The sequence below is a fragment of the Lactuca serriola genome, chromosome 8, assembly GCF_051521515.1.
Source record: "Lactuca serriola cultivar US96UC23 chromosome 8, Lser_US96UC23_V15, whole genome shotgun sequence".
Taxonomy (NCBI): Eukaryota; Viridiplantae; Streptophyta; class Magnoliopsida; order Asterales; family Asteraceae; genus Lactuca; species Lactuca serriola.
In genome coordinates, this window is record NC_136415.1 from 76,233,642 (window position 1) to 76,305,730 (window position 72,089).

General features: G+C 35.6%; 3 protein-coding genes and 1 pseudogene across 14 annotated transcripts; 2 read left to right on the plus strand and 2 right to left on the minus strand.

Moving 5' to 3' along the window:
• Positions 1-2,322: 2,322 nt before the first annotated feature.
• LOC145066150 (uncharacterized) lies at positions 2,323-16,838 on the plus strand. Of its 12 annotated transcripts, none has more exons than XM_079013344.1 (9): positions 2,323-2,482; positions 4,204-4,242; positions 4,810-4,850; positions 5,085-5,169; positions 5,872-5,916; positions 7,272-7,391; positions 8,606-8,764; positions 10,673-10,737; positions 13,517-16,838. In XM_079013344.1, the coding sequence occupies exons 8-9, from the start codon at positions 10,683-10,685 to the stop codon at positions 16,633-16,635; spliced, it is 3,174 nt and encodes a 1,057-aa protein (XP_078869470.1). In that variant the 5' UTR covers positions 2,323-2,482; positions 4,204-4,242; positions 4,810-4,850; positions 5,085-5,169; positions 5,872-5,916; positions 7,272-7,391; positions 8,606-8,764; positions 10,673-10,682; the 3' UTR covers positions 16,636-16,838. The 12 variants fall into 12 exon arrangements, 10 of the variants coding, with proteins under 10 accessions (XP_078869470.1, XP_078869466.1, XP_078869468.1 ...); XM_079013340.1 differs by lacking the exon at positions 4,810-4,850 and adding an exon at positions 5,383-5,777; XM_079013342.1 differs by lacking the exon at positions 4,810-4,850 and adding an exon at positions 7,621-7,709 and having other exon boundaries at positions 8,594-8,764.
• Positions 16,839-19,478: 2,640 nt separating this feature from the next.
• LOC145067061 (vacuolar protein sorting-associated protein 60.2-like) lies at positions 19,479-28,840 on the plus strand (annotated as a pseudogene).
• A 27,649-nt stretch (positions 28,841-56,489) lies between these two features.
• Positions 56,490-66,052, minus strand: LOC145066382 (disease resistance protein Roq1-like). The gene is made up of 6 exons (XM_079013613.1): positions 65,345-66,052; positions 65,056-65,262; positions 58,759-59,615; positions 58,240-58,672; positions 56,996-57,071; positions 56,490-56,910 (listed from the first exon to the last, which is right to left on the minus strand). The coding sequence occupies exons 1-3, from the start codon at positions 65,870-65,872 to the stop codon at positions 58,929-58,931; spliced, it is 1,422 nt and encodes a 473-aa protein (XP_078869739.1). The 5' UTR covers positions 65,873-66,052; the 3' UTR covers positions 56,490-56,910; positions 56,996-57,071; positions 58,240-58,672; positions 58,759-58,928.
• On the minus strand, positions 66,049-70,200 carry LOC145066383 (TMV resistance protein N-like). Its single transcript, XM_079013614.1, has 3 exons — positions 70,035-70,200; positions 66,833-67,387; positions 66,049-66,433 (listed from the first exon to the last, which is right to left on the minus strand). The coding sequence occupies exons 2-3, from the start codon at positions 67,321-67,323 to the stop codon at positions 66,049-66,051; spliced, it is 876 nt and encodes a 291-aa protein (XP_078869740.1). The 5' UTR covers positions 67,324-67,387; positions 70,035-70,200.
• Between the last annotated feature and the right edge of the window lie 1,889 nt (positions 70,201-72,089).

Sequence of the window (72,089 nt, forward strand, 5' to 3'; positions counted from 1 at the left end):
ACCCTATGACTCGTCGAGTTCCCATACTCAGACTTCACTCCATCCGCGACCTAACTCGCCGAGTCACCCCAAGACTCGCCGAGTCCAACAACTCAGAGACCACTCGCACACAACTCACCGAGTCATCCCTTGACTCACCGATTCTCGACTCAACCAAAGAATATCGGAACTCTTCGACAAGACTCGCCGAGTCCAAGAACAGACTCGCCGAGTCCAAGGCTATCTTCATCCGACTCGCCGAGTTGTTCTTCCAACTCGTCGAGTCCCAGCTCATCTTCAAGCAACTCGTCGAGTTCACCCATGTGACTCGCCGAGTACCACCAATCTGAATCCATTCAGAAGCATTCCAGGCCATGCAAATGATCCAAAACATAGATCCAACCTCCTACAACTCATCCATCACGTAAAGTGGCAATCTTTACGTGAATCCATAGAGATCTAGGCCATATTCACTCATAACTAGGGTTTGGGACTTGCAAGCCTCACTAAACACTCCAACACAGGGACTTTCATGCTCTCTGATTCTCCTCCCTTCCAGATCTGAGGTAGCAACCTCAGATCTACCCTCTAGACATCCATTTACACCCTTAAACATGATCCCACAAACCCCAAAATGAAGAAACAACATACAATCGGACCAAGAACGAGATATTACCTCCAATGGACGCCCCCAACTGAAATGAAGTTGATTCCAAGCAAAGCCCCTTGCCCCAAGCCTTCAATTCCCACAAATTCCTTCAAAGATTACTTCTCCAAGCTTCAATCCACTCAACAATGGATCTCCTCTGCGATTTAGGGTTTCTAGCACTCAAGAGGGAAGTAAAGAGGCTGGGGAAGGAACATAATGTTCCTTATATAGGGCTCAACCCCGAGAATTAGGGTTTTCTCCACCCAGCGCCTACTCGCCGAGTCCAACTCATCGACTCGCCGAGTCGGCTACTTAACACGCGGTCAAGCCGCGACTCTACTCGCCGAGTCCATCCATGGACTCGCCGAGTCACTCTTTCCCAATTAACACTTTTGGCCCTTCAACTCTACTCTCGCTATTTCGGGATGTTACACTAGGGTTATTGCTTTGGTATTCAATTTGCATGTGTCAATTAGTGAAAAACTTAGATCCAAAGCAATTAGGGTTGCGTGATCACATAAGATTGTAGATATACTCATAACCCATCAGCCCCATGATTAAGAAATTGCTTAGATTGATTATTGGAGAGAGATAAATGATTTATTAATATACTAATTAGAAATAGTTATAATTAATTTGGAATTAATAGCGGGTTAATTAGAATTAATTAAAGGTTGAAGGACTAAAGTTGTAATTGTTCAAAAGTTAAATAGAGAAGAGGTTCCAAAACCTTCATCCTATGGACGGTGTTGGAGACCCTAAAAGGGTTTCCGATAGCCTCCATTTAGATAATTAAGGAACTAGATAACCGTCTTATTTGAGATAATATTATTTTATATTCAAAGAAGGGTTTCTAGATGTCTCCTACTCAGCTATAAATAGCGTCTTATACTTTGGAATTTTCAATTACTCTATTTCTAGATACCAGATCCGAAAATTGATCCTCTCTTCCCTCTCTCCTCTCTCCTGATCTTTTTAGGGTTCTTATGTTGTGGGAATGAATTATTAGAGGTTCGTACACAATTAAAGCTTGTTTTCAAATAGACTTTTGGATTGTTTTGATGGAATCAAAGATTTTTTTTACAATAACAAATAAGATATATGTAATTTTGTGAATTTAATTTCCGTAAGGGTTTAAAAGATTTGATGTTCAACAATATGTTGCTTCAATAGTGTTATGACATAGATCAAAGTAGGTTGCATGTACCCTTAACGCCTTGTTCATGATTTTTTTTTTTGTAAATTCAATAAAGGAAAGAGAAGGAAAATTTTGACAGAAAGGGAGGGGATGGAAAATATTCATTATTCTATGTTTTCGAGTTCAAAAGAAGTGTTTCCGAGTTCGAAGGAAATGAAAGAAAAATTTCTTCTCATTTCCACTTCTCTCCTTTAATGAAACTCGGGAACACCAATCTCTTTTATTTTCTTTTCATTTCCACTTATTTCCTTTTCTTTCTCTCGTTAAGTTGAACTCGGGAACGGGATGTAAAAGTATAACATCTAAACTGTTAGATTTAACAATGCAGGGACTACCGGTGTTAACAAAACCCTTCATAGGGATCACCCATGACAAAATGCGAATAGTAGGACCAAAATCGCTATTTTCGCAACACCATAGGGACCAAACATGTATTTTACTCTAAAATGGATTAAATATATATTAAATAACGGAAATATGACCAGATCTCGTATCAGATGAAAACGAGGAAGTTCGAGTAAAGCGAAAGACGAAAGACGGAGAATTCGTGAACTCAATCAGTGAATTGAAAATCATAGTATAGTCGATTTAAGCATATGACTTGTAATATTGAGGAGAAATCATTCTGGGTTGAACTGGGAGCCGATTTAGTCAAGGTATGTTGATTATATTTGTAAAGTTTGCTTAAGTTGTGTTAAATTAATGGTTGTAAGATGTTTAGTTGTTGGGATGTTAGCTAAATCAAGACATAGAACTAACTTAGAAGAAAGTTGAGTTGAGATTGTGTTTCCTGACCTAATTTTGTCAATTTCTCGATTAAAATGAGTAATGATGATTTGAGTGAATTAGGCAATGTTAAGTAATGAAATTGAGAATATTATATATATATATATATGCTAAAACTATAGGATGATGTCAAATTAAGTAAAAAGAATCAACTAAATGATGAGCAAGTTGTGTGGGGGCTGGAAATGTTAGTGTCATTTGCTCTGAGCAAGAGAAAGTTGCTCTTCTCAAGTTCAAACTTAGTGTTGATGATCATTATGGAATCCAGTGTGATGGTGTCACTGGAAATGTTCAAGGCCTTCATCTCAAAGGAGATTACTTCTATGACTACTTAGTTGGTAAAAAGGTGAGCACTTCTTTGGCAGAGTTGAGGCATCTCAAATACCTCGACTTGAGTAGGAATCGTTTTTTTTTTTTTTTTTTTTTTTTTGAAGGAAGTCATATACCAGAGTTCATTGGATCCTTGAAACACCGGAGCTACCTCAATCTCTCTTATGCTGGTTTTGGTGGTATTATTCCTCCTCACATTGGAAATCTTTTCTAATTTAAAGGTTCTTGATCTCAGTTCAAACTATTATGAAAACTTTCTGAAGGCAGATGATATGGCGTGGGCCTTTACCCTTTCGTCACTCCAGCTTCTCTACTTGAGTGCAGTGGATCTTAGTCGAGCACAGAACTGGGACATGGTGCTTCACATGATTCCCTCGTTAAAATACCTCCATCTTCGCTACAATTCTTTTAAAGGTCCACTCCCTGGCCTTTTTCAAAACATGACATCTCTAACTTTCCAAAGCTACTATAAGCGTGATCCCTTCTTTGTCAGAGCTGCATTTGTCTGGTTGTGGGCTTGATAAAACGCATCTATCTTCCCATCATCTTAATTTTAGTACACTTTCTAACATCCAACACCTAGATCTTAGCTGCAATCCACTTGGAGGCATATTTCCATCTGTATTGAGAAACATGAGTTTCCTAAGAGTCCTTGACCTTTCAGATTCCATGCTGAATTCATCGATTCCTTTTATGCTTATCCTAATACAATACTTTTTGTATTTTGAATTTGTATGACTTGTAATACGGGTGTTGTTTAGAGGTGCCAATTTACAAATCTATACTGAATTGGGTATTTAGACATGATCAAGTTGTAGATTATACTACTATGGAATGCAAGTAGTTCTCAAATATATATATATATATATATATATATATATATATATATATATATATATGTTATCAGCTTTCATCTACATTTGTCCTAGTAAGTAAGAACCAGGTAATCTACTCATTATTTATTTCTTCATTTGTAAATTTTCTAGTTTTTCATGTATAGAAGGAAGATGTGTGGGTGAAAGGTGGAAATTTTTTGTTGGATTTGGTATTTGGATAAGATTATGGTCTGCTTGTATGAATATGCAATGGTAGTGGTCTTGTTTGATTATTTGGTTATGATATTAGATTAAGGTTAATCAGTATGTAAAATGTCATCCTTATTTTGTTTCTATGTATCTATCATTCTATCTGTAATTTCTGATTTTTAACATCATTGTAATATTTTACCTGTTTTTTTGTCCTGCATGATTGATACAAACAGGTGGGAGTTTGTGCATGAACAATTCTTACCAAAGAAGAGGTAGATTTTAGAACATTTAGTCGAATATATTTCCTCAAATATCCTTGGACATTTCCTTAGTGAAAACATACCATAACATATTGTATTGCTTGAGTTTTTTTATTTGCATCACCTATTTTTTTTTTGGTTTGACCAAGATAGTTGTGTTATTACTAGTTATTTCCTCGGGTGTTCAAGCCCTTGATATGTATTTGAGCAATTTCTTGATGTTCCTTGTCAATTTGCACAGATATCAATGATGAATATTTGATTGAAAGCTTGTTTTATTAGAGAATGGACATTTAGTTTGTCAATGTACACAGACTTCATATCCTTTGTGTTGATTTCTTTTAGATTTTAGGGATGAGTCATCGAAGCATGCATGGTCTTTTGCTTAATAGAGTTATTGTTCATCTCTACAATCTTGCTTCCTTGTTTTCTTTAGAAGCATCTCATCATTTTGCTCAGTTTTCTCACCATGTATGGTACATATTCATCATCTTTTGAGGCATCAACCAAGTTACTTTTGAATGCTACCCTTCAATTATCCTTCTTCCTTGTAAGCAATTTCTATTCAAAATTTTACAGAGATAACTGCTTCTTCAATAGCACCGAATTTGTACTATCTGGTAAAGACCTACTGTCTCCTTTCAACAAACAGATCCATGGATAAATTTGTTGGTCCTTAATCTGATGTTCTATAACAATTTTGGACCTGTTCCAAGTAAAATTACAATCTTATCCCTTATCCAAAAATATTGTATGTTTTTATTGGAATGTCTTTGAGCATTCTTTTTGTTATAATTAAGTAGGTTATATTATAAAACAGAGCAACAAATTAAATTTGTCAATTCATATATCAGGTGAAAACGTTGCAAATAGGCATCTGGCGAATGTCAAAGATTTGGTGATAGCTTCAAGAATGCAAAATCCATTTTAATTGGAAAGGTAATTTCTTGCAAGATATTATTATTCTTTTTAAATCTGCTGACTAGTGGGCTTTCAAAAGTTCTACATGTTGTTAATTACTTACTTTACTGTAGGGTATACAAACATTTTAGCTATCCAAAACATTCTCATTTTGTAGGTTCTTTTTTTTATCATTATAGAGCATGAAAAAGCTCTTATGTATTCATTATCCAAAACATTCTCATTTTGTAGGTTCTTTCTTTAGTTTTGTTGGAACAAAAGCTACACACATGGGTGCCAAAACACAACACAAATCTGCTATCCTAAAGTGAAAAACGAAACAGGGAAAAAAAGAGGGTGTTTTGGACTCATTTTCTGTGTATTCCTCATACTAAAATAGATTAGAAAGAGAGCTATATATAGCCAAACAAACAAACGAAAAATACTACAAAACTTACAGGCATGTGCTTCCTATCAAAGTGGCAACTAAGCCCCCATTATTCTCCTTCATACTTGGTCAACATATGATCACATCAGCAACTAAATGAATCTGCCTAAAACCAACCCGTGACCCATCACTAAAACCCAATTAACCCGACTTGAACCATCAAAGATTAACCCAACAAGTTTTAGTTTTTTCTTGCAGGGTAACCCCTTTTTAAATTTATTATGTGTTTTGAGGGTTTTATATATAGATAACGACTAACCTTGCCCTTTACTTTATTCGATTTGTTTCTTTAGGTCATTGAAGATGCATCATATATTATCCTCCAAACCATGTTACAGGTCAGTTTTTTCTAACTCAAGTGGGTGAGTTTTTCTATGTGAATCTCATAATAGTTGAAAAACACAATATCTCGGATACACCACAGTACACTTTAATAAAATAATTAAATAAACCAAGTGTCGAAAAATAATGATAAAACATAAACTTTTGGGGGATCCTTTGTGGACTTTAAGAATCATATATATGTGAGGTCCACCATGAAACTATTTAGACCTATCATGTTACCATTGGCCTGCTAACCTATTCACAAGTTCGTGTATCATTTCCCACTTAAATATATTGAAATAATAATGTAGTTTTTTAAATTCACATGTTCCTGTATCATTCCTGACTTTAATACATAAAAATAACAATATAGGATTAAAATAATGTGATTCAGGAGATTGTAAGTATTAGATTACACTTTGAATAAGTTTTAAAATAAAAAATATATATATATATATATATATATATATATATATATATATATATATATATATTTTAGGTATTTCTGTAAATCATTAAATTTCAAAATCAAGTTTATAATCTTTAATTATGATAAGTCTTAAAACCATCATATATATTGTTTTTGTGGGCAAATGCATTTACGTGTGACATGGGGAATTGATTTAGCCAAAAATCACTTTCTTTGATTGAGAAAATTAAAAAAAAAAATAGCCCATGACCAAATCAATACAATTTTGTGGATACAAATCAACAATTGATTTCCATGTCTTGTTTTGGTCAAAGGAAAAGTAAATATAGATAGACTATAAGCATGCAGTCTTGTCTTGTGGATACAAATTTTCAATTGACTTCCAAGTCTCCCATCACAATAACTTGTTTCATCACATCACATGCATGGGCAACTTAGTCATCATATTTGTAACTTGTAAATTTTTGGTTATAAGTTAGTTTTTTTTTTTTATTTTTTATTTTTATTTTCATATACACTCCACAAAATGCAATGTCAAGTCTTGTACCCTTCTCCAGCATACTGTTAGGAACAAGCTAAAAAATCAAAAATTAAAATACGTTTCCTTTCCTTGACACATTAACATTGTTACATCAAATAATACTAAAAACAACTTGTTCTGTTGTATCTAGGTTTTTAAATCGTTGAAACCAAAAATCATTTTTATAATATAGAACAATAATTTACAAAAATTTATAATCTATCTTTGATTTCTCAAAACTCCATCTTTACCTCCTAAAAATATAAAGCTAAACTAGTCTTGAACACGGGTGTTATAAAGGTCATGATTTCTGATCAATATACTTACACAACACTCATAGATGGGCTATCCAAAGCAAAAAGATTGGAAGATTCAAATATGGTTTTAGAAGATATGTATATTACTTTTTTTTGTGGCAGATTTTTGTGATGATTAGGAAATTTGTGAGGTAGTGCTGGTTGTGATCGTGGCAAAAAGAGCAATACGGTGGTGGTGTATGGCTACATGATGGGGATTTGGAGACCCTAAAAGCGTTTCAGGTAGCTTCTATTTAAATAATCAATGAACCAGATAACTGTCTTATTTGAAATAATATTATTTTATGTTCAAATCATGGTTTCTACATGTCTCCTACTCAACTATAAATAGAACCTTATACTTTGGAATTTTCAAGTACTCTTTTTTTAGATACTAGATCCAAAAATTGATCCTCTCTCGCCTCTCTCCTAATCTTTCTATGGTTCTTGTGTTGTGGGTGTGAACCATTAGAGGCTCGCACACAAATAGAGCTTGTTTTCAAAGATAATTCTAGATTGCTTTGTTGGAATCAAAGATTTGTTTACAATAACAAATAAAAGGTATGCAATTTTGTGAATTTTGCTTTCCATTAGGGTTTAGAAGATTTGATGTTCAATAATATGTTGCTTAAATAGTGTTATGACATAGATCAAAGTAGGTTGCACGTACCCTTAAGAATATAATGATTTTTCCGTATTATTACATGTAAAACCTATCAATATCTTATATAAGTTAACAATGACAAAAATATGATTAAAGTCACCAGATACATCCCTCGTTTGACATGGTCCTCAAACATAAGATTTCATGAATATAGCATATAATATCCTAAAAGGAAACCTATTATAACTTTTCAGATGGTAAAAGTAATATGATTATTTGTTACATGTTTTTTATTCATTTGGTGATGATATTACTAGCTTATTAAAAAAATCTATTATCACAATGTTTTTTCAATCTTATTCATACAACAAGGAACAATGCCCAAATTATTCATAAATAAATTTCATTAAAGTATATTTCTGGTATACCCGAAAATACCTAACCCGAATCATCAACCCGGATACCCGAACTATAAGACCCGAATTGTAAATAGTTTAGGTTTCGGTTCATATTATTTTATGAAAAAACTCGAATTACCCGAAGCTCGAAAATTACCCAATCAACAGACCTAATTAGCAGTAGTGATTAGTAGTAGATAATAAGCAATAAAGAAAAGATAAAACAAGGGAAAATTAGTCCTATGCTAAAAGCATAACATCTAAACGGTTAGATTTAACAATGCAGGGACCACAAGTGGTAACAAAACCCTCCATAGGGATCACCCATGACAAAAAGCGAATAGTAGGACCAAAAGCGCTATTTTGGCAAAACCATAGGGACCAAAAAAGTGTTTTACTCTAAAATGAATTATATATATATTAAATAACGGAAATATGACCAGATCTCGTATCAGATGAAAACGAGGAAGTTCGAGTAAAGCGAAAGACGGAAGAAGGAGAATTCATGAAGTAAATCTATGAATTGAAAATCATAGTACAGTCGTTTTAAGCATATGGCTTGTAATATTGAGGAGAAGTCATTCTGGGTTGAACTGGGTGCCGATTTAGTCGAGGTATGTTGATTACATTTGTAAAGTTTGCTTAAGTTGTGTTAAATTAATGGTTGTAAGATGTTTAGTTGTTGGGATGTATGCTAAATCAAGACATAGAACTAACTTAGAAGAAAGTTGAGTTGAGATTGTGTTTCCTGACCTAATTTTGTCAATTTCTCGATTAAAATGGGTAATGGTGATTTGAGTGAATTAGGCAATGTTAAGTAATGAAATTTGAGAATATTATATATATGCTAAAACTATGGGTTGATGTCAACTTAAGTAAAAAAGAATCAACTAAATGATGAGGTCACGTATTGTGTTGCAGGTTTTCCGTATCTCAGTTACTTGCTACAATATAATTTCTTCCTTTAATTTGATAACATCAAAAAGATTAGGGTCCCACACTGACACAAGCTCACCAGATCTTTCAATTGCCTCAGCTACTGCATAATTGCAGGTTCTTTTTCCCCAGCAAAAGTAACCTGATTTTTAAGCACCATATTTCTAACCCAAGCTCTCTTAAAATCCTTCTCCACTCCATTTATATTGATAGATAAGCACTCTAACATTGTTTCTTTTTCATTTATATTGGATTCAGAGAGTTTTGATCCCCAGACACTTCAAATACTCTTTCTTTTACTTTCCCTGAAAACATCTCCTGCTTACACTTTTTTCCTTTGAGGTTGTGAATGTTCTTCACTTTGCTTTCCTTATTTTATAAATGTAGTAATGCTTTGTTGACAATCACTTTCTTCGAACCAAACACCACCACACTATGTGCTCTGGACCAATGGGATCACCCTCAAAATTTACAAACTTTTCTGTTTGGACCAACTTTATCTTTTTTTCTCATAATTACCATTTTAACCTCTCTTAAGTATTGGAAACCGAGATAATATAACAGCTTCGTAGCAGAACAAGTGTTGATATAGAACCATAAAGTGCCACTATATATGTTATTATGCTCAAAAGCGAAAGGGATAAATGCAAGAAGTAGCAACCTACTTTCATTTATTTGTTTATACTTTATAGCATCCTACTTTCATTTCTTTCAAAGAAACATACCAATGTTTGGACCATCCCCATCTGCTGCTAACTGAAAGTGCTTAATTATGCTTTTTCTAGAGCCAATTAGACAGCTTATTTTAACTACTTTAAAAACAAGTAAGAAAACATCAAATCACTATATACAACATAATCAACCGTTCAATGTTGTATTCCTATAACACTATTAGTTACCAAAATATAAGCATATCTGGAAAGTAAGACAAGAGAATAAAAGAATGGCATCAATTAGTAGAAATGCTATATATAGTTATAATGTTTTGCTGGAGATGAGATTGAATTCAATACCTAGACAATGCCTCTGTAGTATGTACATTAAGTTTCAATTTGGTTTAAGAAAGGGAGGGCTTGAATTGAGATACACTTTCAGATGGATTAGTCTTTAGTGGAATGTCTTTGAGCATTCTTTTTGTTATAATTGGTGATAGCTTCAAGAATGCAAAATCCATTTTAATTGGGAAGGTAATTTCTTGCAAGATATATCATGGTTATTAATTTTTAAATATGCCGACCACTGGGCTTTGAAATTCTACATGTTAATTACTTTACTGTAGGTTATACACACATTTTAGCTATCCAAAACATTCTAATTTTGTAGGGTTTTTTTATCATTATATTTATGTTGGTCCAACCTACAGAACGTGAAAAAGCTTTTATGTATTCATTATCTCTTGTGTTATGATGCTTTCCTTGTTTCTGTAATTTTAGTTTTTCCCTTGGTCCAACCCTTTTGTATTATGTGTTTTGAGGGATATATATATATATATATATATATATATATATATATATATATATATATATATATATATATATATATAATGACTAACCTTGCCCTTTACTTTATTTGATTTGTTTCTTTAGGTCATTGAAGATGCATCATTATATTCCAAACCATGTCACAGGTCATTTTTTTTTAACTCGAGTGGGTGAGTTTTTCTATGTGAACCTTGTAAAATTGAAAAACACCATGTCTTGTATACACCACACTTTAATAAAATAATCAAATAAACAAACTGAATGTTTCCTGTAATTTAGGGAACCCAAGTGTCAAGGATATAACATAAACTTTGGGGGCTACTTTGTGGACTTTAAGAATCATATGTGAGGTCTACCGTGAAACTATTTAGAACTATTATGTACTATTGGCCTGCTAACATGTTCACAAATTCGTGTATCATTTCCCACTTAAATATATTGAAATAATAATGTAGTTTTTTAAATTCACAAGTTCCTGTATCATTCCTGACTTTAATACATAAACATAACAATATAGTTTTAAAATAATGTGATTCAGGAGATTGTAAGTATTAGATTACACTTTGAATAAGTTTTAAAATAAAAAAATATATATATATTTTAGGTATTTCTGTAAATCATTAAATTTCAAAATCAAGTTTATAATCTTTAATTATGATAAGTCTTAAAACCATCATATATATTGTTTTTGTGGGCAAATGCATTTACGTGTGACATGGGGAATTGATTTAGCCAAAAATCACTTTCTTTGATTGAGAGAATTAAAAAGAAAAATAGCCCATGACCAAATCAATACAATTATGTGGATACAAATCAAACATTGACTTCCATGTCTTATTTTGGTCAATGGAAAAGTAAATATAAATAGACTATAAGCATGCAGTCTTGTCTTGTGGAAACAAATTTTCAATTGACTTCCAAGTCTCCCATCACAATAACTTGTTTCATCACATCACATGCATGGGCAACTTAGTCATCATATTTGTAACTTGTAAATTTTTGGTTATAAGTTAGTTTTTTTTTTTTTATTTTTTTTTTTTATTTTCATATACACTCCACAAAATGCAATGTCAAGTCTTGTACCCTTCTCCAGCATACTGTTAGGAACAAGCTAAAAAATCAAAAATTAAAATACGTTTCCTTTCCTTGACACATTAACATTGTTACATCAAATAATACTAAAAACAACTTGTTCTGTTGTATCTAGTTTTTTAAATCGTTGAAACCAAAAATCATTTTTATAATATAGAACAATAATTTACAAAAATTTATAATCTATCTTTGATTTCTCAAACACATAAATGCTTGTTTGTCAATATATATTGTGCTTTTTTCAATTCATAAATTGTTAAAGACTTGTGACCAAGTAATTACGTGTGCTATGGGGAATAAACTTGGACCAAAACCACTTATTTTGATTAACAGAAAATTAAAAGTGAACCTGGACCAAAAGAATACAAGTTTGTGGATACAAATTGTCCGTTGACTTCCATGTTGACTTCAAAGTCTTATGTATCATTTGCTTGTGAACAAATTCCCAAGTACATGTATCATTTCTGACTTAAATATATTAAAACAATAATATAGTTTTTAAATTCACAAGTTTGTGTATTTTAATTTATAAAAATAATAATATAGTTTTTTATAAATAATGTGATTCAAGAGATTGGAAGTATTAGCTCATGACCAAAAAAATACAATTTTGTGGATACAAATTAAACATTGATTTCCATGCCTATTTTGGGGAAAAGTAGATATAGACAAAGACCAAAAGCATGTGGATAAACTTGTTTCATCACATTTTCTAGAACACTTGAATACTGTAGTAATGAATGATATACTGCTTAGTTTGCAACTTATAATATTGTTGTGATGAATTAAAATTATTATTTTCATATAATAAAATAAGACAAATAAACAAACTGAATATTGCATGTAATTTAGGAGGCCAAGGTCTGATACCAGTATTTTCAAAAAATAATAATAAAACTAAATGAACTTTCTTATGTATCATAAAGTGTGAACATATTGATTAGTAATCTTAAACACTGTTTTTTTATTTAGACTTAATAATAATATCAAAATAATAACATGATTTCAAAATAATGTGATTTAGAAGCTTGTAAGCATTAGATTTCCACTCATTTGACATGCTCAACCCATCTAACAGTTTCATATTTAGTCACGGTTTTAAATTCCCAGCTTATAATTGTAACTATCACTTAAAAATATTTATAATGTATCTATGATTTATTGAAATGGAAATGCTTATTTGTCAAATACTGCATTTTATTCAATTCTAATTTGTTAAAAGATTGTGGTGAAATAGAATTGCATGTGCTGTGTGGAATAGTCTTGTCCCGTAAACCACTTTTAGTTATTGAGATAAAGAAAACTTGCATAAGCATATAAGTTTGTGGTTACAAATTTTTAGGGAAAATGACTTACGAGGGTAATTATCTTTATCGCTTTGTTTACATTTAGGTAACTTCTTTATTTTTGTACACATTTGACCATTTAACTTGTTATATGTGTTTACATATAGCAAGTTAAATGGTTAAATGTATACAAAAATAAAGAAATTACCTAAATGTAAACAAAGCGATTAAGATAATTATCCTCCTAAGTCATTTTCCCCAAAATTTTAATTGACTTCCAAGTCTTCCAATATTGCAACAAGTTATTCTTCATTAATTTATTCCTAAGTCATTTTCCCCAAATTTTTAATTGACTTCCAAGTCTTCCAATATTGCAACAAGTTATTCTTCATTAATTTATGGCTTTATAAATGTACTAGTTACTTCATCATAAGAACCCATCACTTCATCATCACAACTCATCTGCTTGCTTCAATTTTCTTCTAAACTAAAATTAAGTTAGGGTTGATAATGGGGAATTGGAGGGGTTTGGGTTTCCATCTCATTTTCGTATGTGTGTTTTTGTTTGCAGCCACATATTCTTGTTTGGGGGTTCGAAATGTTAGTGTCATTTGCTCTGAGCAAGAGCGAGTTGCTCTCCTCAAGTTCAAACAGAGTGTTGAAGATCCTTTTGGAATGTTGTCATCATGGGTTGGAAATGAGTGTTGCATGTGGGAACGAATCCAGTGTGATGGTGTCACTGGAAATGTTCAACGCCTTCATCTCAAAGCAGATGATTACTACTACATATATGGTAATAAGGTGAGCTCTTCTTTGGCAGAGTTGAGGCATCTCAAATACCTCGACTTGAGTCAGAATTATTTTCAAGGAAGTCGGATCCCTGAGTTCATTGGATCATTGAAACAGCTGACCTACCTCAATCTCTCTGATGCTGATTTTCAAGGTATTATTCCTCCTCACATTGGAAATCTTTCTAATTTAAAGGTTCTTGATCTTAGTTCAAATTATAATGAACTCAAGGCAGATGATATGGCATGGGCTTTTGGCCTTTCGTCACTGGAGCTTCTCAACTTGAGTTATGTGGATCTTAGTGGACCACAAAACTGGGACATGATGCTTCACATGATTCCCTCCTTAAAAGAGTTAAGTTTGTCACATTGTAGACTTTCCAATGTTAATCTTGGTCCTTTTCTTAATTCCAGTAGAATACTTCCTAATATAAAACACCTCGATCTTGGCTACAATTCTTTCAAAGGTCCACTCCCTGGCCTTCTTCAAAACATGACATCCCTAACATTCCTCAGTCTTTCTGGATTTAATCATAGTTTATTGGCATGGAACTTTCCAAAGCTACTAAGCATGATCCCTTCTTTGTCAGAGCTTCATTTGTCAGGTTGTGGGCTGGATAAGACGCATCTATCTTCTCCACATCTTAATTACAGTACACTTTCTAACATCCAGCACCTCGATCTTAGCAATAATCCACTTGGAGGTATATTTCCATCTGTATTGACAAACATGAGCTCCCTAGAAGTCCTTGACCTTTCAGATACCATGTTGAATTCATCTCTTCCTATTATGCCTAAACTTCTAGAGCTTCATCTTTCTGGTAACAAGTTTAAGCAGATTGAGGATGTTGGAATCTGGAGACAGTGCCACCTGAAACAATTGCGTGTGACAAATAATGTGTTCCGTATGGAAATGACTGACCCACCAAAAAACGCATCAGAATGCTCCCAATATTCTTTGGAGTTGCTGGAATTAAGTCGGAGTTTAAAAGGTAGAATTCCAGAAACACTTGGAGGACTGGCAAACTTAAGAGACCTTGATCTATCATACAACAAACTGACTGGTTTAATCCCTGAATCTGTAAGAGGATTAAGATTTTTACAAGTACTTGATCTATCTGAAAACCAGTTGACTGGTCCCATTCCAGAATTCCTTGGGAATCTTACCCAACTTGACCTTTCTTATAACCAATTGAATGGTTCAATTCCAGAATCCCTTGGAAAATTAGCAGCTTTAACAGATTTGGATCTAGGATCTAATTTCTTAGACGGGACTATTCCAGTTTCGATTGGGCAACTTGCCAAACTCCGTATTCTCTCTATCTCTAACAATTCTTTAGAAGGAGCGGTTACCGAAGCCCATTTTGCTAATCTTTCAGTGTTGAAGCTCTTGGAAATGAGTAAGCTGACATTCAATGTTTCACGTGGGTGGATACCTCCATTCCAGTTGATATATCTTAGTCTCAGCTCTTGTAATATCGGGAATGGATTTCCGCAGTGGCTTCGACATCAGAGGAAACTTCAATGGTTAGAGTTTTCCAATGCTACACTTTCGGGGCCGCTGCCCACATGGCTGCGGAAGATGCCCATCATTCCTTATTTAGATCTCTCTCACAACAAACTCAGCGGATCTTTGAAAAACCTTCCTAATGCAGGAAATGGTGATGCATATTGGCCTTCACCTGTATTACTTCTGGAATATAACCTTTTCAGTGGGTCAATTCCACGGTCATTATGCAGAAGAACAAATTTGGAAGTGCTTGATCTTTCAAGAAACATGTTAAGTGGGAAAATTCCCAACTGTGTGGGGAATCTGCAGGGTTTGACTGCCATGAGATTAAGCTCAAATCAGCTCTCTGGTGCCATTCCTAGTTCAATTGCTCTTATTTCATCATTACTTTGGTTAAATTTGAACAAAAATAACTTTACTGGTGAAGTTCCTCCAGAATTAGGGAATCTCCAAGGTTTGGGAGTCTTAGATTTGGGTGACAATAAATTATATGGAAATATACCCAATTGGATAGGGAAAAAACTTACATCTTTGGTAGTTTTGAGTTTACACAAAAACAACTTTACTGGTAGAATTCCTCCATCTCTTTGCAAAAGTTCAAATCTTCAAATTTTGGATCTTGCATACAACAACTTAACCGGAACCATCCCTCCGTGTGTAGGAAACTTAAATGGCATGGTTGTGAGTCACTCGATATCTGAGCATTTTTTAGATATCGATGATGATAAGAATGTGATTCAGGTCATGAAAGGTGTTGATCTTGAATATACAACAACTTGGGAAATAGTTTATAACATGGACCTTTCAAGCAATAAACTTGTGGGAGAAATACCTGTTGAGCTCACTGCACTTTCCATGTTGGTGGGTCTGAATCTGTCTAATAATCATCTGAGAGGGGGTATTCCAGACAGCATTGGAAAGATGATGAATTTGGAAACTCTTGATTTCTCAAAAAACGAGTTGAGCGGGAGGATCCCTTCAAGCATGGCGGCTTTGACTTTTTTGAGCCATTTGAATTTGTCACACAACAACTTGTCGGGTCAAATTCCAATAGGAAATCAACTGCAGACGCTTATTGATGATCCATCAATTTATGCTGGGAACAAACATCTATGTGGACCTCCATTGCAAAACACTTGCTCAAATCATCAAGATTCAACAACAACAACAAGCAAGAAGAAACACAAAGCAGCTGATGAGAAGATGGAGGTATGGTTGTTTTATGTGGATATAATGAGTGGTTTTGGAACAGGTTTTTGGGGTGTTATTGGAGTTCTGATGTTCAAGAAGCAGTGGAGACACAAACTTTTCATGTTTGCTGAGGAAACCATGGATAAGATATACGTTGCAGTTGTGGTAAGAGTTGCCAAGTTCAAGAGAGGAAGAGAATAGCTGTGTAGATCATGTGGAATGCAAGTAGTTCTTGAATGCATGTTATCAGTGATAGTTTTGCTTTTGAGATATGCTTATTCTAATGTATTACTATTTGGATTTTGTATTTGTATGGCCTTTGTGATATCAGTGTTGTTTAGAGGTGCTAATTTACAAAATTTCTTTTGGATTTGGTATTTATACATGATCAAGTTGTAGATTTAGATTACTATGTATTTGAGTTGTAGATTTTTTTTTTCTTTTTAATTCTCGACCTTCTGCTGCTGTTCTCACTCCCAACATGGTGTTGTATCCCCCGGTTTTCATCTACATTGGTCCAAGTAAGTAAGAAACATGTAATTGACTCATTATTTATTTTTTCATTTGTAAAATTTCTAGTTTTTTCATGTATAGAAAGAGGATGTTTGGGTGAAAGGTGGAGTTTTTTTTTTGTTGGATTTGGTTTTTAGATAAGACTATTGGTCTTGTATGAATCTGCAATGGCAGTGATCTTGGTTGATTGTTTGATTATATTCTCATGAGATTGCAAGTTATGAGATTAGATTAGGGTTAATCTCATATTTTTGTGTTTGTTTGTATGGTGTTCAGTCTATTCAGACAATCACTCTGACTAACATGAAGTTGTATTGTATGTATTTGTTGCATTAAACTGGTGGTCCATTTTACCCTTCCTGAAGAGTAAGATGGTTTTGGATAGGATTGGATATCTATGTTTTTCTCATCATCATCTATGTTATGTAATCCTCCACAAGGCATATCATCATTGACAATAGATGTAAAGAGGGTCATAAAGTCACTTCTGATACTATATTATTTCTAAGTTTATGATATTTTGTCAGTTTTTTTCATTTTGGATTTTTCTTGACCCATCCCCCTTTCTACTTATGTGTTTTAAGTTTTTTATATATTGTATCATGCGTAACCTTGTTCTTTACTTTATACATTTTGTTTCTTAATTTAGATCATTTTGAGTGCATCATCGCATGGCTCTTCATGATTGCTCCTCTCCTCCATTAAACCATGTTAATTACTGGTGAGTTTTGTTGTGTACTTTGAATTGCTTCAAGTGGATAAAATATTTTGCCTGAACCATATAATTTGAAAACACATTGTCTAATATATACCACAGCCTGATTAAATAATAAACACAAACAAATAAATAAAATGAATGTTGCATTCAGTTAAAGGAGCCCAATGTTTAAGGTTTAATACAGTGTGAAAAATAATAATAGAACAAATATGTGAACTTTGGGGGCTACTTTATCGACTTCAAATTCATATGTGAGGTCTACCGTGAAAGTAATTAGACTTCTTATGAATAGATTTGACTAGTTATCCTCAACAAAGCATTTTTGTTCCAAAACAATAAAAAAATTTGTTGCAATTTTGGTGGTTATTTTGATGTTTTATAGCAATTTTGGTCATGTTCCAAGTAAAGTTACCATCTTACCCTTTATCTAAAAATATTGTAAGTTTATATATATTAAAATGCCTTTGAACATTCTTTTTATTAAATTTGTTTGCAGTTTTGGTTATATTTTTAATGGAACAATAAATTATTGAATTTGTCTATTGTATCAGGTGAAAATTACCAATTGTGTTTGGAATCTGCCATGAGATTAAGCTCAAATCAGCTCTCTAGTATCATTCCATGTTCAATTGCTCATAATTCATTATTATATTTTGCTTAAACTAGGTGTGAGACCCGTGTATTACACGAGTTTATTAAAGATAAAAATTTAATATCAATATTTAATCATTAAATATTTTATAAAATAATACTTTTACATAACATAATATAATCTTTTGTAATATTTATAAAAGAAATCAAATATTCTTTAAAGCATTTATTAGACTTTATTATCAAATTAATAGAATCACTACTAGAAAAACAGCCTTTTACGACGCTCATTGCGCGTCGTAAAAGGCTCAGACGACGCGCAAATGCGCGTCAAGGAAGGCCATGTCATAAAGAGAGACGACACGCTTTTGCGCGTCGTCTATAGACGACGCGCATTTACGACGCTCATTTACGACGCGTGTTTACGACACGCAATGCGTATCAAGGAAGGCCCTGTCATAACGGAAGACGACACGCATTCACGTGTCATTACCTTACGACGCGCGTGTTAATGACACACACATTTTTGCGTATCATAATTTTAAATGTTTAAAAAAAACATTATTTATAGATTTACTTATTTTCAAATTAAATTTGTATTTAATGTTTCATAATAGAAAATAAAATATGATATACAAAAAATAGAATCCATTGCATAAATTTAATGTCATACAAAAAATAGAATCCATTGCATAAATTTAATGTCATACAAAAAATAGAATCCATAGAAAAAACCAATCAGTCCAACAACTATAGGTAAATTTCTAACTTCTAATGCAGTTCCACTTGGTTGATATTCAATTCCATCAACTACCCCTAGCCATAGCAAGCACAGAATCACAGTTGCCAATGTTACAACTCCAAAAGCTGCTCAATAAAACCTCTGGAATTAGTCCCTTTATCTCAGCCAAGGGTATAAAAAGAAAATTACTGAAGGATATAGAAATTAGAACCTGAAATATAAGAGAGTAAACTGAGGTTTCTCAGCCAAACTGTGGAAGCAATCCCTTCTCAGATCTTTAAATGCATCCTAATAGAATACAATAAAGTTACTATTCTAAGATTGCATCATTTACCTTAATCTATGACATTATTAATGTGAAAGAAAAACATTTTTGTTATAAAGAAAAGTCAAAAAGAATTTTTTTGTTGATAAATAACAGTCTATAGGAATAAAAGAGCATACTACACGGAAGGGTGTTGGTTCCTTTTATTGAACACCATGGGATTCACCACTTGTGCCCCAGTAGTGCAACCTGTTTTCACATTGGGAGTGAAACCAGGAAAAAAATCTGTAATCTTCTTATTTGTGACTGTTTTAGGGTTCTAAATCACAGATCTTTAGTTTACAGTCAGAATTAGCAAGAATGTTTTTGGGTTTTAAATCTCAATGAAACACATTTGCTGCACACATGACAAACAATCAAACACAAAAGTATGCGTATCTGATGCATATATTTGCACATTCATACAAGTATTTGTAGGTATCAGTCACAATACCACAAGAACATATATCTTATCAAAAGTATGGCCAATTGACGACATATCAACCACACAAAATTTATCAATCCTAAGGAATTTGAACAGAAATCAGATGAGAAGAAAAAATCTAGAAGAGATTGTTGAGAGAGTGTAAGAGGCAAAATTGTAAATTCTATTTTTCATGAGGCTGTGCAATTAAGCTTTTATCTTCATATCAAGTACAAAAAAAAAGTTAAAAAGATGTTATTTAGTGTGTTAAAGGAGTGTAAAAACACATATACCTCAACAAATGATAACCCTTCCAATATATTTGACTTGTATGGTCCAAAATACCCCTGACTTCTTATCACTTTACATATTTGGTTTCGAACAGATCTCCTAACATTACCAAAAACCAACTACCTTAGGCAACTTTCCACATCCTCTCCTAGCTTTTTCCTGCAAAAATAATAATTAGAGTTCATATAATAGAAATTTACAAGGAAAATGTTGAATACTTTATAACTTTATCAAGGAGTAAAAATTAATAAACAATAAAAGGACACAATTATGTTCTATCTTTTCATGTGCTTGAATACTTTAGACAGTCATTTATAATGGAGAAAAGAAGTTACCAACTCTTTCATGGTCTCCCAAATCAGAATAAAAATTAGCTGATATGGTCAAAACAAGACCCTTTCACTCTTATAAATATCCTTATAAATGTGAGAGTGTGTGACAGAAATGATAAGATAGTGATCACCTAAAACTCAAGACCCTTTCACTCTTCTATGGTCAAAACAAGAGCATGCAAGGACCTGATCATAGAGCAAAAAAGGTTGTTTTATTTGCCTATAAAGACTATGACTTGATCACCGATTATAAGTGTAAAAATAGAACATTAAAACTACAATAAAGTATTAAAGTACCTTGCCTTCAACCTCTCTAGGACTTTGATGGTTACAAGTTGTGAGGCCATGCAAGCATCGGGATTTACAAATACCAGACAGTTTCCACAGAAAGCATCACACGAAAGTGTATGTATGTATCTCTCACCTGTGACTTCTTTATGAACATGTGTCCTTTTTTAGTGTTGGACCAAATTCTTCGATGAGGTGTGTAGAAATAATTACTTGAACAGTGAATGCGGTATCCCAAAGTTGACTGCCATTGTAACCCTGTATTATATAACGAAAAATCATATATATATATATATATATATATATATATATATATATATATATATATATATATATATATATATATATATATATATATATACACTCTGATACTAATATGTGCACACAAAAGAATCATATTTAATGAAAGAAAGATGGGAAAGTGTCATCTTAAAACCTGCATTTCATTCCATATTCAGCAAACCAAAGATAATCATGTATCTTTGGGAGGTGTAGCTTGAAAGCCTCTGAGTTTGGATCTTCTGCCTAACAGCAGAGCATATTTAACACCTGAAGAAAAGGTTTTGGTTTAGACTATAGAAAGGGAAGGTTTCAGGAACTTTTCCATTTTCCAATATAAGGATTAGATAGATTATAATGGTATTGTTTACCTTGTTTACAAGCCCTATGCATATATAGCGAGTATTATCATCCTCATAATGGATGTGTTCCATGGCAGTGCTAAGAGCCTTCTCTCTCTACTTCTTCCTGGGCAATCTCATCAGTATAAGAGTAATAAAAAAAACTAAAAATATAATTTAAGAACTAACATTAACCCCCCATTGAAGTATGGCCTTTTCTGTTGGTGATCCAGAAACCTCAATTTCTTAGCCTCCCTATTAAACACCAGCCATAATCAGGTATCATTTAATGATAATTATTATAAAAAAAAGATTTACTATATTTGAAAATACCTACCTCATGTAAAAAGACATTGCCAGTTGCATTTTGAGCTACGTACACTTCACTAATAAGATACATCATCTCTCCTTCTTCCTTAACTACCCTTTCAGCAGCCTCTTTACTAACAACCAAAACTATCCCAATTCCCATATTAAAAGTCCTCTTCATTTCACCATCTTCAACCCTTCTAGCCTAAAAAGGGGCAAAACTGGAAACATCATTAGAAAAAAACAAATAACCAACTTTTTATTAGTGCTATAATGAACTTCTAAGCTCAAAAGTATACCATTTGTGAATAGGATCACATAATTTACAGAAGAATGGTCTAAAAGAAGGAAAAAGACATTTACTCAGGGACTCAACAAGACAAACAAACAGTCTAAATTTAACAACAAGAATACGTAAGAGAAAACACAGACTACAATAAATAGTAAATGGAATTACTATGCAAAGTAAGTTTGCCCCAAATACAGAGGATCATTAATGAAAAATAAACCAAGATTTGAGAAGGTGAAGTGATTCTCTGTTTACCTGATTGAATTTTGGAGAAGATAAAGATGAACACAGATAACTAAGAGATAAGAGACCAGATGCAGTTTGTGCAGAAGTTTCCGAAGAGATAATTTCAACACGTGTTCTCATTAAGACTTTTAATTGGGATGAAATCCTTTGTTGATTCCATGGCAATAGGAAAAGGAAATGAAGATTTAATGGGTAGCAACATAGAGCCGACCAAGCAAAACCAAGCCATCCACAACTCTCAGATCAAGACGATGACAAACCTAGTGGGCGGTGGAGGCGCTGCTTAAGGCGACGACTTTGGGTGTCCACCGGAAGGGTTTTTTTACCGGCGGGAAGGGTTTTTGACCGACTTAGGGTGTCAACACGTGCACGCATAGAAACACGCTTCTTCCTTCCTTGTAGAATTCTTTATGGGATGTCACCATTAACATCTTCACAATTATGCTCCAGTGAGTCAACACCACTCCTTTGCTCAATCCGGTTGTACCGGAAGAATAAAGTATCGCGGTGTCATCGGATTGAGAAACGGAGGGAGACAGAGCAGCAAGGTTACACGATTTCTCTATCAAATCTGAGAAGTTTCCTAGATCAATTATCGATAGATTGAAGCCATTGACCTTAGAGAATGGTTGTTCAACCCTGATAATCAACTTAGGTTTTGAATCGCTGATTTGGTGGGAAAGTATAGGGGATTCGCGGTGGTAGCGATGGCGCCAATGGATGTAACGGTGAGAAAGGCAAGGCTACAGGGAAGAGGATGGATTTTAGGTTATAAAGAGAGAAAGGAAGACGAAGACCCTAGGCTTCTTTCTTGCTAATTGGAAGGGGGGGTTTAATTTTTCACATAGGCGGGGTTTTAATTTTTGGGGATTTCATTTCCCGCTCAAAACGTGTGTTTCATTAAAAAAATATAAAGCGACACACTTACATGACACCCATTTTATAATAGGTGTCCTCTGTATTTCTTTTTCTTTTTCTTTTCAGACACTAATTTCAGGGCACGTACAAATGCGTGTCCTCTATCCTTCAAATTTTATAAGAGATGACATTATTTTTTGGACGCACGCTTTTGCGTATCGTAAATCACTGCGTGTCATTGTTTGCGCGTCATTAAAGGTTGTTTTTCTAGTAGTGAATGATTATCTTTCCTTATATGAAATTTTATTTTAAAAAAATGAAAATTCCTAAAAAATGACAAGTGGAAAATAATAATTCTAAAACTCCCATATAATTACAAGTGGCAAAACTCTTGAGAATTTGACAAGTGGCAAAAAAACATTCATTTATTAGAGAGGATTATGAACAACAATAGCTTTATTGGTAAACTTCCTTGGGAATTAGGGAATCTACAAGTTTTGGAAGTCATAGATTTGGGTGACAATAAACTCGGTGGAAATATTCCCAAATGTATCGGGAAAAAACTTACATATTTGGTAGTTTTGAGGTTCAACAAAAACAACTTCACTGGTAGAATTCCTTGATCTCTTTGCAAAGATGGGATCTTGATTTCAATGTACAACGTCCAAAAGCTTACCTTGAACATGGGTGGGTAATAAATTCAATTATGGATAATATTATGTTCTTCCCTTTCTGAAGTAAATTCATGATTTTTCTTCACGAAAATCATTTGATTTTGGAATAACTAACAAATTAGCAAATGGGTGCTGTTTTACAAGAAGCAATCGGTCATTACAAGGCCCTTATGACCCAATTAACATCATGAAGAACTAGGTAAGTATTGTATACTAATTCTTGTAAAAAAAAGCATGGTGGTTGTTTTGTGAATCCAACCATGAAGTTTGAAAATTTCCATTTTTCAATCAATAATTGGTACTATATTCATCTTTATGAAGGTGCTTCAACGCCGATGATTACATCTACTTCAAGGTCCTTGCGAGTTTTTATGTTCTGTCGATCCTTTACTCAGATACATAAACCGACATACTGGTGTTTATCGGTAATGGATTTTTAGGTTGATGTTAATTGTATCATGTGTAAACCATAATATGCTCAATAACTTGCAATTATTGATGAAATAATCAAGAATTGACCCAAAATCATGCATTGATTGGTGATATTCTACACCACGTTTAGCTATGGTCGTTAATTTTATAATTGACCCAAAATCATGCATTGATTGGCTTGATTCTTTGTTTTGCAGCTTCTCGATATGTGTGTGAATGCTAACTCAGGTGATGCCTTCATTTGATAAACCTAGTGTGTTTAGTCTTAAAGAGAAACATTATATACTCACTCAGGTGATGCCTTCATTTCATCTTATGACTTATATTTCATCTCACATCTGTTTTAAGGTTGCTAGAAGTTACATTTCTGGTATAAAGGGTGTCCCTGGTTGTACTTGCATACTTTGTTAGTCAGTATTAGATACATACCATATATAGGTTATGTTGTAATTTAGTTGCTATCTACAGTCAAAGTCAAACCATTCTTGTTCCATTCATATATGTTTTTTTACAATTAAGTTTCATCACGTGCATTGTAGCAATTATTCTAATAAACATTTATGGGTTGTGTTCTTTAATGCTTGCAGATCTCGAAGTGGTGGTTCGATGGACTCACAAAGTGGGAAACGAAAGGAAGAACAAACGAAGAGACCAATAAGGGTAACAAAGTGGGCGTGATAAACTCATTAGGACATCGCTTTATTTATATAAGGGGGTGTCCAATCTTGGGGAACAAGGGTTGACTGTGGACTAGAGTCAATTGCCACATCAGCTGTGACTTGGCAGCCACCTCACCGTTTTTTTACTGATTTGTCATGGAAACTTTTTATTACAGGTCAAGGGACCATTTCAACCGGTCAATTTATATGTCGTTCCCTTAATGTACAAAAAAGATTAATTGGGTGACCTTTTAAAACAAACTTGACAAGTTCGTTAGGCTAACATGACATTTTCCCTTTTCCTATTAACAAATCCACAAGTCCGTGTATCTCATTTCCGACTTAGATATATTGAAATCATAATACCGATATTTAAATTTACAATTTCGTGTATCATTTCAAGAGATTGTAAGTATTAGATTACACTTTGGATAAGTTTCAACGTGCTCCCAACTTGTTTGTTTCATTGTCACTTTAGCCCAACCAATTTATCAGTTTTATTTTAAAATGTTTGTCATGTTATTATTTATTATTATTATTATTATTTTTTTGCATATGAAGGGAATCAACTTGTGTTTTACCGGTTAATTTATGTAACAAACCCATTATAACCGGTTAGGTTGGTTATTTGGCTTTTTTATTTGGCTAGAAAGTGTTGACATGTAGCTTCGTCATTCTAATGTCTTCCCATCTATCAAACTTTCATCTACATATCAATCATATGGCGGTTGGTTTAGTGATAAACGGATAACAATTATAAAGTCTTCCCATATGTGGAGATAAAGGCAAGAGAAAGGCGCACACATACACACACATACACATTGCTCAGTTTCATCCCCTGCCTCCCCCATTACCAAAACTCTAGTGCATACAGAGAAGATCAATGAAGAAGTACTTAGGAAACGCGTACATAGGAGACACATGTGTTCATACACATCTCTTTCCTTTTCAATTCAGTTATTTCTATCATTTTCCTCAATTTCTCGATGCCGTCTTTCGATTGTGTCTTTTGTCCGTTTAGTTTCTCATCGAACATAATCACTCTATTTCTATTTTAGGTATAAACAAATTGAGATTTTCTATTAGGGATTCTGATCATTAAATTTTACAGAAATGTTTTTCGTTCCATGTTTTAGAGTCCTATGGAAATTTAACTTGAAGTTCAATATATAAAAAGAATCGCTTGATATAAATTATGTGTTCTTTCTGCTCGTTAGTTTTCAGGATGAATTTTGGAATGGTTTCTGGTCAGTGGTCAGCCAACTTCGGGAAAATTGATTATCATGTTCAGAACCGTCAAAGCTCCTCCCATGTGTGGTACCTGAAGGAGGTCAATGTCACTACTAGAAAAACAGCCTTTCACGACGCTCATTGCGCATCGTAAAACGCTCAAACGACGCGCAAATGCGCGTCAAGGAAGGCCCTGTCATAACGAGAGACGACACGCTTTTGCGCGTCGTCTAGAGACGACGCGCATTTATGACACGCAATGCGTATCATTAAAGCCACTGTCAAGAAAGGCCATGTCATAAATTAAGATGACACACATTTTTGCGTATCGTAACTTTTATTTTTATTTTTTTTTAAAAAAAATATTTATAGATTTACGTAAATTTACTAATTTTCAAATTACATGACACATTTAATGTCTCATAATATAAAATAAAATCTCATACACAAAAAACAAAATAAATTGCACAAATTATAATATGTCATACAAATGATCATTCAAATGTTAAACAAAAATAATACATTGCTAACATGGGTTATGCATTCCTATAAAACTAACAACCCACTGTGACCTTAATCTAGATTGAGGTCGACTTGGATCAATGGCGACAATTGAACTGCAAGAAATATATAGATCAAATTGCTTAACAAGTGATAAGTAAACAAATCCATTAGGATTTAATCAATTTTACTTACTTTGATCTTAAAACTTCGGGAACTAGAAGACCAAATTGCTTAAAAAAATCAGCAAAAGCCTTGTTGGTAGGGTACCCTGTACAACTTATACAAATTGCTTCTAGAACCCCCTTCATGAAGAGTAAACAAAAGAAACTTTAAATATAATTCAGGAATCTTTATAAAAGTTCGAACATCATTATATGCAGTCTACTCACCCCACAACATAATTGATGAATGATGTTGACATTATCAAAGAGTAACATACCATTTCCTTTTGAAGATTCCCAGAGATCCCATCTCTCTAATATTGATGCCATCTCTCTAGCACCTGAGTCAAGGGGCATGTTGACTCTCCCCTGAAAATTAAAAAATATATATCAAAATTTTTAATACTCTTCACTCTAAATAATGTTAAACTGTTACCTTGTTTGATCTTTTGGATCGATTGCTTTCATAGGTGTGTCCAACAGCAACTGATATAACCTCTTCACTGTATGAGAAGGTGAAGAAGTGTCCATGTCATCTGATATACCAGATGAAGCTCTTGATAAGTAAACTTTACCACTCATATCCAAAAAACTTCTCAGGTCCATAAATATTACCTGATATGAATTGACTACTACTTTGAGGCTCGAAGGTTTGAATCTTCTGGTGCAAGTAGCTTAAACAATGCCAAAGCTTCCTCAAATTTTTTGGATGCTGTCAATTGTACAATCTGCATTTTGATACAAGATTTAGGCACTGATAAAATTACATAAATGGCCATTGCTCTTGTAAAATAATTGTAGCATAAGGCTTCTGAATAAGACGAGGCTCATTACTAATGTGCTCAATAAGGCTAGGCTCTAAATTCCTTAACTTCTCTGGAAGTTCACCATCAGGACCACATAGTGCATCCATGTTGTAATCATAGTTAAAAAGAAAGTTAATATGAACAAAAGTTACAGAACCATGTTTGATTTAATTTTTTTTTATTGAAAACAAAAGTTAATATGAACAATAACGCGAGGCTCTATTATACGACATGAACCATTAGGGTTAGTTGAATAGCTTCCTTTAGGGACTCCCCATAACACAGGATTATAACTTTTTATTGAAAAAAAAGAGTAAATTTTTAATTTTTAGAACAAATCAAATTTTTAGAATCAAGTATTCAAGAGCATGAATTAGAATTACCCCTAGTTGTATCCATCCTCATTTTGGATGGCTGTGATGTACTCCTGTTGCTCAGGTGAATCTGGTGGCAGAGATTTGAGCATCTCCATATCTAATCTTTTTCATTGCAATCCAAATCATAAAATCATACACTGTAAAATCTGAATAATAAGAAAGAAGGAAATGAAGAGTTTTTCTTACCTACAGACTTCCAAATTATGTGTGCGGCCAGCATCTGATAATTTTTTCAAATAAAGTACACCAGGCGAGTCCTTCAACACAATAACATATAAACTTTATAGCATTTTAAATGTTTAATAAAAAAGGATCACATATGTTTGAATTTTGAACATGGGTATGAATTAAAAAACATACCTGAGAAGTGAAGGCAAGATAACCTTTCTGGATCTACTGTAGAGTTGATAATGAAAGTAAGTTATACTTGAGCAGGTATGAAGGACAACGTGACATGTTGTACAATCAAACATTCAACCTGGATCAAGTTGCATTCGCTTCAGAAGGTATTAAAGATGCTCAGCAAACAGTATGTGTCACAATTATCAAGCATTTGCTACAAATAGGATCAAACAAAGAGCTGAAAGGATTGATGAAAAATGTGAAGATACAAGACATTGATGTTAGTATAAATATTATGAATCTCTTTCTTTTGATACTTTGTAATTACAGACCATTTAATCTTGTTTTTATGTTTAGAATTTGCAAGATGAAATGATGGACATGATGGATATAAGCAGTGAGATACAAGAATCTCTTGGTAGAAGTTTAGTGTGCCAGATGATATTGATGAAGATGATCTCATGGGTGGTAAGCACAAATTCATTATTATTATTTTTCTTTTTTTAAATGTTAACTTCACTTCATGGAAATGTTTCAGAACTTGATGCTTTAGAGGCAGACATGGGTCAAGAAACTGAAGGTGAAGGGGTACCTTCATATACTCAGCCTGATAATGAGCCCGATCTGAATGAAGAACTTAATATGCCTTTAGCTCCAAGTGTACATGCAGTGCCAGTGAAACCATCAATCAGATGACCTCATTACAAGATTCTAGAGTAAAATCACAACAAATTTCAAGAATTTTAGATACCCAAATTGCTAAAATTGAGAACTCTTATGTTTCACATATGCAATCTAACATCAGAAATGAAAAACAAGAAGTGCATTTAAATACTTCAAGAACAGATAGAAGAGAAGAAAAACAGGAAAGAATAAATTAGATGACCTTATTACAAGAATCTAGATTGAAATCGCAACAAACTTCAAGAATTTTAGATACCCAAATTGCTAAAACTGTGAACTCTTCTGTTTCTCATACATCTAACATCAGAAATGAAAAAAAAGAATTGGGTATATGATTTTTAACACTATTGATTCAAAAAAGTTTTACCTAGTCGAGCAGCATGCTTAAGCATCATCTGTGGTAATATCCCTTTTCTGCAAGGTTAGCTTCCAAATTTAACATCATTAATTAGTTAATTAATCAAAGGGTATTTTGGGAAAATCATAAAAAAGATAACCTTTTTTGGTTTTGTGTTACTAGGTTATGCATGATCCAAGCGGAATGAGTAGAGGTTCTGGTTTTAAATACTAGGAATAGGAATATCTTTTACAGGTTCTTGATCTTTGGGTAAAGGGGTTTTAGGAGGGCGACCTCGTCTTTTTATAGGTATGTCTTTTACAGGTTCAGTGAATGCAAGAACTACATCAGGATCTGGTCCCACTTCAAATTCTTCACGATTGTCTATTTCTGCCCTTAGTTCTGCAGAATCCAGGGCACCATAACATAAGATCTGCAAAATGATTAGCTTCCTACTTGCAGAAAGGGTATAATAGTCCTTTTCCAAGACACTCAAAAAATTCTCAATCTTAGTAACTTTAGGCAAAAGTGAATTGATGCAATTCCATGAAATTACACTTTGTATCCTTGCTACGACGTTAGTGGAGCGTGTGTGGTTAACCGGCACACTAAATGGGTTCTAAGCAAAGGTAGCGAATGGTGACTCGATGTTTGTCATAGTTCGGTAGAGCGTGTGTGGTTAACCGACACATTGAATATGTGACTGTAACATTGGGGGCATCATGTAAGTTTGCATGGTTATTCACACCCTATTTTGTGATCCTCAGCATCCCAATCACAAACCGAGGGGCATATTGAGATTTAAACATGCCATTGAAAAGTTCAATGAATCTCAAAGGATCTAGGAGTTTTCAATACATTTAAAACTTAATCTCTTTTTCGTTTTTCATGGTGGAAAATTAGTGAATCGTCATTCACTTACCTTTAAATGTTCTGCAATTTGGGTTACGACATCCCTCTCCCAAGTTGTAGGCTATTGTGTTTGGTCCTATCCTTAATATCTCATTGGTGTTTTATTAAGGACTCACTCAATCAACTAACTTGAATTTCTCCTATTTGTAGATGTCAAAGTCTGACAACTATGGTCATCCTGAATCCGTTGGAAAAAGTTTTCCACATAAAGATGATGTTCCACTATTGGATTGTGGAAATGGAAATCATGCTTCACTTCCTCCACCTCCTCCTATTGTTCTCCTTAACCCACAATTTCAAAGGTTTGAAAATTTCAAGCTCACTCAAGCCCTTTTGGTAAGTAAACATGAAGAAGGAAAGTCAGTGTGTGTGCACACACCTTAGAGATGAAGTCATACATTGATAGGTTAAGAATGTTGGGAGTCGTAGTCCGTGAGAAGCTGGTTGTTGTTGGGTTCTTCAATCGCTTCCTGACTCATATAGTGAGTTTGTAAGAGAGTACTATATGATAGACCATGACGTGATCCTCATCGATCTCGCCTATTTGCTTGTTGCTGATGAATCAGCAATGATTTGGCGCGCTAGAGAAGCAAAGTTGATTGGTGGATCTGCCTTCCAAACTTCCATGGATATATGCAATGGCAATGAAAGGCATGCCATGGTCGAAAAGTTTGATCATAAGAGAAAGGCAAAGTCTGAAGTAGTTCAATGTGTTATTCCAAAAGAGTCAATTTGCTTTAGTGCCAAGAGAATGGGCATTGGAGACGAAGTTGCCCTATTTACCTGAGAGATCTAAGAGATGGGAGAGTCAAGACATTTGGCTCTGCTTCAGAATCGAAGAAAAGAAAGGAAGCTTAAAGGAAGAAGCGTGCTGAATCTGATCGTGAAGAAATGGATTTTGATCGCATGGATTCGAAGATTGGATTTTTTGAGCTGCTACTTTAGAGTTACGATAGATTGCTAAGAAATGTAATAGCATAGTTTTTCAATTGAGTTGTGCTGTAAGGACAAAATTTTCCGCAATAAAATAAAGATTTTGTTTTATTTATTTATCCTTGCAAAGACATATATGAAAAATTGATGTTTGTGTATTTCTATTATTAGCAATGTTGAAATGGATGCGATTCTTAGTTATGTTATTTATGATAGTGTCATAATTTTCAAAGTAAGGAAAGATTCTCGTCGCCCAAGTTTCAATTGGACAGAAACTTGGAATCATACAACCAGAATTGTGTGATGTATGGAAATCTTGGTACTTAGGTAATTAAGACTAATTCCTTGTTCACATAAGTATGTGAGTCAAGTGAAGGACTAAAGAAACTAATACACAATGTTGTGCACTAGTCAAGTCCACCATAAATAATAATAACATTATTCGTCATGATTTAATAAAGGTCTAGTAAATGTGGTTATACTTACAAGATTAAGTGTAATTCTGAATAATTGAAAAGTTTCAATGAATGACAAAACGAATGAGTAGAATCAATGAAGGCAGAAAGATAAAAAGTTTCTCCAAGAAGGGAGAGTACTTTTGTATCGAGTTTTTATGATCATCTTAATGATTAAGAGCCATATCATAATTGATCCTCTAAGGACATCTTAGTGCACTAGTATGGCTAAGAAGAGGAATTGGAAATTGTTAAAATGGTTAAATCAAAAGGATGAATCATGCTTCGTTCCAAAATCAAGTCTTAGAGTCATACTCCAAGAATGTGAATTGAGTGACACATTTTAAGAAGGTCTAACACACTTATCAAATGTAAAGTAGAAAAATTGTTTTTCTTGCTCTTACACATTTGAAATTGGTAAGTTGTGATGTCTTGGAGAAGACAAAGACCAACTAAGACCAACTGTGTGTAGTGGTTTGTCTTGATATAGACACACACTAATTCTTGAATATTTTTTTATCAAGAAATATTTCTTAATAAGAGAATCTAATATGTCAAGAGGTTAGTGGGAGTCTAAAAGATCTTGAAAAGTTTCAAGAACTAATCAAGAGTAAACTTGTTAAACACTAGCACACGACTTAAGGATTTTAACCTATCGTGTTGACGTATTCTTGTTTCTATGTCAATCCAGTTGAATTGATTATACATATGAGTTCTACGTGTTCTCAATAGGTTTCATAAGGGCAAACACCTTGTTCAATGAAAGTACATTGACTATCATAGGTGAGCTGCTAAATAACTTGGAAGCAATGGTGGGATCCTTGATGGCAAGAAATTAAGTATGAACAGGTTATGTCCATAAGAGTTTGGATTTGTCACAAACATTATCTTGTGACTATGGTTATGACAAATTCACATGGATAGGAACACATGCACCATAAAATCTAAGTGTCATAAGGTTTCTCTCCTTCATGAAAATGATTATGAGGAAACGCTTTCACTAAGAGAGATTTTAAGAGGATAACGATTATGTATGTTGAGTTCTCAAATTCGATTATGATTACGAAATCCCTCTTCATAGTTCGAATTGTGAGATTTGGCAATTGGTCTGAACATTTGGGACTTAGTAATATAAGCTCAAATTAGTTTAGACACACATGTGAGCTGTCTGAGGAAAGGTGTATGAGTTTGAGAAGCTTAGATAAAGGATTATCGAAGCACATCGTATTGGAAATATGAACTTTGGAAGTCAATAAGTATTGTCTTCTAGAAGTCTAACTGTTTTCTGAATACATGTCAAAGCTAGTAGGAGCATAAATGTTATGCTGGAAAGGATATAATCATCATGTTAGTGGGAGCATGATTATTATTTTAAGTATTGCAAGTTGGCAATATTAATTATAGAAAAACAAAAGTTTCACTTTGCAAAGTTACACGGGTTGAAAAGTTGTTTTTGCTATAATTAAGGGAGAGAATGTTATACTTCTTTTTCCAATCTAAAAGCTTAGATCGAGAAATTTTAATTGAATTTAGTCAAGGATGTATTTATTAATTGCATTCTCAAAGTTCGATTATGATTACAGCATCCCTCTTCATAGTTCGAATTTTGAGAACACAACAACTAGAAATATTATGACAATATTATAATAAGAAACTGGTAATTATATACTACAAGAAAAAGACCCTTTTACGACGCGCAAAACACGACGCTCTTTGATCTATGTTACGCATTAGAGAGCGACATTAAAAAAGTGTCATCTCTTCAAAAATTTTAAGGATTTAGGTCGCGCATTACTGAGTGCCCTTAAATTAATGTCTCATGTAAAAATATTAAAAACACGGAAGGCACTTGTGCGTCGTCTGTGAATGTCATTTTATATATTTTTTTTAAGAAACGCGCGTCTCAGAGGGAAAATGAAATCCCCAAATTTTTTAAACCCCCACCTTCTTCTCCCTCGTCTCCACCCCTCATCCACATCCACTACCTCCAATCCTCATTTCCTCTTCTAGCCTCAAACTACGGCGATGCACCTTCTTTCTTGAAAAATGCTTCATTTACCACCATCGTCCGATTATGTGAACCCAAGGAATTGATGGAGACGAAAAAGATTATGGATCAATTGCTTCACATCATGTTTAAGGTTAAGGGTTTGAGATTTCTTCCAAATCGACCCTCACACTAAATGGTTCGATCTCCTCTCTTTTTACCTTGTTCCCTCTACTAATGCCTCCACCTTCTACCATCGATGTTGATCTTTGAATTAGCAACAAGAAGCCCTAGGGCCTCCGCCTTCACCCACCTCCAGCGCCTCCAACAAGAAGCCCTAGCTCCCCTGCCTTCACCCACGTTCTCACAGTCGATTGTAAATCGGTTTTGATGTTCTTCCAAGATTCATGGCTTACACATCTCTCAATTCTCTTTCTGTTGGTGGATCTGCTCTTTTTTGCTCTCGATCGAGGGTTTTTTGGCTTCAGGTCTCAGATTTCTTTTAGGCCTTCTTCAACTGTACTCATGCATAAATTCTTTGGTAAGGGTTTTTAATCGCTCTTTAATTTCGATTCTATGTTGTTTCCGTTAGTTAGTTTGCTTATTTTCTGTTCAATTTTCGTTATTTAGTTGTTTTATTAGGGTTTTTTTGGGCTTCAGGTCTCGAATTTCTTCTGTCACCATGTCGATGTGTACTTCCCCCCTCGATGGTGACACCTAATCAAGAAGCAATCGATACATTCATGAGCATCACTGGTTCATCTAAATCGGTTGCTATATAGAAACTCATGGTAATTACGCCAAATCTTCATCTAAATCGCATCACTGTTCATATAGCTTTTGTTTTCCTCTTCCTTCTTGATTAACTGTTATCGTTTATTTGATTTATTCTGGTACATATTAACAGTGTTAATTCATGCTTATATGTTATATTGAGCTTGATTTTGATATTATAATAGAATATAGGTGTTAGTTTTTTACTATTCCATAATTTTTTGTTTGATTCGAATAAACTAATTCCATACAGATGTAATTTTGATTTACTATGTTATCGTAGAAAGGGCTAGGGCTTGATTTCAAAATTAGTACTTATATACACAAAAGTGGTAGGGTTTTCTGTCATATCAAATCTACGAACATTACTTGTTATGAAGTTCAATCAAGGTAGCGATTTTTTGTTGGTACGTGTTTGTAAGTAACTTGTTTGGCATCAAAAAGGTCAACAAGTGAGATTATTTCAAAATGGTCTAATTTTGAATTTGCTTTCTTGATGATTTGTTGCTTTGAGTATTTTTGCTTCATGTTTTCTTGGATTTAATTTTGTAAATTTCAAAGTTTACTAAGATATTTTCTATCTATATTTCTGTCAGGAGCATGGTGGAGATCTTAATGTAGCTGTTAATGCACATTTCACAGAAGGAGATAGAAACATCTTACTTTCTTACATATATTTCACTGATGTTGTTATAGAAGACATACAACCTCCATTGCTGCCCCACCTGAGGATTTCATGGACATAGATGATCCAACTATTCCACCTCAGAGACGTCCTCTCTCCCTCTTTCCTTCTGCTAGAGATATCAACATGAACCTATTCTCTCTTCTTGATCCAAACTTCACAAGAAGTATGTTTGATAGTGGGCCAAGGTTCAGGGGTAGTGAACCATTTTTGTCTCATCCAAGAGAACTAAGACATATTCTAGTTGAGGTCGTGGGTGGGCCAAGTACATAATCAAATCATTCCGGACATGATCCATGAATTGAAGATGTCACAGAAACAACAACAGAAAATGTCCCAGAAACCCGTGCACATGAGATAGCTGGTAGGTATCATGTTACAGAGTATCTTATTGTCTTATTAATCTTTATTGTCTTCTCTTGCATCTAAAATTACCATTTTACCCTTGATTTTTGTTTTTTCTCAGAACTGGATTTGGGGAGGACAAGAATTTCCATGTAGTTTTAAATTATGTGATAGCTGGTAAGTATCATGTTACAGAGTATCTTGGTTCTGCTGCATTCAACAAAGCTATTCAAGCACATGATCTTCACACTGGAATGGATGTGTGTGTGAAAATAATAAAAAAACAACAAACTCTTTTAACCAGAGTCTTAATGAGATAAAGCTTCGAAAATATATCAACAAAAATGATCTCAGTGACAAATATCACCTTCTCATACTTTATGATTACTTTTACTACTGAGTAAGTCAAATTCATAACTTTTTTTATTAATTTGATTTTCCCTTTTTGTATTATTAACTTGTTTATAATAAATACTTTCAGGAGCATTTATTAATCGTTTATGAACTTCTCAAGGCAAACTTATTTGAAATGAAAACAAAATTTGAATGTTTTCTCTTAAAAACAGGACAAGTCTTTGCGTGTTCGTTATATAGTTGCTAATCAATTGTACGAACTATGTGAAGGTGTGGGCCCTGAACCCACCAAGTATGTTCAATTTTCAAATCCAAAACAGTTTCTTTTCTTTTTTATTTTTCTATTTTCATTTTTTAACATTTTCCATCTAAATTATAACAGGGGTGAGTTAGTTCCAGCATACGCTGAGGCTACTTTGTGATAATGAAGTTGAAGTACGTATTGCAACTGCTGAAAAAGTCACCCAATTTTGTCGTATTCTTTCCCCACAACTTGCAATTCAACATATTCTTTCATTTGTAAAGGTACAATCTTTAATAAAAAAAACATGGTATCTTACATTTATATTTCTTGTTTTTTTTTTTCGTTTTTTTTTCATTTTTTTTCAGGATACCAGGAGAGATTCTACTTCAATCCAGGTGACATTGGCTTCAAGGTCCGTTTTTTATACAATCATACCCATGTTTCATATTAAATCGGCACTTTGACTTTTCAATGTAAGGGTAAGATAGTCATTTAGTCTTTTGATAATTTATATTTTATTGTGTAGGTGTTCCAAACCAAGTTTGCTAAGATAAGCATGGGTATGAATTTCTCAATCCTTTTACCTAATTGCTCTCCTCCCAACACGTTAAAATTAATGAATTTTTTGATTTTTTTTTTGGCACTAACACTTGGATGATGCTTACTTTGACTTGCTGTTGGAGAGGGTAGTGGAGTGGGCTTGCTGAGTGCTGATTGTGTGTTTGATGGATGAATTGGTCCTGATTTGTGGCTGGATACTAAAGGTGATGAATGCCACAAATTATTCTCATTATTGTTTGTTTTTTTATGTTAGTGTTGCGAGAACATATGTATTTAGCTTTCAAGGAGATGACTACCTCATCTGTCGTGGGTCACGCTCCATATTACTGCTTGCAGTAGAAGCAGAAAACGGTGCTGATTTGTTTCTTTCTACTTAGTATTTCTTACTGGTTGTGAACAAGCCTCTCATCTCACATTTGAGTTTATAGGAATCAACAATCACTATGAAACTTCTAGTGTTTAGATTTCTTACTGGTTGTGAACATTTGTTTCTTCCCTTTCTACCCTTCACTTGCAGGTTGATGATTTGTCAAGAATGTTCAGACTATTTTCCAAAAAATACCCCATGGATTGGATCCTGTCTCTAGTATGTTTAAAAAGGTTTGTGATTTAGAAGCTTTGGAGGAAACGAGACTCAAGCAAAAGTAAACACACAGAGAATTGTTGGCACATAATAAGCTAGATAATGCAATTGTATATAAATGAGTTCATTTTTTATAACATTTACTCACTATTGGAATAATTATTTGTATTTGACATATTAGTGAAATGAATTATCTTTGTTATTTGTGGTATTTTATTTTGTATTATGAGATTTTTAATGTATTATTTAAATTGAAAATTAGTAAATCTATAAATAATATTTTTTTTAAACATTTAAGATTATGATACGCAAAAATGTGTGTCATCTTCATTTATGACATGGCCTTTCTTGACAGGGGCTTTCTTGATACGCATTGCGTGTCATTAACACGCGCGTCGTAAGGTTATGACACGCGAATGCGTGTCGTCTTCCTTTATGACAGGGCCTTCCTTGATACGCATTGCGCGTCGTAAATGCACGTCGTAAATGCGCGTCGTAAATGAGCGTCGTAAATGCACGTCGTCTATAGACGACGCGCAAAAGCGCGTCATCCCTCTTTATGACAGGGCCTTCCTTGACGCGCATTTGCGCGTCGTCTGAGCCTTTTACGACGCGCAATTTTCCAAATGAATTGTATTCCATACGCTTCGGGTATAGGATCGATTGCATATGCTGTAATATTTGACCGTTCTAAAATTTTCCAAATGCCTAGGGCATTTAGAGGGAAAAAGGGAATAGAACCGGTTTTGACTAAAATAATTAAACAACAGTCAAGGACAATCTAAGGTTCGCCAAAGATTGGTCGCTTGTGGACAATTGGAAGTATAGTCATGGATGGACCATATTGACATTATTATGAATAGATAAGATTCTATTTAGAATAAGTTGTCATATTGCAAATATGGAAATGTTTCCGTATTCGAAGTTGGATATCGAGAATCAATGTCTAGATTAGAAACTTTTATGCAAGAAGGATGTTCAGAGGAATGTACTTTGAATGTGAGACTTCATGACTATGAAATTGTCTTGTAACAATATCCAATATAGCACTTTGTAATTTCATTGGCAAAGTCTTGGTGACTTTGGCACTGTGATATTACGAAAGGACCGTTGCATAAAATGTTAGAATCTAACATATTCTAGTAGCGGCGAGAATTTTGTATTCTTACACTAATGGATTAGGAATTGTGAAATAAGCATCATTGGAAATGTGTTAATTTGATCTATTTCACAAAATAAGGACCATAGGTAAACATAGTGTGCATGCTAAGAGCAAAGGACAATTGTTGTTATAATTCAAGTAAGAAGTTGATTACCTGAAACAAAAAATAATGAGTAATCAATATGGTGATTAAATAAAATGTTTTATTTATACTCAAAGGTTTGGGACCATATAAGATTAGTATTATTTTTGTGTTTCACTTTGCATGTTTTGACTTCTCGGATAATAAGATTATTCAAATCCTCCACAGTCGCTTATACTTTGGAAGTAGGTATGAATGAAGACTGTTATGAACCCGTCTGTAGATTGTCTAAAGTGTTTAGACATAGCACAAGTTTGCTGCAGATTTCATGAGTGCTGCTATAAGATTAGAGTATTGGATCAAACCCACGCTCACTAGGAACGCTTCATGGATTTTATAACGAGTGATTGGTGAGACGATAATATCTTATATTCTTGAAACCGAGATGTGTAAGTTGTATCTTGTGAGTTGGTTACACATTGATAATATGTAAACGCACCAGTAACTTGGTGTTATAAAACGTATTGTTGTGTGTGATTCGGTGAGTGAGTACAAGTGAGCATTGAGTCGAAGTTTATCCGTTCCTTTTACCCAAAGTGGGATAAAAATCATATATGTGGGCCCCTTGATGATTTAGTGATGACACCTTAAGTGCTTGGCCAAGCCGGGACTAAGTTGATGTGTTCAATTGTAGTCCGTTGTCAGTCGTCATAAATCGGAAATCGGGAAACAACACGTGAATAGAGAGTATCATTAAAATTCATGTCTCAGTTCATACGATATCTAGAATGGAGGAATAAATGATCCTTTATCTAAAGGACAAGTTGCTGATAAGATCAAAGTTCGACAACGTCTTTGAGAGCTACGATTACTAATCGAATTGTACTTACATTATAGTTACTAGACTTATCCAAGTGGGAGAATGTTGGATTAGTGTCTAAGCCCGTAACTATATTTGGTATGTACTTGACCCGGTTGTGCATGGTCCTTTTGGGTTGCCTTCACCAAAGCAACTTGATAGCTAGGATGATTTATGGAGAAAAAGGATTAATTATGATTTATTAATATATTATATGAATAATATATTAAAGGAGAAATCATATTATTTAATTTTATATTAGTCAAGAATTAATTAAGAATTAGTTTTGCGACTAAAAGACATTAATTAAACTTAGGGGACTAAAATTGTAATTATAAGATAGTTGCAATTGGGCGATGGATCACCTTGGAACATAGGTTGGGCGAATTCTAAGGGAAGCCCATAAGGAATTCATACAAGGGTGTTCTAAAGGGAGTCCATGGGCTAGAACGTTTTTGGTGAACTCTTTTGTTAGAACCCAAAAACGTGGTGAACTCTTTTGGAAGAACCCTAGGACGTTTTTGGTGATCCTCCTCTTTCTCATAAGTCATTCTCTTGCTCTTGGTGTTTGTAAACCATTAGAGGAGTGACATTTGTGACAATAAGCTCCAATGAAAGAAGATTGAAGAGATTCAAGCCATTCTATAAGAGGTAATCATCTAGATCTGTTCATATATGTCAATTTCGGAATTAGTATGCTAGATCAAGGGTTTATAAGTCTTGGATGAATTGCATGTACAATAGAGAAACCTAGATCCAAGCTTTAGGGTTTGCATGAGCACATAGGATGTTCTTTTGTATAAACCCATCATCATGTACTTCTGGTTCTAAGGGGAAGAGCTCGGGATGACTACATCGCACACACTATTGGGATTCTGTTATGATGTTTTACTATGATTTATGACAATTTGATACATTGGTTTATTTCAAATGTTTGGATGATATGGAAATTTACTATTTTATCTAATATTAAATTGAGAACTTTTGGGACCATATTTTTAGATGTTACAATATTGGTGTGGTATATTGGTATTCCAGTCCGATGACTGAGTGGGTTGGTTGTAATCCATCCTGATGGTTATGGATCCAAGGGTATTCGAGTCCGATGACTGAGTAGACCCGTTGTATATTAGCATTCCAATCCGATGACTGATTAGGTCGGGGGTAATCTAGCCCGATGGCTGTGGACCCGAGGGTATTCCAGTCATCGGATTGAGTGGACCTGTGGTATACTGGTATTCCAGTCCGATGAATGAGTGGACTTGTTGTATATTGGAATTCTAGTCCGATGACTGATTGAGCCAGGGGTAATCCAACCCGATGGTTGTGGACCCTTGGGTATTCCAGTCCGATGACTAATTGGACCCAACATTCTTGTTTGTATATGTGTAACAACCCGAAGTTGTTCAACACCGAAAACCGTTCTACCCGAAAAATTCGCCGTTTATCAAATTCGTTCCGTTTTCGTTTTGGGTTAAGTTATTTAAACTTATATGTTTATTATAATCTGATGAGTGTCCAAACCCATTAGGAACTCATGAAATTAGCCCAAAAATATTTATTTCAGAAATTTTAGAAATATCCTCGCCGGGTTACGGAAACTTAATCGGGTGCGACCTAAAACCCCGTTTAATGCTGGTATCGGGTAGAATTCCACCATGTCCAAGTTTTGAGACCGATATAAACATGTTTAAACATTCATTTGAAGATTTTTCTTCCTCTCTCTACTCTCTCTCTAACCTCTCTCCTAAATCTAAGGTCAAGGGTCCAAAACTCAATTTTAAGGCCTCAAATCTCTAAGGTACCTTCCTAAACTCATTGTGTATCATATTGGACCTTTAAATTCGAGATTTATTCATGATTTAGAGGCTTATATATGAGTTTATGGCCCAGGATGGTGCTTAGGCCGTAAACCCATATTTAAAGGGTTTTTAAGCCCTAAAACCCTTCCAAACCACAACTAGACTTTAGATATGGCTAAATGACTTCATGGAATGGACTTAGAACACTTTACACATGAATTTTGGGGGATTTGTATGAGTTTACAGCCAAGTCATGAGCTTGGGCCGTAAACTCCTCAATCATGGGTGTAAACTCATTTTCAAGGTGTTAGAAAGCCATCCAACACCACCAAAAGCCTTGGAATAAATCATAGGACCAACCAAAAATAGTTTAAGGGCTTTAAACATAACAAAACCTCTCATATGAGAGTTTACGGCCATAGAACATGCTCCAAGGCCGTAAACTCCTAAAAACATGTCATATTATGCCCAAAAATCATTTCAAGGCTTGTAGGAATTTTTAGAATCACATGTGATTAACTTTGGAACCTTAAAAACACATATTCAAAGGAGTATGAGAGTTTACGGCCATAGGCTCCATGCCAAGGCCGTAAACTCCCTTAAGTATTGTCATTTGATGTTTTAAATTAATTCCAAGCCTTAGGAAAAATTATTCCAAGCATTCCCAAGTGATATTAGCCATTTGTGACCCATTAAGCACCATAAACCACCCCACCATGAGTTTACAGCCGTAAACTCATGGGGAATGGGTGTTATAGACCAAAAACTCTTGTATGAGTTTACTCTTGGGGAGTAAACTCAAATTCCAAGTCCCTAGTGCCATTACACGTCCGTAGATGTCACCCGGGTCCCTCCAAACACTTGTAATGGGGTGTTTCCGCGACTAAAAGTGTTTGTCCCTAACAATTAAATAATCTAAGTCCTAATTAGATACAAATGTGAATTTTTGCATTATACTTAGGAACCTCGTGCGTTTGCAAGCCCCGAACCAACGTTTAGCATCCTAAATCGTCACGTTTCTCGTCCGATGAGTTCATACCCCTACGCTCTTTCCGTGTTTTTCAATGTTTTCAGGGGGGAATACAAGCAAACTATAACTGTTTTCGAATTATAATATTGATATGTTTCAAATAATATCTGGCAAACTTATAAACACTTTTACTCCTTATGTATTATGCTGAGCATAAGGGATGATTTATCAACTACAACTAAAATGGATTTTAGTTAAGAAAATAACCAAACTAATCAAATTATTATGAGAATAATTTGGGGTTCTTTAGTTCTCGTTTATCATGTATAGATATGTATATAAAGTTATTAGATAAACTATGTCTGATTCAGTTTATCTCTGTATCATTTGAATGTATTGTCAGATAGCTTCATTGTATGTATCTATATTCACTGTATTATGTTTCATAATCTTTTATATGTTTGATATCGTATGAGAACCCTGTGAATAGTTTAGTACTAGTTTGTGAGTTAGTCACTACCCTTTATGGATGATCAGTAAATCCTCCTCGGAAGTGTAACCAGAGTCTCCTGGAGGGAGAGCGAGGAATTTGTGAATAGATCTATTCGGGACTGACAATCCCACACCTTAACTGCTAGCTACAGTTAGGCGGGCACGCCTGGGGTGACAAATTCTGGATATCGTCCGACGTCTGACAAGCGTCAAGGAGGTCTCGTTGTCGTATCAGCATGGTTACCCGACTCACAATATGTATTAATATAATCTTATTCACGGTATCGCTTTGGGTTTGGTTTTGACTTTGATTCAATTTCATATCTACTTTCTATCTATAGTTTCCATATCTAGTACGGGATGGTAGTCCCATGGTTTTCAGTTTATTGAACTTGTATCTAGTGCGGGATGTTATTCCTATGGTTTTCAGTATGTATATATCTTATATCTAGTACGGGATGATAGTCCCATGATTTCAAGCTATATCTAGTACGGGATGATAATCCCATGGTTCTGAATCTATAACTAGTCCGGGATGGTAGTCCCATGATATTCAATCTATATTTTCATGTATATCAAACTATCTTGTATCTAGTTCGGGATGTTAGTCCCAAGGTTTTCAAACTACTTTCTATCTACAGTTCGTGTATATTAAAGTATTTCATATCTAATTCGGGATAGTAATCCCATGATTTTCAATATATAGTTTTGTGTATTAAACTATACTCTGTGTTATTCAATCAATCTTGTATTTAGGAAAATATGGGATTTTCCTGGGGTTAACATATAACGCGTAATTGAACTGTAATGAAGGATAACTAAACTGTTTAACATAAAAAATATGGGATTTTCTTGGATAACAGACCTTTTCGGAAAACTAAAGGAAATTGGTACATTTTTAGAAAACAAACATCTTATGAACTCACCAGCTTTATGCTGATTTTCAAATCGCTTGTATTCTCAGGTCCAAGTTAGACAGGTACCCGGCGATATCTTTTGGTGAAGACGGAGTGCTCAGAAGACTCGTCTCAACTTTTGTTTATATGATATATGTATAAAACTTGTACAATTTACTTTTGAAACAAATGTAAAACTTTCAAATATATGTAATGTAATGGTTGTTTACTGTGATTATTATGTACATTGGATTTGATTCTCAACGTGGAGTCAACCCCGGAAATGTTTCCGCCTTTGGTTTTCGGGGTGTGATAATATGATATCAGAGCCCTTGTTTATAGTGAACGGAGTATACCAAACCTTACATGGTATAAAACTATAAACACTAAAGGGCCTCAGTGCTCTGAACTAAAAGTATCCTTCAAACTATAAGTATTTTCAAAAGAATACAAGTATACCGAACCGTCGAGATCCGTAACTACAAGTAGAACAAAACATAAGTAAATGGGTGTTGTACGCTACGGTTAAACCTAGGCAGTTATGTAGTCGTGTCTAGGATCAATATTGCCTGTCCAACTATATTCATTCGAGACACGGCCAACATGTGCTTGGGAGTGACTGTGGTACGCAGCATGCCTAAAACTTACCTAATATCCCAAACAACGAGTCGTCGCTGCAGCGAACCATGAAATACTATGGGAGTATTTCTCGAGCCAATCCTTGGTAGAAAGTTCTCGTATATGCGTTGTTCCTTGATCATTCCTCTAGCGATAAAATGTTCTGTCTTGATAACTCCTTCCTGCTTTATCGCTTTGTATGATGTTATATCTGTCTTGATGAGATATCCTCTGTTCCTTGTCTCTTGATTCAATTTAGAGGACTTATGACCCTCTCTTTCCTGATCTTTTTAGATCAAGATGCCTCCAAGAAAGAGACCCAGCTCAAAGAACAACAGCAACCCTCCTTCGCCACCACCTCCTCCTCAATTTGATCTTGCATCGCTTCAGACAGTTCTGACTGCTGCAATGGTAGCAGCCATGTCACAAATGAACCCTGGTAACTCAGGAGGTGGTCCCCAGCCCCAAAACCCAGAAGATAGCCAGGGACACCAAAAAGGGGGTTCCTATAAAGACTTCATGAATGCGAAGCCCACATCCTTTGATGGCACTGGAGGTGTCATTTCCCTCACCCGATGGTTCGAGAAAATCGAATCAATCTTTGAAATATGTGCCTGTTCGGAGTCTGACAAAGTAAAGTTTGCCGCCTGCACCTTCCTTGACAAAGCCCTGACTTGGTGGAACGGCCGAGTCAAATCCTTGACTCTACCTGTAGCAAATGCTATGGGTTGGGAAGCTATGAAGGAACTTCTGCTTGCAGAGTATTGCCCTCGGGGCGAAATACAAAAGCTAGAACACGAACTCTGGAACTTAAAGATGAAGGGTTTCGACATAGCCTCTTATACTTCAAGATTCGATGATCTGGCGTTACTCTGTCCGGGAATGGTTACCCCGGAGAGTAAAAAGATTGAGAGGTTCGTCTGGGGGTTGACCCAGCCAACCAAAGGGAATGTCTTAGCTGCAAAGCCAGACACCTATGACAGCGCTAAATGTCTTGCGAAAATTCTGATCGATCACGAAGACAACTCTGATGAGGAGGCTACCACCCCCGAGCCAGTCACCAGTGGAGGCGGAAGCAAAAATAAATTCTGGAACAAGCGGAAGGCCCAGAGTACGCAAGGGTTTTCTAAGAAACAGCAAACAGTAGCAGTCCATGCTGCTACTGCCCCTGTTGCTGTTTCAGCTGGCGGGTCCACGGCCCAAACTCCTACCAGTGGATACACCGGTACCCTTCCTTGGTGCAGTAAGTGCAACTACCATCACCGTATTCCTGGTCCATGTCGCGAAAGAATCTGTGACAACTGTGGCAATAAGGGCCACCTTGCTCGAACCTGCAGAAAACCAGCCAAATCGACAAACCAATCATCTGGAGCGGGAATCAGTCCGGCCTGCTACAATTGTGGCGAAGTAGGGCACTTCAAAAGGAATTGCCCCAAAGCAGCTACAACCACTGATCCCTCTGTCGCTGCAGGTATACTCCTCTTTGACAATTTTTATACCTGCAACTCTTTTCAATATTAGAACAAAAAAAAAGGGAAACCTGTTACCCATCCATTCGAACATTTTCTAAGCTCAATCCTTCATTTGTAATCGAAATGCGCACCATCGAGATAACTAACCAGTGAGATAGAGAACACTAACTTCGTACCTATAGATTGTATCCTCAGTGCGGAGGATTATTCTGTTCCATTTGATTTAAATGGGGGAAACTCTTCACGAAATACTTTGATGCTATGTTTGACATGAAATGACCGAGTCCCATTCATGTTGTTATCCTTGGTTTCGAAAGGGTCACTCGTCTAGATCTTTTCCTCGACCCGGTTCTCGTGATCTTCGGCATCAAACCTTCGTATCATTCCATGCCTTAAAGCTCAAAAGTTTTTCCCGATATGAATTACCACGCATCCCTCGTTTCTGTGATCATCGAGAAATGGGAAGTTAACAGCTGTTTCCTCTAAATGTCTTTCCCGAAGGATTCCCGAGAATTTCTTCCGAACGTCTAGCTTAGTCCCACATCAGGCCTTTCGAGATCTTCATAGAAATCGATTCTGCAATCTTCAAATTTCGGATGCCCTTAGAGCTTGGTAACATCTATCCGGTACATCACGTCTCGAATCCTTAGAAGTACCTACCCGACGAAACCCTAGTGATTTCCTTTGAGGAAAACGAAGTCGTCCAGGGTTGAAACTTTCATGAGAAAATCAATCGAGATCATAGATTGAGAGAGAGTCAATGTACGAAACAAAGACACGTCCCGATAGTGAGAGTTCGCTGGAATGCCCAGCGGAGACCCGATCCCACTTGAGAACGTGAAGATTCGAGGTGACAAATCCATTCGTATGTCATTCCAATTCATGATCTATATCTTATTCTTTGAATTTCGGGACGAAATTCCCTCTAACGGGGGGATAATGTAACAACCCGAAGTTGTTCAACACCGAAAACCGTTCTACCCGAAAAATTCGCCGTTTATCAAATTCGTTTTGGGTTAAGTTATTTAAACTTATATGTTTATTATAATCTAATGAGTGTCCAAACCCCTTAGGAACTCATGAAATTAGCCCAAAAATATTTATTTCAGAAATTTTAGAAATATCCTCGCCGGGTTACGGAAACTTAATCGGGTGCGACCTAAAACCCCGTTTAATGCCGGTATCGGGTAGAATTCCACCATGTCCAAGTTTTGAGACCTATATAAACATGTTTAAACATTCATTTGAAGCTTTTTCTTCCTCTCTCTACTCTCTCTCTAACCTCTCTCCTAAATCTAAGTTCAAGGGTCCAAAACTCAATTTTAAGGTCTCAAATCTCTAAGGTACCTTCCTAAACTCATTGTGTATCATATTGGACCTTTAAATTCGAGATTTATTCATGATTTAGAGGCTTATATATGAGTTTATGGCCCAGGATGGTGCTTAGGCCGTAAACCCATATTTAAAGGGTTTTTAAGCCCTAAAACCCTTCCAAACCACAACTAGACTTTAGATATGGCTAAATGACTTCATGGAATGGACTTAGAACACTTTAGACATGAATTTTGGGGGATTTGTATGAGTTTACGGCCAAGTCATGAGCTTGGGCCGTAAACTCCTCAATCATGGGTGTAAACTCATTTTCAAGGTGTTAGAAAGCCATCCAACACCACCAAAAGCCTTGGAATAAATCATAGGACCAACCAAAAATAGTTTAAGGGCTTTAAACATAACAAAACCTCTCATATGATAGTTTACGGCCATAGAACATGCTCCAAGGCCGTAAACTCCTAAAAACATGTCATATTATGCCCAAAAATCATTTCAAGGCTTGTAGGAATTTTTAGAATCACATGTGATTAACTTTGGAACCTTAAAAACACATATTCAAAGGAGTATGAGAGTTTACGGCCATAGGCTCCATGCCAAGGCCGTAAACTCCCTTAAGTATTGTCATTTGATGTTTTAAATTAATTCCAAGCCTTAGGAAAAATTATTCCAAGCATTCCCAAGTGATATTAGCCATTTGTGACCCATTAAGCACCATAAACCACCCCACCATGAGTTTACGGCCGTAAACTCATGGGGAATGGGTGTTATAGACCAAAAACTCTTGTATGAGTTTACTCTTGGGGAGTAAACTCAAATTCCAAGTCCCTAGTGCCATTACACGTCCGTAGATGTCACCCGGGTCCCTCCAAACACTTGTAATGGGGTGTTTCCGCGACTAAAAGTGTTTGTCCCTAACAATTAAATAATCTAAGTCCTAATTAGATACAAATGTGAATTTTTGCATTATACTTAGGAACCTCGTGCGTTTGCAAGCCCCGAACCAACGTTTAGCATCCTAAATCGTCACGTTTCTCGTCCGATGAGTTCATACCCCTACGCTCTTTCCGTGTTTTTCAATGTTTTCAGGGGGGAATACAAGCAAACTATAACTGTTTTCGAATTATAATATTGATATGTTTCAAATAATATCTGGCAAACTTATAAACACTTTTACTCCTTATGTATTATGCTGAGCATAAGGGATGATTTATCAACTACAACTAAAATGGATTTTAGTTAAGAAAATAACCAAACTAATCAAATTATTATGAGAATAATTTGGGGTTCTTTAGTTCTCGTTTATCATGTATAGATATGTATATAAAGTTATTAGATAAACTATGTCTGATTCAGTTTATCTCTGTATCATTTGAATGTATTGCCAGATAGCTTCATTGTATGTATCTATATTCACTGTATTATGTTTCATAATCTTTTATATGTTTGATATCGTATGAGAACCCTGTGAATAGTTTAGTACTAGTTTGTGAGTTAGTCACTACCCTTTATGGATGATCAGTAAATCCTCCTCGGAAGTGTAACCAGAGTCTCCTGGAGGGAGAGCGAGGAATTTGTGAATAGATCTATTCGGGACTGACAATCCCACACCTTAACTGCTAGCTACAGTTAGGCGGGCACGCCTGGGGTGACAAATTCTGGATATCGTCCGACGTCTGACAAGCGTCAAGGAGGTCTCGTTGTCGTATCAGCATGGTTACCCGACTCACAATATGTATTAATATAATCTTATTCACGGTATCGCTTTGGGTTTGGTTTTGACTTTGATTCAATTTCATATCTACTTTCTATCTATAGTTTCCATATCTAGTACGGGATGGTAGTCCCATGGTTTTCAGTTTATTGAACTTGTATCTAGTGCGGGATGTTATTCCTATGGTTTTCAGTATGTATATATCTTATATCTAGTACGGGATGATAGTCCCATGATTTCAAGCTATATCTAGTACGGGATGATAATCCCATGGTTCTGAATTTATAACTAGTCCGGGATGGTAGTCCCATGATATTCAATCTATATTTTCATGTATATCAAACTATCTTGTATCTAGTTCGGGATGTTAGTCCCAAGGTTTTCAAACTACTTTCTATCTACAGTTCGTGTATATTAAAGTATTTCATATCTAATTCGGGATAGTAATCCCATGATTTTCAATATATAGTTTTGTGTATTAAACTATACTCTGTGTTATTCAATCAATCTTGTATTTAGGAAAATATGGGATTTTCCTGGGGTTAACATATAACGCGTAATTGAACTGTAATGAAGGATAACTAAACTGTTTAACATAAAAATATGGGATTTTCTTGGATAACAGACCTTTTCGGAAAACTAAAGGAAATTGGTACATTTTTAGAAAACAAACATCTTATGAACTCACCAGCTTTATGCTGATTTTCAAACCGCTTGTATTCTCAGGTCCAAGTTAGACAGGTACCCGGCGATACCTTTTGGTGAAGACGGAGTGCTCAGAAGACTCGTCTCAACTTTTTTTTATATGATATATGTATAAAACTTGTACAATTTACTTTTGAAACAAATGTAAAACTTTCAAATATATGTAATGTAATGGTTGTTTACTGTGATTATTATGTACATTGGATTTGATTCTCAACGTGGAGTCAACCCCGGAAATGTTTCCGCCTTTGGTTTTCGGGGTGTGATAATATGATATCAGAGCCCTTGTTTATAGTGAACGGAGTATACCAAACCTTACATGGTATAAAACTATAAACACTAAAGGGCCTCAGTGCTCTGAACTAAAAGTATCCTTCAAACTATAAGTATTTTCAAAAGAATACAAGTATACCGAACCGTCGAGATCCGTAACTACAAGTAGAACAAAACATAAGTAAATGGGTGTTGTACGCTACGGTTAAACCTAGGCAGTTATGTAGTCGTGTCTAGGATCAATATTGCCTGTCCAACTATATTCATTCGAGACACGGCCAACATGTGCTTGGGAGTGACTGTGGTACGCAGCATGCCTAAAACTTACCTAATATCCCAAACAACGAGTCGTCGCTGCAGCGAACCATGAAATACTATGGGAGTATTTCTCGAGCCAATCCTTGGTAGAAAGTTCTCGTATATGCGTTGTTCCTTGATCATTCCTCTAGCGATAAAATGTTCTGTCTTGATAACTCCTTCCTGCTTTATCGCTTTGTATGATGTTATATCTGTCTTGATGAGATATCCTCTGTTCCTTGTCTCTTGATTCAATTTAGAGGACTTATGACCCTCTCTTTCCTGATCTTTTTAGATCAAGATGCCTCCAAGAAAGAGACCCAGCTCAAAGAACAACAGCAACCCTCCTTCGCCACCACCTCCTCCTCAATTTGATCTTGCATCGCTTCAGACAGTTCTGACTGCTGCAATGGTAGCAGCCATGTCACAAATGAACCCTGGTAACTCAGGAGGTGGTCCCCAGCCCCAAAACCCAGAAGATAGCCAGGGACACCAAAAAGGGGGTTCCTATAAAGACTTCATGAATGCGAAGCCCACATCCTTTGATGGCACTGGAGGTGTCATTTCCCTCACCCGATGGTTCGAGAAAATCGAATCAATCTTTGAAATATGTGCCTGTTCGGAGTCTGACAAAGTAAAGTTTGCCGCCTGCACCTTCCTTGACAAAGCCCTGACTTGGTGGAACGGCCGAGTCAAATCCTTGACTCTACCTGTAGCAAATGCTATGGGTTGGGAAGCTATGAAGGAACTTCTGCTTGCAGAGTATTGCCCTCGGGGCGAAATACAAAAGCTAGAACACGAACTCTGGAACTTAAAGATGAAGGGTTTCGACATAGCCTCTTATACTTCAAGATTCGATGATCTGGCGTTACTCTGTCCGGGAATGGTTACCCCGGAGAGTAAAAAGATTGAGAGGTTCGTCTGGGGGTTGACCCAGCCAACCAAAGGGAATGTCTTAGCTGCAAAGCCAGACACCTATGACAGCGCTAAATGTCTTGCGAAAATTCTGATCGATCACGAAGACAACTCTGATGAGGAGGCTACCACCCCCGAGCCAGTCACCAGTGGAGGCGGAAGCAAAAATAAATTCTGGAACAAGCGGAAGGCCCAGAGTACGCAAGGGTTTTCTAAGAAACAGCAAACAGTAGCAGTCCATGCTGCTACTGCCCCTGTTGCTGTTTCAGCTGGCGGGTCCACGGCCCAAACTCCTACCAGTGGATACACCGGTACCCTTCCTTGGTGCAGTAAGTGCAACTACCATCACCGTATTCCTGGTCCATGTCGCGAAAGAATCTGTGACAACTGTGGCAATAAGGGCCACCTTGCTCGAACCTGCAGAAAACCAGCCAAATCGACAAACCAATCATCTGGAGCGGGAATCAGTCCGGCCTGCTACAATTGTGGCGAAGTAGGGCACTTCAAAAGGAATTGCCCCAAAGCAGCTACAACCACTGATCCCTCTGTCGCTGCAGGTATACTCCTCTTTGACAATTTTTATACCTGCAACTCTTTTCAATATTAGAACAAAAAAAAAGGGAAACCTGTTACCCATCCATTCGAACATTTTCTAAGCTCAATCCTTCATTTGTAATCGAAATGCGCACCATCGAGATAACTAACCAGTGAGATAGAGAACACTAACTTCGTACCTATAGATTGTATCCTCAGTGCGGAGGATTATTCTGTTCCATTCGATTTAAATGGGGGAAACTCTTCACGAAATACTTTGATGCTATGTTTGACATGAAATGACCGAGTCCCATTCATGTTGTTATCCTTGGTTTCGAAAGGGTCACTCGTCTAGATCTTTTCCTCGACCCGGTTCTCGTGATCTTCGGCATCAAACCTTCGTATCATTCCATGCCTTAAAGCTCAAAAGTTTTTCCCGATATGAATTACCACGCATCCCTCGTTTCTGTGATCATCGAGAAATGGGAAGTTAACAGCTGTTTCCTCTAAATGTCTTTCCCGAAGGATTCCCGAGAATTTCTTCCGAACGTCTAGCTTAGTCCCACATCAGGCCTTTCGAGATCTTCATAGAAATCGATTCTGCAATCTTCAAATTTCGGATGCCCTTAGAGCTTGGTAACATCTATCCGGTACATCACGTCTCGAATCCTTAGAAGTACCTACCCGACGAAACCCTAGTGATTTCCTTTGAGGAAAACGAAGTCGTCCAGGGTTGAAACTTTCATGAGAAAATCAATCGAGATCATAGATTGAGAGAGAGTCAATGTACGAAACAAAGACACGTCCCGATAGTGAGAGTTCGCTGGAATGCCCAGCGGAGACCCGATCCCACTTGAGAACGTGAAGATTCGAGGTGACAAATCCATTCGTATGTCATTCCAATTCATGATCTATATCTTATTCTTTGAACTTCGGGACGAAATTCCCTCTAACGGGGGGATAATGTAACAACCCGAAGTTGTTCAACACCGAAAACCGTTCTACCCGAAAAATTCGCCGTTTATCAAATTCGTTTTGGGTTAAGTTATTTAAACTTATATGTTTATTATAATCTAATGAGTGTCCAAACCCCTTAGGAACTCATGAAATTAGCCCAAAAATATTTATTTCAGAAATTTTAGAAATATCCTCGCCGGGTTACGGAAACTTAATCGGGTGCGACCTAAAACCCCGTTTAATGCCGGTATCGGGTAGAATTCCACCATGTCCAAGTTTTGAGACCTATATAAACATGTTTAAACATTCATTTGAAGCTTTTTCTTCCTCTCTCTACTCTCTCTCTAACCTCTCTCCTAAATCTAAGTTCAAGGGTCCAAAACTCAATTTTAAGGTCTCAAATCTCTAAGGTACCTTCCTAAACTCATTGTGTATCATATTGGACCTTTAAATTCGAGATTTATTCATGATTTAGAGGCTTATATATGAGTTTATGGCCCAGGATGGTGCTTAGGCCGTAAACCCATATTTAAAGGGTTTTTAAGCCCTAAAACCCTTCCAAACCACAACTAGACTTTAGATATGGCTAAATGACTTCATGGAATGGACTTAGAACACTTTAGACATGAATTTTGGGGGATTTGTATGAGTTTACGGCCAAGTCATGAGCTTGGGCCGTAAACTCCTCAATCATGGGTGTAAACTCATTTTCAAGGTGTTAGAAAGCCATCCAACACCACCAAAAGCCTTGGAATAAATCATAGGACCAACCAAAAATAGTTTAAGGGCTTTAAACATAACAAAACCTCTCATATGAGAGTTTACGGCCATAGAACATGCTCCAAGGCCGTAAACTCCTAAAAACATGTCATATTATGCCCAAAAATCATTTCAAGGCTTGTAGGAATTTTTAGAATCACATGTGATTAACTTTGGAACCTTAAAAACACATATTCAAAGGAGTATGAGAGTTTACGGCCATAGGCTCCATGCCAAGGCCGTAAACTCCCTTAAGTATTGTCATTTGATGTTTTAAATTAATTCCAAGCCTTAGGAAAAATTATTCCAAGCATTCCCAAGTGATATTAGCCATTTGTGACCCATTAAGCACCATAAACCACCCCACCATGAGTTTACGGCCGTAAACTCATGGGGAATGGGTGTTATAGACCAAAAACTCTTGTATGAGTTTACTCTTGGGGAGTAAACTCAAATTCCAAGTCCCTAGTGCCATTACACGTCCGTAGATGTCACCCGGGTCCCTCCAAACACTTGTAATGGGGTGTTTCCGCGACTAAAAGTGTTTGTCCCTAACAATTAAATAATCTAAGTCCTAATTAGATACAAATGTGAATTTTTGCATTATACTTAGGAACCTCGTGCGTTTGCAAGCCCCGAACCAACGTTTAGCATCCTAAATCGTCACGTTTCTCGTCCGATGAGTTCATACCCCTACGCTCTTTCCGTGTTTTTCAATGTTTTCAGGGGGGAATACAAGCAAACTATAACTGTTTTCGAATTATAATATTGATATGTTTCAAATAATATCTGGCAAACTTATAAACACTTTTACTCCTTATGTATTATGCTGAGCATAAGGGATGATTTATCAACTACAACTAAAATGGATTTTAGTTAAGAAAATAACCAAACTAATCAAATTATTATGAGAATAATTTGGGGTTCTTTAGTTCTCGTTTATCATGTATAGATATGTATATAAAGTTATTAGATAAACTATGTCTGATTCAGTTTATCTCTGTATCATTTGAATGTATTGTCAGATAGCTTCATTGTATGTATCTATATTCACTGTATTATGTTTCATAATCTTTTATATGTTTGATATCGTATGAGAACCCTGTGAATAGTTTAGTACTAGTTTGTGAGTTAGTCACTACCCTTTATGGATGATCAGTAAATCCTCCTCGGAAGTGTAACCAGAGTCTCCTGGAGGGAGAGCGAGGAATTTGTGAATAGATCTATTCGGGACTGACAATCCCACACCTTAACTGCTAGCTACAGTTAGGCGGGCACGCCTGGGGTGACAAATTCTGGATATCGTCCGACGTCTGACAAGCGTCAAGGAGGTCTCGTTGTCGTATCAGCATGGTTACCCGACTCACAATATGTATTAATATAATCTTATTCATGGTATCGCTTTGGGTTTGGTTTTGACTTTGATTCAATTTCATATCTACTTTCTATCTATAGTTTCCATATCTAGTACGGGATGGTAGTCCCATGGTTTTCAGTTTATTGAACTTGTATCTAGTGCGGGATGTTATTCCTATGGTTTTCAGTATGTATATATCTTATATCTAGTACGGGATGATAGTCCCATGATTTCAAGCTATATCTAGTACGGGATGATAATCCCATGGTTCTGAATTTATAACTAGTCCGGGATGGTAGTCCCATGATATTCAATCTATATTTTCATGTATATCAAACTATCTTGTATCTAGTTCGGGATGTTAGTCCCAAGGTTTTCAAACTACTTTCTATCTACAGTTCGTGTATATTAAAGTATTTCATATCTAATTCGGGATAGTAATCCCATGATTTTCAATATATAGTTTTGTGTATTAAACTATACTCTGTGTTATTCAATCAATCTTGTATTTAGGAAAATATGAGATTTTCCTGGGGTTAACATATAACGCGTAATTGAACTGTAATGAAGGATAACTAAACTGTTTAACATAAAAAAATATGGGATTTTCTTGGATAACAGACCTTTTCGGAAAACTAAAGGAAATTGGTACATTTTCAGAAAACAAACATCTTATGAACTCACCAGCTTTATGCTGATTTTCAAACCACTTGTATTCTCAGGTCCAAGTTAGACAGGTACCCGGCGATATCTTTTGGTGAAGACGGAGTGCTCAGAAGACTCGTCTCAACTTTTGTTTATATGATATATGTATAAAACTTGTACAATTTACTTTTGAAACAAATGTAAAACTTTCAAATATATGTAATGTAATGGTTGTTTACTGTGATTACTATGTACATTGGATTTGATTCTCAACGTGGAGTCAACCCCGGAAATGTTTCCGCCTTTGGTTTTCGGGGTGTGACAATATGATATGTTTATTGTGTGCTGGTACTTTGGGGGAACTCAGTAAGCGTTGGCTTACAATTTTAGTTTTGTTTCAGGTACTTAAGAGGATTGTGGCAAGGCGAAGACATGACCTTAGACATCCTGATTTTTATGTTGTTTATCTTGGGAGACTCTGTTTTTTGAATAATGTTTAAAAACAATGGTTATGTAAACATTTCATTTAGTAAATGGGTTGTTTTGAAAAGTTTAAATTCGTTGTGATTTTTGAGATGTTACATTTGTGTAGGACACTTAAATGGCATGGTTGTGATCCATTTAATGCTTGAGCATCATCTAGATATCGTTTATGATAAGATTGTGATTCAGGTCATAAAATGTGTTGATCTCAAATATACAACAACTTGGAGAATGGTTTATAACATGGACCTTTCAAGCAATAAACTTAAGGGAGAAATATTGGTCGAGCTAACTACACTTTCTACGTTGGTAGGTTTGAATTTGTCTAATAATCATCTGAGTGGGGGTATACTAGACAACATTGGAAACATGACACAGTTATTTTCTCTTGGTTTCTCAAAAAACAAGTTGAACGGGAGGATCCCTTCGATCATGGCATCTTTGAACTTTTTAAGCCATTTGAATTTGTCAAACAACATGTCAGGACAAATTCTGATAGGAAATCAACTGCAGACACTTACCGGTCCATCAATATATGTTGGGAACAAACATCTATGTGGACCTCCATTGCCAAACAGTTGCTCAAATCATCAAGATCCAACAACAACAAGCAAGAAGAAACACAAAGTAGCTAAGCAAACCAAAGTATGGTTGCTTTATGTGGACATAATGAGTGGTTTTGCAACAGGGTTTTTTGTGACATTCAAGTTTTTGTAAGTTTCTCTTTTAGCCCCTAATGCAAATTTCTTTCAAAATTAGTCCCTTGGTTAGTACATGGGGTGTACTCAATGGGTACACTTAGCGTACTAGCCATAAAAGTGGTCGTGGGACTTAACCACGTACGCAGGGCGTACGTAAGGCTGAGACAAACCATAATATTTAGGGTTTTCACCCTATTTAAACCTCATTATAGCCTCATTTGGAAATGTTAACCGGCCTACACCTCTCCTTGTCCTAGAAAACGAAACCCTTGAGTGTTTTGGTGAGTTTTTAGTTTGACAAAGAGATTTTGGTGTCTTAAGGTGAAGAAGAAGAAGAAGAGGAGCACTTGAGCAGATTGTTTGAGCTTGTGGATCCAGGATCACCTCCACATTGGAAGCTTTTTGAGGTAAATTTAAACATTATAAGAACCTTTTGTCCTAAATTAAATACAAATGTAGCTAAAAATACTAAGATAATGCAAAAAATATATATATATGAGTAAATATAGCAATATCATCCATGTGTATCACGAATTAATCCAAAGCCTATCCCATACACATGTACCTACTACATCTTTCCTTTTACATTGACCATTCTCCACATGAGTTCTTGAAAGTATTGCAATATACATGTATGTACCTAATGCATCTTTTCTTGTACGTTTCCATTATTGTTTAAGACCTCCGATATAACACAATCACCGGGATACTCTTCTAGAATTTCAAGATTGATGGCCCTGCAATGAGCTTCTACCAACCTTTGGCTGGTCCAATGGTCACTATATCTGCATGACAATACTTTTTAATATTTCCGATCATAACGAATGGATCAACGTCCCCAGTCACCGTCATTTCCTTTTCATTCATGTCAAAAGCTATGGACTCAATCCCTGTATATATTTCAAAACAAAGTTTAGTCGAACATATGGTACTCAAGTGAAAATACAGGAAAAACAAAACAAACATAATATTAACCTGAAAGGCTGGAAACTGCCTTCATAACCTTCAGTTTTTCTTTATGATCGTGTACATCCACTTTGACAACAACTTTCTGCAATGGAATACAAATTAATTACAACCAACCATGAAAGTTAAACTCGAGAATGAATTTAAACGAGGCTAAAACGAGTAAGTTTGGTTTTATTTTGGGAACATGGTTTTAGGCTTTCTTCTGCAGATAGAGACAACATGTTCTCATCTGTAATAGATAGGTTCAGAAGCAATTCTATTTACCTCTCCTAATTTTTTACTTCAGTTTTTGGACCATAGGTATATGATCCCACAAGTCAACAAGTTTTTTTTTTTATGAAATCTCCAATTGAATATGTAGAGAATTAATTCACAAAAGTATTATATGTTGGAATGTTATGTGACAAAAGTCTTTTTCTTTTTGAAGTATTTATGCAGTTTCTGTAAAAAAATCAATTTTCAGAAAAACAATTTAATAATTTTTATAATTATCTGAATTCATTGTCATTAAATTATAAATGAAGCAGATAACTACTTATATTATGAAAGTAGGGCAATTTTGTCATTTACCATAAATAAATGTCAAATCCTTTGAAAGATTTACAAACCAGATCCAAATGAATGGACTTCAGTTCTATTCCAAATCCTGAGGGTGTCCAAGAAAACTAACCAAACCAAAAACCAAGTAATCAAAAATAAAAAAAAATAAAATAAAATAAAAACGTATTTATTTGGAAAAACCGGCGGTTGGTAAGATTTGGAACCTCTAATGTGTTTGGTTGGTTGGATTTGAAAGATCCTACCAACCAAACACAAATCCTTCATCCTTCCGGTACCAAATCACTTGACAAGTTCTGAATCCCGCAACACAAACACCGCTTAAGAAGTTAAATGATGGTGGAAGAAACTGCTAATAGGAAATAAGCCTTAAAAAAAAAAAAAAAAAAAAAAAAAAAAAAAAAAAAAAAACACTACAATAGTAGGCAAAGCAGCAGGGAAATGGAGGCAATTCCATAATGGTCAAATATAAGGGAATACTGAGAAAACCAAAAACTTGTGAACATCTCACTACATTATTGAGACTAAAGTGATTCCTCTACCATTTACCTAATCATAATGGTAGAATCAAGGGATTAGTGGGAAACAATGGAAATGTCATTTTGTAGACTTCAGTTTTCACTTTTCAAAAAAGTACATGTTACCGCTGATTAATAAATGAGAACATGCAAAAGAATAAGTTTCCTACAGACCTGTAGGTAGTAGTAAGGCCGCCATAAGATCTCGACAGAAGACTTTGAATCATGTGGTCGGATTGTAAATGTGTTTGAACCATCTTCATTTTCCTTGTCCCAAAATAATTCTGAGCAATCTGTTGTGTGTCTCAGTGAACATATCCTACGATTGACACACATCCAACATATTCAGGATCTGCTGGTGCTTCACTAGACCCCTGCCAAGGCGCAGATAGAGTATCTTCATCTACCTCCTGCCTGATGATTATATTTATACGTGGATGTCTTGCTTTGGTAACGATGCATATTACGAACCCACAAAAGTCTTTGTACCAATCATATGGAAGACGCCGTGTAAATGTTGTCCCCCTAAACAGCCTACCTACAAACCCCCTTGGAATCATCTGATGATCAAGCGTGACACTGATAAAGTGATCTTCAAGAGCATGTCCTTGCCATGGAAAACACATTCAATTATTCTTCTTTATGGGTTTTATATGAAGAGTGAAATTCCAAAAACATAAAGATAAAGCAAACCTGGAGCATGGAGTGTAGTAATATGTTACAAACAAGTGGACCAAGATTGTTCGGCCCCCAAAGTGAAACCTTCCACAACCATATACAGTTTGAAGTATCTCCAAAGCTTTCAAGTGAGCTACAACCATCCGCTATAACAACAGCTATACTTGATGGCAGATCTGACAATTCTACAAGGCCTGTGCACCATGACACATCCACCATTTGAGCCGAGGAAGTCGCCAGCGACTAAAACTTAATCGTGAAAACTTATTTCCTTTTAGATTGAGTTCTTCCAAGTTGGGAAACTCCCAAACAGCAGAGTCAATGTCTTCATCTCCCAGACTGCAGTACCGGAGATTTAACTTTCTTAAGCCTCTGGCAAAAAACCGTAACTCTGTATTGTTGTTGCGAGGTAAACAAGGCTCCTCTAAACAACATTCTTCTACATCAACCAGGTCCTCTGCTGGGTTTTTAATTTCTGTGTCACCACCACATGTCCAACAAGTAACAACAAAGTTTGAAGAATACTTTTTGTAGGATGCAACTTCTTTCCCACTAATATTCGAATGAAGATGCAGTAGACCGCTCCTTTTGTGTTGGATCCCCAAGAGCTTAAAAAGTTTGGGGCAATCTGATAATGAAAGGGTCTCGAGTTTCTTTAGTCGCTTAATGGGTGGAAATATCTTAAGAGCGGAACAAAATTCTACAGATAGGAAAACAAGCCTTTCCAACTGTCCAATTGATGGCTGAATCTTTTTTAAACGCCGGCATCCACGAAGAATGACTCTTTCAAGATTTGGAATTTCACCAAAATCTGGTGTCATGATTAGGTTATTCAATCTAACAAGTTCCAAGATTTTCAGATTTGGCAGATTCTGTTGCATAAAAGTGCAAACAAGTCAGTATATCTAGGTAATAAGAATTTAAAGTAAAATTCAAAATTATATACACGTGAAACAAGTCAAAACATATGAATTATATATTAGAAAAAAAAGTATAATATTTGCAAAGTTTGGAATTCAGGCGGTCCCCCATTAAAAATACATAAAGCTGGGACTAAACCATTCGACCAGCTATTTATTTGGTTTCACCGGAAAATCAAAGAACAACGTAATCCAAATAACCAGTTTTAACAAATGAACTGGACACGTTATTTAGTTGACCTGAATCGTGAACACCTCTAACTTGAAGAAGGGAGATTCCTATTTGACATGATGTGGATTTTTTTAAACAACCCTTTATATGACAGGTCTTTTTGGTCGTGTTTATCAGCACCACAAATATGTTGGTGATTTGTATTACCAATGCGTATTTAAGTGTAATTGATTAATTAGTTGACCAAATACAATCTTGATGAACATTAAACAAGTAAGGGAGGTGCGGAATGCACACTTGTTTGAGTTTGTTCAAGATTCAAAGTACATTGTCATTTAGGGGCGAAGCACTAAATGAACGGGAGTCCGGGGGCAGCGCCCCTGGTAGCGGGGTCCAAGCCCCTGTCTGGGGTCAAGCTGGAAATTTTTTATTTGGGTGCACGAGGAACAAATGTCCAAGTACCATTCTTGAGTAGTGTTGCATATTCATCAGCGATGGCTTGTTGCCAATGAGGTTGTTTAACAGCAGCCGAGAAGGTCTTTGGTTCCTGTTCAGATGTAGTGGTTGTGTGAAAAGCCGCTGGATCAAATCGGGTCGTTTGTTTTGGATTCTATCGGAGCATAGTTGCTCTAACTCGGGTTGCAAAGGTGTCGGTTGGGGCATCGGTAGTTGGCAATGATGACAGATTCATAGCCTGACCAGTTCTGGTCTGTCTGCTGCGAGCATATGTGAAACGAAGGGGAGGAGCAGCAGCAGTCGGTGTCACTAGAGAAGGAGGTAATGTAGTAGCTGGTGGTGTTTGTGGTGAGGAAGTTAATGTAGTAGCTGGTGGTGTTTGTGGTGAGTCATCGTCAATAGTGGGAAGTGGGTAGGTGGAGATATAAGGGTCAGATGTGGAGGGTGTAGGCTTTATAGTGACAGGTATCAAAAAGGGAAAGTGGTTTTCGTGAAAACGAACATGACAAGAGATGTAAATTTTGTCTGTGGTTGGATCAAAACACCGGTGTTACCCATGACGAGAGGAGCTATACTCAAGAAAGACACAAGGGGTGGAGCGAAAATCCATCTTATGACTTATGTTGGTTATAAGGCCGAAGATGCAGAAAGCATTGACACCCGAAAATCTTTAAAAAAAGAAAAATCAGAGGGTTGTGAAAAGATGGACTCAAAGGATGAGGTATTAGAGGTGGTTCGAGATGGCATTCGATTGATAAGATAAACTGCAATGTCAAATGCAAAACCCGATTGAGCGAGAAGGGTCAGGCCAGTTTCAACATGTCGATGGCGTCGCTCAACCAGGCCGTTTTGTTCACTTGTATGAGCGCAAGACAACCAATGAATGATGCAAAGAGAGCTAAAAACTAAAGAAGTTTTCGAAACTCACCCTCCCCCCCACCCCCCAAGTCAGTTTGAACCGACTTAAGCTTGGTTGAAAACTGACGTTGAACAACTGCAACAAATTGTTTGAAAATCTCAAAAACATCAGATTTGCGTTTAAAAGGGAAGATTCACATAAAGCGGTAAAAGTCATCAACAAACAACAAGAAATATTTGTGACCGTCACAAGAGGTCACAGGTGCCGAACCCCAGACATCACACACGATAAGATCTAAAATATGTTTGCGATTAAAATTGGAAGAAGATAAATGAAGCTTGCAAGATTTCCCAATATGACATGAATTACAAAAAGCATCAGACATTTTATGAGAAACAGGAAGACAATACATAGAACACATAAAATTGAAAAGTTGTGAATGGGGGTGCCCCATCCGTTGATACCAAATGTCAGAAGGGGCTTTAAAAGTAGTGAGCGCAACTTTGGGAAGACTCTGAAGAGACGAAAGACGGATAGAGTAAAGACCATGAGGGTAGTTTTGGTAGTATTGTCCTTCACAACAAAAAAAAAAGTGAAACTCAAAGAAAACATCATTGTCAAGACAAAATTGTTGAACTAAAAGAAGATTCTTTTGATCGTTGGAACATGAAGAATATTGTATAATGAAAAGGTTTTAGAAGGTGAATAAAAACGAGTAGATCCAATATGTAAAATAGATAAACCTGTACCATTGCCGACATCAAGAGAATCCTCCCCAAAGTAAGGAGTGTGACTGTCAAGAGAGGACAGATCATGAGAGACATGATTGTTAGAGCCCATATCACGAAGCCATGTAGTGGTTTGAGAGTAATTTTCAGCAAAGTTAGCAGTTGGTTGTTGATGAAGACGAATGGTGATGGGGTCACGGTTAGGACATTGAGAGGGAATATGTCCAATTCCACAACGGTTGCATGCAACATAGACCGTGTTTTTGTGTAGAAGCCCAAGAGAATTGGTTATGAGTTCCTCCTGATGATTGAGAATAGCTACCGCTACCACAAAGATTGTTTGAGCCGCAACCTCGAGAAGATGAAGACCAGTTGGCGTCAAATGATTGAGGTGATGTGGAAGGGGCTGGTTGAAGTTGAAGACCCAATTGTGACACGAGTTGTTGAAGAGCTTGTAACGTATCAGGTGCAGATGAAGATGCAGTAGTGGAGCGGGTTTTCGCTGTGGTGGCAAAAGCTTGAACCGGTGTTACAGTGGGCATATTTTTCTTGACCATGAAGTCATGGTCAGCGAGGAGTCCATTCAATTCTTGGAAAGAGGTGGGAACTTGCCGAGTAAGAAGGGTGGTAGGGTAGGAGTGGGACATGGAATAGGCTCGTTATAGAGAGAGCCAAAGATCCTTTGTTGTCGTTCCTTGTGCATGAAGATAAGATGCTTCAGAGATGGTAGATAACAGGAGCGTGTGCACATAGGCATCATTGGCCAGCCATGCAACGTAAGACGGGTTCGATATGGGTTTAGTAGCGACTTTGTCTGTGGCCGGTAGGGTAGGAGTGGGACATGGAATAGTGTCATCAACATAATGAAAACGACTGTTGCTAAATACAAAAGGCTGGATCATTGTTTTCCAGAAACCATAATTGTTAGGAGAGAGGGTAAAAGGAAACTTATGAGAGTTATGTGAGGTCTTCTCGATTGTAGAGAAGGGAGTAATGGTCGTCGATATAATCATTTATGAAGAACGATACCTGACAGACAGATCTAATTGTTGGCGGCTAGGGGTGTAACCCTAGGAGGATCCGACTATGGTAGGCTCTGATACCACAATAAATGTGATGTAAACGTATTGTATTATTGATGATAACATAATACATGAGGTATATATATATATATATATATATATATATATATATATATATATATATATATAGGGTTAGGTTATTTTGTTTTCACTATCTATTGTGTGCATGTATGACTGATTCTGGACCAATCATTTTAGTTATTTTAAGAAAGTAATTAATGTATATTACATGTTGAAGATATAATAGGTATTAATTACATCTTCAGCATTTAATATGTATTAATTACTTTCTTAAAATAACTAAAATGATTGGTCCAGAATCAGTCATACATGCACACAATAAATAGTGAAAACATTTGAACCTAACTCTATATATACTAATATAACTTGGCTAATAACCCTTATCTAAAACCGGTTTTGTGATAATTTAGAGACAGTTTGGAAACTGCCTTGTGACAGTTTCATGTCGGTTTTCAGAAAATCATAACAATCTCATTCTTTGTTCTTGCATTTTTCCTGAGTCTTATCCAATTGAGATTTCAGGAGTACCACTGAAATACTTCAATTTGAAAGTGTTTTCACGGTTCTCGAATTCCAAACAATCTTTTATCCCTAAATTCTAACAAAATACAGAAGGTTATCTTTTATATTCAATTAAGATTAGTATTTCCTTAATAGTTATCTTTTTATTTTGGTATGTTTTTGTTTTTGGTAAGTAGGATTTGACAAACATTATAAGTATGGTCTGAGGATTGATTTTATGATTATGAAATAAACATTTTGAGTCTTAGACTTTTCTAGACCACTGTTTTCGAGTTACCGGTACATTTTTGGTTTTTTTGTGCTTCTTTTTTTGTAGTTCGTATCAAATTGGTATCAGAGCAATGATTCTGGCAGAATCATTGTTAATTCAAGAACTATTTCATTGGAAATATTGTTCATGATGATCTGTTCATCAGAAGAATTGTTGACACGACACTGTTCACAGCGGATTCTCATATCGAGATGTCCAACAGCACAGCAAAAGTTGACAATCCATGAAGAGGCTGAAGCAACTAGGAAGGAAAATTCTCAGCAATTTGGGGATATTCTGAAAGCCATCAACAACTTGACTGTGGCAGAGGATAGTCAAAAATGGAACAAGGATTCTGAAGTCAAGGAACCCTCATTAGAGTTTGGATCCTTGGATTCTCGGATGATGAAGATTCATGCACAAGGAAAATGCATGAGGAAGACAAGGCCTAGGGCCAAGGTCATCTCGTGGATGATTTCAAGAAACTGAAGGAACCTATCTTTGAAGGGGACGATGCTTATGGTTGGATCTACCGTATGACTCGCCCCGGCACACACCATGAAGACCCGAGGTGGTTCGATAACAGTTTCCAGATTTCAACCTTGAGGACAAGGTGCTTGTTTGGGTGGGGAGTAATGATAAAGCTGGTTGTTTTGGTCATGTTTATCAGCGCCACAAATAAAGAGGGTTATCTTTTATATATTAATTAAGATTAGTATTTTCTTAATAGTTATCTTTTTATTTTGGTATGTTTTTAATTTTTGTAAGTAGGCTTGACAAAGATTACAATTATGACCTTAGGATCGTTCTTAAGATTATGGAATAAACATTTTGAGTCTCAGACTTTTGGAGACCCTTGTTTATCGAATTACAGGAACGTTTTCGGTTTCTCTTTGCATTCTATTTCTGATTTGTATCAGCCTTATGTTTATAATCAGATTGTTTAATAGTTTAATTGTGCATGGCATGTAATGTTGAGCTTACAGTTCAATCATCACATTTATTCCTCTAACAATTTAATATTTCTCAGCAAAAAAAAGAAGATAATCCCATATATAACAATTCGTCGTCCATCAAACTAAAAAAATAAAACCAGGCTAAAAACCAGAAACACGATTATAAAATAAAAATAGAGGTTTACTACAAGTGATATTGCTTAATGACACCAATGACCAGTGACATAACTATGTGCTCGTATCCATATAACTATTTATACTTTGCTATCTGAATTAGGCAAGTCAGATCTATGATTATTCATCCACTTTGTTTTAATTTGTTATTTAGATAGAGTATAAGAATTACCTTATAACCCCTCCAAAGTCGTTTCTGCGAGATGTCATCCAATATCAAACAACGAAGCTCCCATGGTGGAAAGTTAGTAGGAAATGGACTTGCAAGATCACCTCTCCAATCAATCCACCGGAGGTTTTTCAGGTTTGCAACCGAAGGAAGTTCAACTAGATCATAGCTATCGCATTCAAATCTTATTGCTTTAATCATGTCAAGTTCCTGTAATAGATGCAAAATGATGTCAGGATTCTCTTCTTCCAAACCATACATATATAGCATGTAAAGATAGCTTAAGCATTACCTTCGTCACATCCATAGCACAAATTTTTAGAACATCTTCCTTCTTCCAAACTCTACTATGTTTTTCTGGATTCTCAGGGTGTTCCTCTCTAACAATGTAGTGTCCCATTTCTTGCACCAAATCATGCATATCAAACATTCCATCTGAAATAGTTACGAGCGCCTTTTCTAACAACACCTTTATGCCTAAATGAGGGTAAAAACCACAAGCATCAAGCATCGACATTATCCCTTCATTTTTATACCGACCTCTAAAGAAACATGCAATATCAAGAAACAGCTCTTTCTCAACCGCTGTAAGTCCATCAAAGCTGATTTTTAGCTTTTCCACAATATTTGTATCTGGGATGTCTTTCAATCTGGCTATTGCACTCCTCCACCCATTAATGTCTTTTCCACATAGAAAACAACCAAGAACTGTAAGTGCTAATGGGAGTCCACCAGCATAAGAAACCACACTTTTTGAAAGGAGCTCATAATCTTTTTTATGTTTGTGACCACATGGTGCATGCTTGCAAAAGAGCTCCATAGCCTCATCATCGTTTAACAAACTAATATTGTGTATCTCATCTACTCTAGGCGCAGTAGTTGATATTACATGTACATCTCTTGTTGTGATTATTATTCGGCTTCCTTCACCGAACCAATCATGTGATTCAGCTAAAGCTTTTAATTGGTCAAGCTGATCGACATCATCAAGAACAATCAGCACCTTTCTACGATGTGTTTTCCTTCCTCAACTCTCTCTACCTGCACTATCTTCTCTCTCAAAACACCATAAAGAATTTTTTGTTGCAATTCTTCTAACCCTTTCTTACTTGATTTCTCCCGGATATTTTCTAGAAAGCAACAACCATCAAACTTTCTAGATATTTCCTCATAAACAGAAGATGCAAGAGTAGTCTTACCACCACCTCCAACACCCCATATTCCAATCATCCGCACACCACCTGAACCAATTTGTAACTTCAATTTCAAACTTTGCACACGAGACGCTATTCCAATAAGGTTGGTATTTGTGCTTGGACTTACTAGCTGCAACCTCTGTGAAATTTTTTCAACAATTTCTATGATAACCTTTGATTCATGCCTACATGTTGAAATTTGGACATACAACAATAATTAAAACATGCTCACATTACAATAGAGGTAAATTTGCTTTATGCTCCATGCTCCATTAAAATGAAGAAAAGGAGTATTAATCACCCTTTATATTTCTTAGAAGTTGTAAAGTCAATAGCACAAGTAGTTTGTAACTATTTTCTTAGGAAAAGCAAATGATATCAAATAGTTAAAAGTAAAGCAAGATGGGTTTGTTGTTGTAAATTGAAGCAAGGGATTAAATTCAGAATTAAAATTAGAATTAGAACTCAATTAAGTCTATAACAGTTCAGGTAGACCAGGATATGCTGGAGTTTTGGTTGAGGTTGCTGCTGATAGAGCACACATGATTTAAGCATAAACAGTGCAGAAAGAGAAAGAAGATTACCCGTTGGCAATGTGCTTTGGTTCCCATCCAGAAATGTTACTTGCATCCACAAGTGCTTTTCTCCATGATTCAACCTTTGTTTTGTTCTCCAACTCATGCTTAACAAATGCTTCTCCATATTTTTGTTTCTGTTTTCGAACTTCAGATGGATCAACGCCATAAAATATGGGTATAACTATTTGGCCTCTCGTATCTTTGCATTTCATGATATGTGCAAGTTCATCTAAGCACCATGAAGAATCGGCATAGTTTTCAGAGAATACGATGACGCCAATCTGTGACTCTTCTATAGCCTTCATAAGAGATGGATTGATCAATTCGCCCCGAGGAAGTGTCTCATCATCTTTGTAAGTGTATATCCCTTTTTGTACAAGAGCTGTGTAGAGATGATCCACAAACGTCTTGCGAGTATCTTCTCCTCTAAAACTTAGGAAAACATCATGATTCCATGATTGAGAAGAAAAGGCCGGAGATGATGATGAAGATGCCATTGGTATGTTGATTTGTTGTGAGAGAATGTATGCAGTTCCAGCACCTCAATGAAACAAACTATGTCTGTAGAAAGAGAGAGAGAGATGAGTTTCCAAGAAATTTCCAATTAATGAAAGCTCAAGAAATATCTCACCACTTGACATGTTGACTTGTTGAGATAGCTATAATATATACAAACACACACACACACATATGGAGAGAGAGAGAGAGAGAGAGAGAGAGAGAGAGAGAGATTTGAGTTTCCAAAAGAATTCCAATTTCCCAAAAGCTTTAAAAAAAAAAAGATGAATCGAGTTGATTTCAGATTGATGATATGCCAATATAAGCAAGGCACTTTATTTATTATCCACATTAGCAAAAACTTACATTTTATTCACCAAAATTACCCAATTTGTAATCTAAAACCTTATAAGATGATATTTGGCCCAAGTTGTTGTCATTTCATCCTCCACATCATTTTCTAAGTATACAAAACATGATGAGGAATAAAGTTCTACAATTCAAATTATCTTAAAGTTATTAGCATTATTATTGTTATTATGACTAATAATAAAAGGGTTAGATACTTATTTATGCAACGATGTTTTAACTTTTTTGGACCTCATGCAACATTGTTAATTTTAATACAAAATAGACAATAAAGTTTCATGTTAGTGCCAAAACATGCGTTATGATCTTCTAAATCGGTTACTTTTAATTTTTTGGCTCGTAAAAGAAATCCACCTCTCTATCTCTCTATCAAGGAAAACGGTGCCATAAAAGTGTTCTTAAATTTAGTAGGAGGATTCATGGTGGGGAAACAAATAGTTGGTGGTAGTCCAAGGTTTTAAATAACGTAAGGCGTGACTTGGCGGCAATGTCAAGCCTCAAGCTTTTCCGAGCCTTGGCGAGTCATGTCGTTTGTAAGGCGTGACTTAAGGCGGCAATTTTGTATATAATTCATATTTTTATATGTATTTTCTACTATTATTCATTTTTATACACATATATCGGTCAAGGCGGCGTTTTGGCAAAGCTTGGCGGCACATGCAAGCCTTGGAGTCATGGCGTGCCATGGCGGAGCCATGGTGAGCTTTTTATAACCTTGGGTGGTACTAATTGATAGCGGGGCATCCCATAACTTCACTTTAATGAAATTTTAGTGGAAAAGGAGGGATTAGCAATCTGGAGTACCCTCCAATGGGAGTGGCGAGACGGTAGAAGGCGAAGGCGTGTGTAAATCCATAAAACTTTGGATGAAAGGGATCAAAATGCTAAACGATTTCTTCCCTCGTTGCTCGTTGGGTTGCATTGTCATGGTGATTCAATAGTTGGCTTCATTAGGTTCGATTCAAGTAAAATGGAAAACATAGGGAATGAAGTTCGAGTGGAGAAGTGAACATGTAACTTTGAGAGAGAGCACGTCGTTAAGGAGATCCTTGGTCTCATAAAAAAGTTTATGGAGAGACACTATGAAGAAACGATAGTATGTTCTAAGAGATCGGGGGTATTGGACGCATTTGATGAAGTATTTCAAAGACGCAAAGGGTTACCATCCGATCACGGACGTAAACATGGAATTGTATTGAAGGACATAAAAGAACCATTAAATATCCGTCCGTATTGATATCCTAATTTCAAAAATATGATGTAGAAAGATTAAAAGAAAGGCTGGTAACAGAGTTGTAAGAGGCGGAATGATTAAGTATAGATGGGGCGCTTTCTCGAGCCCATTTTTGCTAGTGAAAAAGAAGGATGGGTTTGGAGATTTTGCATCAATTATCCTTCTTTAAATAAATAGGTTCCCAATTCATATAATCGATGGATCATGCATTCATTATTTTCCTTTTGTACCACATCAAATAGATGATAATTGAGGAGGTGGTGACACTTGGTTTAGGCCTGAACAGTGAAAGTGAGTGTCAGTTTCAGCTTTTTTCGGGTTTGTTAGGAGTGCTGAGATGTGTGTGTGTGTGTATACAGATTAGAGAGGGGACGACCACTTTTTTTGTAAGAAACTTTTGGTGGGAGATAGAGAGTCAACCTCTTGAAAGTTGACAAGTTTTTAGATACAACTATTTTCCTTCTTTTATCCGTTCTTATTCTTTTATCAATTTCTTTCTGCAATTTGCAATCAAATTGTATCAGACTCTTTACCTATATATACCAGCGTCATAATCCAGCATGTTTGTAGTTATCTATCAATTCCAACAAAGAACATCATCATGTGAATAATAAACAATTTCCTATAACTTAATATCATTATCAACTAACGATGCCTAGAGTTTCAATTTGAAACACCGTATCATTCAACATATGTTAACAACAATCTATCATGTGCCTATGGTTTAGGTATTATTTATGTTTTTGAAATAAGACTTGCATCATATCCCACTCAAAAAAAGAGTATCTTTGATCTGATTACAATGTTATGCACTAATGATATAATCCCCAATTATCTGGTGCTTAATCCCTCCAATTACATACCCTTATAACATACAAATCAGCATATTAACTTCACAAATTCTTTAATTTAATCATCTAACAATAGAAATTAAAAACTTCACAACATTTGACTAATTTGGGCCAAAATACGCTTCTCACAATCCAGATCGACTTTTTTTTAACTCGTTGATAAAGTTTAATTAAAAACTCATATAAATTTCATTAACACTTCAATTTCATTATCGATGATTTAAACTTCATCAAGTTATCAGTTTGAGCAACGTACCTCAAATTCTCAGCAATACCTAGTAGACTCCTTTTCTGCAGTCAACTTATTGGCAAGCTTATACGTACTTCAATTTTCATAGCGTTCTTCCTCTAGTTTCTTTCAGCGTGGATCGATACCTTTCCTCTAGCGTTGACTTCTTTCTCTCAATTCTCTAGATCAGTTATCGAGGGGATTCAATTAATGAGAAAGTAGTTATAATTTCCTTTATGTATTTACTCAAGTTATGGAGTTTCAATATCTAGTCCCTAGATTTCTGTATTCAACGTTCTCGCCACCAGAACCTTAAATTTTGATAATATATCCTTAAAATTTTGTTTTGCCCTATCTATTGTGCTAATTTGTAAAATTATTTATCCTTATATTTACACCTCCAAATTTCATTATTTACTCCGGCTCCGAATTTTATAAAAACCAATATAATTTGGAACCTTTTTTATTTAACTAAGAAAATTTTATGTTTTAGTTATCAGTTGAGACTTAATTTGTTTTATATCAAAAAAAAAAATTTTTTTTATATCATGCTTGATGTAAAATGTAGTTTTGGTTCCTTTTGTTTACCAAAATTCTAAATTTTGATCCCATTATTGGCTTTTTTGCTATTAATGGTTCAGGATTTTTGGTAACACTAGCACAGCCGTTCCAATAACTTTTCCAAGAACCGTTTGGCATGAAGCTCGTTTATGAACAAAAAATATCGTTTGTTTAGTTAAACGAACGAACATGAACAATGGTCTCGTTCGTTTAATTATATTCATAAACGTTCATTTGTGTTGTTCGTTTATTTTCATTTATGCTCGTTCATTTAAGCTTCTTTTATGTGCATACATGTTCAATTGTTTTTATTACATTACTCTATTATATGTTTGTTTATGTTCATATATGTTCAATTATGTGTGTTTGTTTCCGTTTGGTTATGTTTGTTTAGTATGTTCACAAACATGAACAAGAAAACATGTTCGTTTGTTCGGCTAACTTAAATGAACATGACCACGAACAAACCCTCATTTGTATTTGTTCAATTCGTTTACAGTACTAAACACCGTTGGTGACCTTTGAGACTATTACCATCCGTTAAGCTTAATTACTAACATTATGAAAGGACTAAAATGCCCTCAAGCTATATTATGGAAGAAGGTAGATATTGTTTTCTTCTTCCTAACTACATACATTCACACCTCTCAACACCACCATAGGCTTTGATCATTTCCTTTATTATCCACCTCTCTGTTAAGCTCCACTAAAGGCAAGTCGACATCACCACTAACACGCAACCTCTTTCGTCGATATCAACAACGGTCACTACTACGCCATCTCTGACTCAACATGGTCTTCACCAAAACCAAACTTGTCGACCCCAATCACCTTCTCCATGTTTTCAATCGATCGATTCATCAAATTGATACTACTCAAACCCTAAAATCTTTCTTTATTCTCACTACGCTTCTCTGTAACTCCAGCAGTCAAGACATGATAGTATTATGTTGTGGAAAATGATTAGAACCAAGGTTCTAAAAGGCGTGAGGTGTGGCGTGGCGGCAAGGCCGAGCCTTAAGCTTAACGAGTTATGGCCAGCCATGGCGTTTTTCAAGGCATGATGTAAGGCGGCGATTTTGTATTAATTTATATATATATATATATATATATATATATATATATATATATATATATATATATATATATATATATATAGGGTTAAGTTCAAATGAGAACACTATTTAATGTGAGAACGTGAGAACATTACTTTATGTTACTATTCTACTATGAATTTTGTATATACAACGATATGACATTATTCATCAACAAATATACGAACAATCACACATTAAAATTTTGTATGTATAACTTTATGACATTATTCATCACTGAATATATGAACAATCACATATTTAACATTTACATTAGAATTTACTAAATTACTACATATATATATATATATATATATATATATATATATATATATATATATATAAATTTTATAATAGAATAGCAATATAAAATTGAATATATTTATATTATAATTACTACAATACAATTCATATTAAATTCATAGTA

Bases quoted from the DNA above. Each gene is read 5' to 3' on its own strand.
- LOC145066150 (XM_079013344.1), top strand. From the start codon at position 10,683: ATGCATCATTATATTCCAAACCATGTCACAGGTCATTTTTTTTTAACT. The intron at 10,738-13,516 runs GTGAGTTTTTCT...TTTTGTTTGCAG, and splicing joins TTTTTTTTTAACTCGAGTGG to CCACATATTCTTGTTTGGGG.
- LOC145066382 (XM_079013613.1), bottom strand. From the start codon at position 65,872: ATGGAGCTCTTTTGCAAGCATGCACCATGTGGTCACAAACATAAAAAA. The intron at 65,263-65,344 runs GTAATGCTTAAG...CATCTATTACAG, and splicing joins GTGCTATGGATGTGACGAAG to GAACTTGACATGATTAAAGC. The intron at 59,616-65,055 runs GTAATTCTTATA...TTTATGCAACAG, and splicing joins GACTTTGGAGGGGTTATAAG to AATCTGCCAAATCTGAAAAT.
- LOC145066383 (XM_079013614.1), bottom strand. From the start codon at position 67,323: ATGGCATCTTCATCATCATCTCCGGCCTTTTCTTCTCAATCATGGAAT. The intron at 66,434-66,832 runs GTAATCTTCTTT...TTCAACATGTAG, and splicing joins CCAAAGCACATTGCCAACGG to GCATGAATCAAAGGTTATCA.